The sequence below is a fragment of the Eurytemora carolleeae genome, unplaced genomic scaffold (assembly GCF_000591075.1).
Source record: "Eurytemora carolleeae unplaced genomic scaffold, Eaff_2.0 scaffold394, whole genome shotgun sequence".
NCBI lineage: Eukaryota > Metazoa > Arthropoda > Copepoda > Calanoida > Temoridae > Eurytemora > Eurytemora carolleeae.
In genome coordinates, this window is record NW_019396301.1 from 1 (window position 1) to 52,513 (window position 52,513).

Here is a 52,513-nt window from a genome sequence, read left to right on the forward strand (position 1 = left end):
AGCGATCAAAAGCGCTTTTTTATCGCATTAAGCCTATACCCCCTTTCATTTTTCGCGAACACTCCCTTTAACATCATTTTAAACGAAAGAATAACATTTGTATCCAGCCGTTATATACATTTATACTGTGTTTCAGATGGAAGACTACGTTAACAAAAAAATAGAATTTTTTGGGTCCATTCCTAAAAATCAAAAATGCTTAATTATCGGAGACTGGTAAGTTGACTTCATTTATATAAGTTACTTCAGCAAATTACCCGAAAATTTGCGATTTTTATGATAAAACAAAATTTTCGGTAGAAAACTACACCAACTCTACATATGTAAGATATTAAATTTGAAATATGAACATTTTCGTAGTTTTCCATAATTCAACAATTGAAATTTTTGGCAAAACAGTAAAACTGTTAATGAATTATGATTTAACATACATACAAACCAGCAAACCGATGCTGCAAAGAAATTTCTGCAACACAAAGTATTACATAATTATAACATAAGTTGGCTCTATATTTAAGCACTCATTTAAAGATTTTACTGGTTTAATAGTAATATTTAGAACACACAGTAACCAATTGTAGGATATTCAGAGCGTCCCATATCATATTTTATTATCTCCAATATTTTACACCAAAATACGCACATAATACTTAAAAAATCTAGCATTTTCTGCAATAAACAAATAAATTATCATTATTTAAATTTTAAAAATGATTTGTTATTCTAAAATTTTCAGATTTTTCCCCAAAATCTTCATTTGTACTCAATGACGCGTTCTAATTTGATGTGGGACACCCTGTAGTAATAAATAAATATTAAATGTTTAACATTAAGGACATTACAGAAATTCACAATAAATCATCATATGAAGTTCTTACTATTTAAATCACATGAAAGAGGTATTTTAATTGGAATTAATGTGCTAAAGGGAAGGCACCTTTAAACACTAGTCAAAAAATTCCCTTACACAAATAGTATTTTTGGAAGCAATGAAAAAATCTATTGAAAAGCATTTTAATCATTAAGGAGAACTGCCAAGAATTATCTGGAAAGAACTTTAGGTAAACTATTTCTTATTTGTTTTCATAAATATTTTATCAGTCTCGTTCAAATGATTATTTTATACAATATATAAATGCCATTACAGTACAGTAAATATTGTTACAATAAGTGCATTGAAACTGTAGATTTCTAGAAAGATGGTTTGTTACATTACAAAGCCAAATGTAATATCTATGCATGCAATGTCAATTGAAATGACTTTTTAAAAAAAAATGAAGAAATAGTTTCAAAACAATAACTTTAAAGAATTATTAGAACTTGATTTCACAATAATTGAATGGTTGAATGATAAAGGAATTGAGTCTTTGCCACAAGCTTAAATTTTCCCATTCATATATTTTTGCAACACCATGCTGTAAGTCTTAGAAATTTCAAACTAAGATTATTTAATCGAACAAAATAAATTGTTTTACATATGTAATGTCTTCGATATTTGGCTTCAATCCTGTAGGCATTAGAAAATTAGTGTTTGTGGCAAAGACTCAATTCGTTTATATAATTTTTCTAATTTAAGGAGGATTAGGAACGTGTAGGTCGTCAAGAAAGGCAAATACAGGTATACATTATAAAATGCGTAGTTATTTTTATCGGTTATTTAGAGCTTATAATTCAGAACGTAATTTAGAAAAAATTATTTTGTTCCGTTTTTTTAAGTTAGTTGAATATGTTATATTCTTAACCATAAACACTGGGGGCATTGGGGGGNAAGGGGGGGTGGCGCAAGTACGCTGACATTCTTTTTTTGACATTAGTAGTTGTGTTAAATTAAATGAGCGTAGTTTTTTTATAACAACATTTAGCCCATCAATGGTGAGAATTTAACAAATGAAAATAATTAAGTTCATTGGAAATAATATTGAAATACTTTAATCCTTTTGCCGTATTATATTTGTATTATGTAAAATATTGTTTAGGATCTTTTGTTGGATTTAGGCGCCATTTATATATTCAAGGCATTGATACCATGTAAATTAGTATAATAATTCTTTGATAATTAACAGAAATAATTTTGTTTAGATTGTTTCAATTTTAAAGGGTTTGTTCTCGAAAAATTTAACGAGGGATAAGCTTACGGCCATAAATAGTTTGTTTTCATCGCTATTAATCTTACTTCTGTCTGTTGCATATATAAGAAAAACATTGTTAAAAACGTTGCATACCTAACAAAGTAGGTTGCATAAAAATTGAGGAACTTTTGAAAAACAACTTTGATCGTAAATAAATAAATTAATTATTATAAAATAATTTTGATATAACATCCTATAGTAATACATTATTTTTCAACGTTTTTATTTGATAATATTTCTTATTTTGTGGTTTTTAGAATTACTATTTCGCTTACAAATTGTTTGCACGACTGGCCTAATACATGAAAATTCTGGAAACATGATTAAATTAGGTCAAAAGACGTAAAACATAGAATGAAATATCAATGTATATTATGTGTCGAAAAATTATCGATAATTATAGGTTGTAATATATGAATTTATTCTTAGGAATACATTTTTTGGTTACAGTCAGTCGTATGTTTTAAATTTCTCAATTATGAAGTAATGTACGTTCTTTGCTGTGATACGTTTTAAACTGTTTTGTGCTTTTAAAAAAGATTAAAAGGTGTTATTTATCGCCATAAGCGTATACCCCCTAACATTTTTCGAGAACACTCCTTTTAAAAAGAAGTTTGGGCATATAGATATGTCAATAAGACCCCAAAAATTTTGAAATCTAAGCCATTCATCAATATGCTCTAAAACACCCCCACCCCAAAAGAAACAAAAAAAAAACAAAAAAAAATAAATTAGTTGAAAATTTTCAATTTTATGGTAGTATAGAGGACGTGGGTCAGACTCTAATAGAAACGCATAAAGTACTTCCAGTATCTATATTTCTTATAACTTATTACTAGAGGGTTCAGAACATGAGTCAATATCGATATCACACGTGTAGATGTTTCATCAGTACTATGCCCCGTATCCGTTCTATCTCATTCTGTTGAATCTTGTGAACTTGTTTAACGCGGCCAGGCATCGTGTTCCACAGTAGTGATGATTGAGAACTATTATTTAAAATATTTATTAATGTAATAATTTATTGTTTTGAGTTTACATGCCTCTGATTAAGATCATAACGGAAACAAACTACATATAGTTCTGAGAAGCTCTGATGAAAACTCATATGTCGATTTATGTTGGTACAGGAACGGAGAGGTAAGTAAACATAAAAAAGATTATGTTTTAGTAATGTAAAATAATACAATCCTCCTTTGATTTCAGTTTAACTATAAGACATAAACAAAATAAATAATTGTTAAATAGGTTTGTAACAGTTATATAGAACTTTTTTCCAAAAAATAAAAAAATTCTGAAGAAGTTTAACTGAAGTACGAAATCTAAATACATTAGAGATTTTATGACTGAACTCAGAGGAATGAACAGAAAAAAATATTTTTTATCTAATTTTGAACTGTAATTCAGTATTTTTTCCAAAAATAGTTGTTTAATGTTTATGTTCAATTTTTTAAAATGTTAAATTTCCCTCTTTAAACAAGCCGGCCACACCTCCCCCTCCACCCGATTTACGCAAAGTTAGTTAAATAGATCGACCCCTACCACTACTCTATACACACGTCTAAAGAGTTTGTTTTTAATCTTTGTGACAGAACCAATCTCAAGGACTAATATTTGTCTTAAAATTTTTTTAAAAACTGAATATTTGCAAATTTTCTTTATTCCATATCATAATCTGAGATCGTTTCCCTGATGTCCATTTGACAGCCCAAATTATTATTTTGAATAATTTTTTTTGTTTGTTTATTACTTGTGATTGAAAAAAAAATCTTCTTCATTTTTTTTTCAATTTTGATTGTTATTATTTCGTTAGAAATGACGAGGGTCAACCCAGACCGAAATATATTTTCAATAAATGTGGAACTAACATATACTTTTTTTACTGTACAGAGGTTTGGTTCATCACCATCACCGAATTTAAAATGTTAGATAAAACATTGAATTTTTCGAATTTTGATGTCAAAACTTTATAGAAATAATAGAAATGAAGAAGATGACATTTAATCGGTATAAATTAAATAAATCTTGAATTCACTTGAAGCAGGGCATTTAAATATTTTTGGGTGGTTGAATGGGTGGGGGGGTGTTTGAAAGTAACAGTTTACTGAGATATTTAAGATGAGGTAGTGAAAGTATCAATTGTACTTAAGATATTAAAGAAAGGACAATAACTTAAGTAAACATAAATATATGAAATTATACGAAATATCAAATGAGTACCTATGAATGAACATCATTTGTCATACTTTTGTAAATTACTGCAGTTAAGTGAAAGCTTAGATTTAAAAACTATATAAAATAGGAAATGCAAATAAATATTTTTATAATAATATAGTTATTAAAGTTTGTTGTTGATAAAAAAAAATCCTAAAATTTATTTTTATTATTTTAGATAATTAGTCATGGTGAAGTTTCTGAATTTATAAGAAAAACTATTCCACGACCTCAGAGCACTTCAAAGGTATACTAACATTAAATATCCGTAACTCAGAGAAGTTCTCTATTGGAATATAAGAAACAACGTTTCTTAAGGGTCAAAGCAGAGAATATTGTGATGAATTATTATAAATTAATGTTTGAAGTAGGGTTTCCACCGGAATTCCGGGTTATGGTTTACTTACGGAAGTGATTCGGGAAATTTTTTCCATTTCCATTATGGAAAAGGTTCCGGAAAACCGGAATTCCGTTCTTCAAATTTTCAAACTTTGTAAATATGAATTTAATTAAAATAAGAAAAATTCTTTAAGTTCCGGTTTACGGAATGGAAATTTTCCAGTTTACGATACGTAAACCGTAAAAATTTCCGGTTTACTGAATGGAAACCGGAAATTTTTCCTGTTTACGAAATGGAAACTGGAATTTTACGGTTTCCATTCCGTAAAACGGAATTTTTTCCGGTTTACGTGACGTAAACCGGAAAATTTCCGGTTTCCATTTCTACCGTAATTATCCAGGAATTCCGGTTTACGCAACAAATTTCCGGATCATTCAATTTCACAAATGGAAATTTTCTTCGGGAAAAATGGAAACCCTAGTTTGAAGGCAAATAACCAAGTTCTATTTTTATAGAATGAAAATTTTATTTATAACTCTAATTTTTTTTTTCAAAATCAGCAAATTTCAAACAGAGTGGAAACTATAATTTAACTTTGTTTTAATTGTTGTATATTAAATAGAGGATTGTTAATTTATTTTATGTACCAAAGAATTCTGATTTTGTAGTTATAATAAAATTTATTTTAGAGTGTTGAGCTGGTGCAAGAAACGATAGGAATTTTAAGCAGTCCTAGAATAGCGTATGAGTAAGTTGTCATAATAAATTGTTGTTGCACATTTTGTTATCTGTGTAATACTACTGCAAAATAACCTTTAGTACTTGGTAAAATAAAATGGACATTATTGGAAGGTGTTTGTGACCTTGTTCCTCCTATAGTATTGATTTGTACACACAATATGATAAAAACAAACTTCTCTGCTTATATATTAGTAATTCAAAACATTTTCGATCTTCTCAATAGCTCTTCAATAAGAAAGTTATGAATGAAAACAGTTTAAATATAAGTTTCGTCGAATTATGTAAATTTTTTTTCAATGCATTTCAGATTAATATTAAGAAATGGTAGACAAATTCAATTGTGGTTCAAGCAAATATTGTTTTCTGTACAAACACACATTTAATAAGCATAAAATTAAAGTGTCAACAACGTTTAGTGGGAAAAGTTATTAAAGGTATCCCATTATAAAGTTGCAAACTTTGTTTGTGGATATTTGGTTTGATTGTTTTATAACGCAGATGATTAAAGACATTTTCTCTACAAAATGTTTTAATTGTGAATTTACAATTGAAACAAGGAAACCTGCAAATAATGATATTTAAGTAAGAATGGTTAAAAGAAATTGAGTCTTTGCCACAAACTATGATTTTCTAATCACTATATCTTTGGAACCAAATGTTGCAGACCTTAGATATTTCAAACTATGAATTCTGTTAAATCAAATAATCTAATTTAGAAATATCAAAGATTTACAACATCGCAAAGATATTGAGGTTTAAATATTTGATTTTGTTCCTAATAATCAATTGCTTTGTGCATGAATGAAAGCATTTAAAGAAATCAATTTTATTTCCCATATTTTATAATTTTATTCAGTAAAAATTTTATCTTAGACGTGTACAAATGTTGACCAAGAGTTCACCAAAGGATGGCACAACTGTAGACGTATGTAAACATATACTTTTGATTAACTAACGTTGGAAACCTTTAAATCATAAAATTATTATTAAAGATAAAATTACTTTCACGCAGCAAAATATTGTAAAGCCAAAAAATATGTAAATCGTCCAAATATTAGACCAAATATTGTCGGAATTTTATAAATTTGAGCCGTGTATTAAATGCCCCAAAACCCGGTCTGAATGGAGCGCCGGCTTAAAGGGAGTGTTAACGAAAAAATTTTACCTCTAGGGCTGGCGTCTCGTTTAAAGGAAGTGTTCGCCAAAAATTAATGGGGGTATAGGCTTTATGCGATAAACAAGCGCTTTTGATGGCTTCTAATCTTTCTTCTATCTGTTGCGTCTATAAGGAGAAAATTGTTAAAGACGTCTCATACTGAATAAATTAGCGCCCATAAAAATTGAGAAAATTGAAACTTACTTCTTAGACCTTAAAAAATGAATTTAATTTAAAATAAATCATTCAGATTTTACAACCTTTAGTCATTGATTATATTTCGCGACATTTGTATATAGTTTATATTTAATAATATTTTTTAATTAATTTGTTTTGAATTTAATTTTTTCTCTTGTCGCTTGCACAACTATCTAAGAATGACGTGCACCATTCACATATTTAGAAATCCGTTTAAACGTTTTAAAATAATTAAAATATAATAAATATAAAGTATATACAAATGTGGCGAAAGATAATCCATGACTAAAGGTTGTAATATCTGAATGATTTGTTTGATATTAAATAGATTTTTTACGGTCTAAGAAGTATGTTGCAGTTTTCTCAATTTTTATGGGCGCTAAGTTATTCGGTATGAGACGTATTTAACAATTTTCTCCTTATAGACGAAACAGATAGAAGTAAAATGAATATCAATGAAAGCGCGTTTTTTATCGCAATAAGCCTTCACCCCCTTCTATTTTTCGCGAACACTCCCTTTAGATCTTGAAACATTGAATACAATTTTAAGAGGAACGAACTATATTTCAGCGACGGTTTAAATTAAAGCCGTGACTGAGATTGACAAAATTAGTTGTATATCATGAGCATTTGATTAATTTTTAAAATGACTGATTAATTACAAATACAGTTTAAAACAATTTTTTGTTTTTTTTTCTCAAATACTAAAATTTATGACATGAATACAGTCTTATATATAATAATTTAATATATTCAAACTGTGACTTACTTAAAGCTTATTCAGGATAATTATTCCCAATATATTATTTCCCAATAAATATAAAGACTCAAATCATTTTTTTAATTCATAGACTTAAGTTGACTTTTTGGGAGCACAATAAAAAATGTTGTAAAAAATTTCATTATCATTAATTATCAGATGGTGAAGAGCGCTAAAAAAAGAAGGAAACTATTTGAAGAAGCTAAAGGTAAATAAAACTTATTTTAATTTGTTTGTCAAAAATGAATTCCCCCCACCCAACTGTAATATAAGAGAAATCTTAAAGTGTGTGTTAGCACAAAATGACATTAAAAGTATTTTAAAACAAATATGTGTTTTAAGAGAGTAATTAAAATACATTTTTTTCAGGAACAGTCTTCTTGCACATGATTAAACCCATAGTTACACTTTAAATAAAGATTATGTTTGATAAGTACATAAATGCCTTCTAGATATATATTAACATGAAATAACGCGTGTATAAAAGGAGAGGAAGTTTATTGGGTCTTTTCTTGTTTATAGATCAAACTTGACAGATTTGCGGTTTCATAATCCTCTTTCATACTCATAATTGTTTACAATATATACAGGAGAAGACGTGATGGAAGATTTGTCAAAGATCCCCACAATAGTGAATGATGGAAAGAGATGCAATGTCATAATTAGTGATAAATGCGTCATGTCTCTCATTATTGGTAAGAATAATTATCCATAGTACTGTAAAATTAATTTATCTTACAAGATAATATTCTGGAAATGACAGTTATAATAATTTTACCTTGTTAACAATAAATTTTATTTATTATGAAAAAAATTACATAATGCACTTGAACGTCTTTGATTTTCTGAAGATTGGTTAAAATAGTGCTGTAAGTATTTTACCTATTCAATAAATACAGGGTGTCCCAATAACCATCCGAAATTTAGTGTGGAGTTCAAGATCGTTTTTTCAAATAATTCTTTGATTTACTATAGGTATACCTACTGAGAAACCTGTAATGTGCGAGTTTCGTCTGCTATGTTCACATTTGTTTGTTTATGTTTTGACTGCATACTGTTGTACTTAATAAAACAAGAAAATTACAGTGTACAAACTTGTCCGTCTTCACTGTTCATCTTGCGGAGACATTATAGACACATCTTTAAATTATTTTATCCCTTTTCATAAAATAAACGCTAGCAGACATAATAATATTATGGCTTTTGATATTAGGCATTACAATGGTAATACATAACAAAGACAATATTGAATTCGTCACAGAATTCCCATTTATTTTGGTACATCCTGTATGTAAATAAAATAATTTAATGATACAATAGCTGAAAGGATGAGAAACGTTTTTATATACCTATATCGCATGTTAATATGTATTTCCCTTGAAACTTGATGAAGTCGTTAATTGTTTAAAAAATATTAATGGACATTAATTTGAAAAGAATTATCAAACCTAAGTAGCTGTAACCGTTTTTAAAATTGTTAGTCTTAAAATTGCAATTTATCTTTTTTTTACATTAAACTTTTGACTTAACAAACAGATCCTTAAAATTCTCGTCTGTGGTAGTGTAGCATACACTGGTACATTTCATTTCTTGACCAATGTTTTCATTGAAATCTAAAGTAATTATAACAAATATTCAATTCAATGATAATTAAATATATTTATATTAAATAATAATTAAATATATAATTTAAATTACCGATTTATAGGAGGCACGAGCAACGTACACGGATTAAACAGACCTCTGAATATTGACTACACAGAAATGAAGTCACCATCCATGAATATATTAGTTACATCTGTGCAGGTAAGGGAATACCAAATTTGGCTACATTGTATATGATAAATTATACTTTTTACAGAAATACTTCATACAACTGAACTTGCTAACAATACTTTAATTTGATGAATGCTGTAAAAATATGAATGAAAAGTCCTTAAATGTAATTTATTCCTCATAAAGTATCCTTAAACTGTATGATTAACAAGATTTGTTTTTTTAACATTTTTGTGTTTAATGGTGTAAATTTTTGTTTTATTGTATAATTATGACTTTGATTTGTTACAATGGCTGGAAATGTAGTGGTTTCCAACTCAAATATTGAGTATATAGCGAAAATCTTTGTTTAACATAGCAATTATGGGAATGTCCAACAAGAATGTATGGGTCTCGTGGTGTCGTGAATATTTGTGAATCCAATTAGAGCCTGGTGTTCTCCAACAAAACACCCATGTGGTCTCCATGTTCAAAGTAAATAATTATAGATTCCGTTCATAAGAAACAAGAGAGGGGAGATGATTCAAGTGTATGGTCCCATGATGGTTGGGACTCACCAAGGGAACCTAGATATAAGAGACATGGGTAAGGTGTTATGTATAATATTTTAAAATTATTATGTAGAAATTTATGTTTGAATTGATATTAAAACTTTACATTTTGCTTGTTTATTAGTTGAGAATAATAATTTATGTTGATAAATATTGTTAAGGTGTACACATGCAAAGTTATCCGGACCACATGCCAATAGCAGTTATGTCAGGTAAAATGCAAAATAATTCGGATTTTGATTTTGAAACTAAAGTACGGAGTAATACACAATTTGAAACATGAACATATAAAATTTTTAAACAGAGTGACCAGCTATGTAAGGTAGTTAAACTGAGAATGCAGTGTTGTGTGCAAATTCTTTAAGATTAATTTTAGACATATAAAACGTTTTAAAGATATATATATAGCTCCTTAGTTTTAGCGCAAAGACGACGTTTAAACTTTTTTGTGAATACGTTTTTGGAATTCTTTTTAAATTATTAAATATTAACGACTGAAATTATAGTTATAACTGTATACTTAAATAATTCAATGCTAAGGAACATATTTATCAAATAAAGAAATTGAGTCTTTGCCACAAACTCTGATTTCTAATCACTATAACTTTGGAACCAATTGTTGTAGACCTTAGATATTTCAAACTATGAATTCTGTTAGATCAAATAGTCTAAATTTGAAATATGAAAGGTTTACAACATAGGGCTCGAAAGATATTGAGGTTCAAATATTTGATTTGTTCCAAAGCCTCAATTCCTTTATGAATAAATGAATGTTAGAATAAATTATTTTGTTTTCATCATTATATGGAATTTATTATTTTCTATTTATTTGTTGACAAGGGAATTAAGTCTTTGCCACAAACTTAAATTATCAAATTTCTCTATCTAGTCTAATAATGCAAGCATTTAATATTTTAAACTTAGGTTATTTCATCTTACAGAAGGCATACTTAGAATTATCTAGGGTCTACGACATAAGGTTGCAAAGATATAGGTATCATAAATCAGAGTAAGTGGAAAAGACTCAATTCCTTTTTTAACAATTTTAAAATGTCATTTTTCAATATTCATTCAAGAAAATCTTCAGAAAAATTGATGGAAATCTTATGAATAATGAGAGATCGCGAAACTAATAATTAAATAACAATTTTTATTTTTGATGATAAAGAGTAAATTTTCTTTTCTTTTCTAACTCTGTTCTCAAACAATTAATCAATTAATTGTAGAATTTTTTAACATTTCTTCTTGTTACTTAATAATTAAAAAAAAAAACTCTAAACGTATAAACCATAAAGTCCTGAGTTCCAAAGTCGACTTTGCGCTGAAACTCAGGAGTTATATATCTTGAAAACGTTTAATAAGTCTCAAATGAATCCTAAAGAATTTGTCCACAACACTGCATACACTGTTCAACTACCTTACATAGGCGATCATTCTATTTAAGTTCATGAAATGTTTAGAATCTCTTACAATTATTCGTAAATATTTAACATCAATAAACTTTATGTTTGCGACATATTCCAATTTTGTATTAATTTCATGTGTTTTGTGTGAAAAATATGATCTTTGATATTACAAACTTTTATTTAATTCAACAAAATTAAAATATAAAAATTTTATTGAATTCAGAAACCAAAGGTATAGAGCCAACATGAGACTTCTGATGTTTTATCATTTTTTAAATATTGTAATAATGGTATGTTTATTTACATTTTTTAAAATTTTAGATGATACGAATCTCTACAGAGGCATAGGTAATTTTTGTTTAATATAAAATTTGTCTGTTGATTACTATTAATATTGTTGAACTTGTTGAAAATAAAAATAAGGAAAAGTTTTTAAATCTTTTATATTCAATCTATATATCAACTAATTTTTTTACTTATTAGTAATATAAATTATAAATGTCTATGAAATTAAGAAAAGGGCTGTGATCATGATAAGCTGATAATTAAAAATGAAATGGAAGATGAAAGTTTTTTAAGTTAGCAAAATATTTAAGGGAAGGCAAGAATAAATGTTCTTTCACAAATTGCGGGATGGGTACTAATAGTTGAAACCCAAAAAGATCTATATACTTTGCTTGTATTTTGAATAAAAATTAGAATTTCCAAAATATACGAAATTATCAAAGTAATATTAAAAATACGAAAATTGGTTTCATTGAATTTGTTTTATTGAATACAAAGAGGAACTCTTTACAACTTAAAAGAAATATCGACCTTTAAAGTTATTGAAAGAGTTATATATATAATTTTTTTCAATAATTGGGAAATTGAATATTTATGTCGTATTAATTTTATGAATAAAATGTAACAATACTTTCAACACAAAATGAACACTTTAAGAGAAAGTTTTTTGAAGTAATCAAAAATTGGTTCTTTGTCACTAGTAAAACAAGGAAATTGCACTATTGTTAATCCTTGATTACACAAGCCGCAACTAGGGACGTGTGTGTCGGGCGCAACCCCCCCCCCCCCCTTTAAAAAATAAAGAAAGAATGGCGAAAATCAGTATGACAGGAATGAGGACACGAATATTATCTCTCCTTTTTCAATGTAGATGATTAAAATTATATACATATTTGCATCTGTTTAAAACATACCAGCGACTATTTATGGGTTTAATTTTTTTTTTGTCATAAGATATAAATGATTATTATTTGTAATTAAATCTGTAATTCAAGTATGGGTACTTAACAATTTTTTTTTTCGCTTAACGCACACATTTTACTAAAAATTGACTCAATTTTACATCTGTTAGAAGTATAAATTTATAGTAAACAAAAGAAAAAATCGATTAGATTTAAACACAGCTAAATATGCATGCACGCAAGAAAATTTCCTTTTTTCGACTTCAAACTGTTAAAAACGCACTTTTATTATGATATTTCCGAAAAAAGGTGGGGGTTAGCCACCCCTTCACCCCCCCTAGACCATTACCAAAAATATTTTGCCCCCCCCCCCCCTTCATAGCATAAGTACTAGTTGCGCCTCTCTTGATTACAGACATGAAATAGAGGTTACTTTAAATAACGGTTTAAAGAATACTAATTGTTAATTATAATATTTAGTACGGCCAGAAGACAATACTATACATCTGAAGTGTTACGTGCACAAGGTAAGGGTATTAATATGTATTAAAAAACAACAAATAAGAATTGTAGATTATTAAATTTGAGCTTATACAAATATAATTTAACCAAACAAAATATTACATTTCTGATATATATGAATGAAAAATTTGTTTTCTAAGTAACAATAGGGTAAATTTGCCCTCTTGGTAGAAAGAAAGTGTGTAGGGTATATAAAATATTTGCAAGTCAACAATTTAACATTTGAGAAGATATGGTTTAATAAGGTCTTAGAATTTTATTTTTTTCATATGCAGATTTTTATATGAACATTTTCATTTAATGAGTATATGAGGAAACTTGACCAAATGTTAAAAACTAAACTTGGTACCGTATCATCTCTAATACAGAACACTATTTGGAAGTACAACTTTTGTTAGTTAACGGAAATAAATTTTGAATCTAGATGATTTATGGTGTTTACGTCATTTTAGTAAAAAACATTCCCCTTAGCCAGCGTGTCTTGAAACATTGCATTGAATAATCGAATCATTTAATATTTTTAATAATTTAATTTGCAGAGACGAAACATTGAGGACAAATGCAAGGCACTTAACATTGACCCTAAACATCAATGCGAGATTATTTTCGGGAACAGGTAAATTAACAAATAAAAGAAACACACTAAAGCCTCAACTAAAATTTAAAATTTCTACTAATAACAGTTAAAAGAACAATTTAGAAAACACGGCTATCAGGGCACTGATCGGGAATTTATTCTAAATATTTTATAGTTGCCCAATCTTTATACTTTTTATATTTATGAGAGTGAATTAAAATCTACGTATTTGAATTATTGATTCTTAACATTTTATTTAAATCAAACATATTTTGTAATAAAAATGACTTGGATTTCTTTTTAACCTTATCCCCGCTGGGGTACTTAAAAACCAGGATACGCTGGGGGGGGTCAATTTGACCCCCCCCTCTAAATCCCATGTTTTATGTCCAAATATGACAAATGATACATCATTAGAAAGCTCTTGTGCTCTACTTTTAGAATCTGCCAAAAAATTTGCAAATTTGCGAAAATTGAATTTTTTATCNATCTCTAGAAATTTACTTCTAAAATCAGGTTGACAAAAAAATGCAGCAAATTATATAAAAAATCAAGACGATATTCAAGTCGTCCTGCATACTGTCATGTTTCGTGGGACACCCTGTATGTTAAAGATATCTATTTTTTAAAACTATTTTTTGTTATACTCAGCATAAATAATCCATACAGGAAATCTGGTAAGGTCCCTCACCAAAGGAATTATTTTTTTTCCTCAAACTAAAATTTTATAATTTCTACTAGAAAATAAATGAAATATGATGAAAAACCTTAGATATTTTAAACAATTGGATGTAAAAGAATTTATAGTTAGAAATATGAAACTCGAGTTGCAAAGATATATCGTTTTAAGAATTACACTTAAAAAAAAAACATTTTGCTTAAACAAGATAAGTTTGCCTGCGTTAATATTATACAAAAAAACAGAAACCCAGAGAGAGTGCATACAAACTGCCGGACAAGGAAACAATATAAATATATGAAAATACGCAATAATTCTATCAATACGATCTATTATAAATACAAAATAAAAATAATATTATTACAAAATAAGGAAACCTTAGATTTTCATGGTCCTCTCATATATATATTGGTATTCAGATTGGTTATGTATTTGTTGAATATGAACTGATTAATAATTCAATTTTTAAACAAAATTAGACATATATACACTTTGTTATAATTTTGACACAGTTTTATATCAATTTATCAAGATTGGAGCATCAGATAAATGTCTAATATAAATCGTTTAGTACCTCAAATTTTCAGGTTTAACCATAAACCCGCTTTAATTTTTCCTTCACAATAACATAATGTAATAAATTATAAAAATGAATATTACAGGCATTGGAGAGGCGTGGGAGAGAACATGCTTGTACAGGGTATAGTAGGTGATATGTTTGCTTATTTAAAAAGATTTAATTTAAATTAACTTAATGATAAAAACTGAAAAACCTATGGATCACATTGTCGACACTCATCAAGATATTGTATGATACTTAATAAAATAAATGAGATATTTGTTTGTAAAATTTATTGAACAAATAAGAAATTTCTTAATAGAATCATTATTTTAACTGAGCTCAAAAATCTGAAATAGTAAATATAAAGAGTTTTACTTTATCCTCCATTTTTTCTTATTGGAAGACTAATTTAGTCTTCAGAATAATTTCTTCCGAGTAGAGATGCGGTCTTGAACTTTTAGGAAACATCTTTATTCAATTTCATTAATAACTTAATGATAGATTGAACTAAATTAAGTTTTTGATTCATGTTTATTAAGATGAACTTTCATACTGACTATAGTCCTCAATAGTTATACAAAAAAGTTTTGATAAACATGATTTAATTTATATTTCATATTCCAATTATAAAGTTACAAATGTAAAAGTTGTGATATATACTTATTAAAACATGAAATAATATGACTTTTATTTATTATTAATTTAGGAACGGATAATGTCCAGGAGTTCAAACAATTGGTAGGGGATTCACCTCTCCATGAAGAAATTAAATTATACCTTCTTGCTCAAGCAGAGAGTTTTTGCACTTCTTACAGTAAGATATGCATATATATATAACTAACCAAAAACTTAGTAAATTAAAGGGAGTGTTCGCGAAAAATGAAAGGGGGTATAGGCTTAATGCGATAAAAAAGAGCTTTTGATCATTACTAATCTAACTTCTATCTGTTGTGTCTATTATGAGAAAATTGTCAAAGATGTCTCATACTAAATAACTTAGAAATTGATGAAATTGCAACATACGACTTTGACCGTAAAAAAATGAGTTTAATTACAAGTTAATCGTTCAGATATTACAACCTATAGTCATGAATTATCTTTCCTCACATTTCTATATAGTTAATGAAAAGAAGTAAATCAAAATATTATGTATGAAAGATAGGAATGCATTTTTTTATTTAACCAGTATAATGTACAGGTAATGAAGCTAAACGAAAAGGTGGATTTAATGAATACGAGAGGGCCACAACAAATTGTTTAGGTAAATGAGAAAATCATGAAATTTTAATTTTAATATTTCTTGTCAAAAGGAAATGATTAAACAAATATTATTTACCCTTTCAAAACCAAATTTAAATGAAATTTCAACCATATAATGTAAATTTTTAAAACCAAACAGAAATTGATTTTTTGATACAAACTTTGCCTTTATAATCTTAATATATTTGTAACACAATGCCGTACACACTATTTCAAACTATTAATACTTTTACATAAAATAAGCAGTTTGAAATTTCAAAGCTTTGCAGCATTATCCTACAAAGATATTGTGATTAGAATATTTAGTTTGTGGTATAAACTAAATTACTTTATGGCAGGGGTGTATATAATTCCATTTCCCCCCCCCCCCCCCGGGGGGGGGGGGGGAATCAAAGGTCACAAAAGAGTGGAAGGGGATGGGAAAGGAAAGAGAAAGGAGAAGGGAAAGGGGAAGGAAAGGTGAAGGAAAGTGGAAGGAAAGGTGAAGGGAAGGAAAGGGGAAGGGAAGAAGATGGAAGGAAAGGGAAGGAGAAGGGAAGGAGAAGGTAAGGAGAAGGTAAGGAGAAGGGAAGTAGAAGGGAAGGAGAAGGGAAGGAGAAGGGAAAAAGAAGGGGAGGAAAAGGGAAGGCGAAGGGTAGGGGAATGGGAGGGGAAGGGATGTTGAGGGAAATGTGATGGGAAGGGAAGGAGAAGGGAATGGAATGGGAAGTTAAAGTGGAGAGGATGGGAGAGTAAGGGGAATTGGAAAAGAAGGTAATGTATTATCACAATTGTTGTAAAGAGAATACAGTGTGTAATTATCTTATTTAAATCAACACAAGCTACAATTTTTTCTCTAGGAACCATATTTTTGTATGTTGAAAAACTTAAGGAACAGTTGAGCCAAGCCAACTGAAAGAAAAATTCTCGTGATCTGATCAAGAAATGATGTATGGAATTGGGATACCATCAGAACATGTCAACAATCTTAAAAATGGAATTTACAGAACTTATTTCAAACTTAAAAAGACAGTAAAAAGATCTGCAGCTGTGCGCCTGAACCTGGAAATGATGTCTGTCTTTCCTGACATCCACAAACATTCAGGATTAGGAAGATGATGATAATGAAAAGGATGATAAAGTCAAAAACAACCATCTAACATCTCAGGATATTTCTGAGCAAGAGGTTTCAGTTATGTCTTTGACTGACAATTCTATTGAGAAAGTTGAAAAGCAACTTACAGAGGTATGTGAGGACATCTTTTCATCCTTGGAAAAACGATTTAAACCTACTTCACTTGTAAAGGCTTCTGTAGAGGCTTTTCATAGAACAGAGTGGGCTGAGAACATCAGTAAAGACAAGCTAGAAACAATTGCCAGAGTACATCCTAGAGGAGCTGGTTGAAAAACTTATAGAAGACAAACTTCAGGAGAAGTTTGAAGTTCAGAATACCTTTCTGCAGACATATATTCAATTCCTGACATTTAATCAAAATTTTTATCAGCAGTCCTTGGAAGTGCTATATCAACTGTTCCAAAAGAATTTTATGCAGAGTTCGTATGCAGAGTCTAGATTCTTTGACTTGTTTGTACATGTTGATATCAAATCATATACTGAAGCCTACTGTGAAGTTTGGGATCCATCATGAATATACTAGTTAATAAAGAAAGAAACATCACATCAAGCTTTTTCTCAGAGAGGTTATCATAGATATTAATGATCCTCCTCTTCATATCTTAAAGAAAAAAATCATCCCAGCAATCAGGGATGAGTTTATGAAGGAGATGACCTTTTTAAAAAAGTTGTACAATGCCAGACGTTTCAGACAGTACTCCAAACTGAAGTTTGGAGATCTGTATGCAACTCTTGCACAGGTACGGAAAAACCAAGAGAATCATTCTCATGTCCCTGTAGACTGTTACTGTTTATTTAAGTACGAAAAAGTATTTTTTTTTAGATGATACTATAATAAATCTAAGAAATGTTTAATCTATGTCTTTTGAGTTGTAGAGTTTGTGGAAGGAGTTTAACAAAAAAAAATTTAGAGGGGGGAGAAATAATCAAAATTATGTAATTAAATACAGCCCTGCTTTATGGTTAATTGGAAAATGATAAATAAGAAGCTTTGTATAGACATGCCAAAAGAAACACAGAATTTTTGAACATTAAATTTTGTATAACATAATGATATTTGTCATGACCACGGCATGGTTATTCACAAATATGATGCATTTTACGCATCAGAAATGATGACAATTTTATCGTTAAATAAAATCATTCAAGTGAATGTAAACGAAAAATGAAAGGGGGTAAACGCTGAAAGCTAATTAGTTTAGCTCTTCATCACGACCCATGAAACTTATATCTGTTGTTCCTGTCTAGAGAAATTGATATGAAACTGTGTCAAATTCATATAAATACAAATTGTTATAGAAATAGTATTTACCAATAATTTAGAATAATATTTAGCAAATAAGCAACGAATATAAAAAGTAATATATTCCAGAGAAACCTAATTGTAACCAATTATAATTTAATAATTATTTTTTTTAAATTTTAAAACATAAAAATTGATATTTTTATTTATAAATTGTTATGACGTAATCAGAACTTGCAACAATGGTAGTGAAGTATAATGGTCACGTGATACAGACAAAGACACGTGTTCAGTATGGGTGGGACTTGTGCTGTATATAATCTTTGTATAAAGGAATTGAGTCTTTGCCACAAACTCTGAATTTATAATCCGAATATCTTTGGAACCCAATTTCGTACATATTAGATATTTCAAACTTATATAATTTGATCTAACAGAATTCATAGTTAGAAATATCTAAGGTCTACGACATTATAATCTAAATATATACGGATTTTAAATTCAAATTTTGTTGCAAAGACTCAATACCTTTAACACTGTTTTATATTAATTTTTGGAGACAGGAACAGGATTGTTCGGACTTAAGAGCTAAAGCAATTATCTTTCAATCTATAACCCCTTTCATTTTTCGTTTACAGATTCTTTAATGAATGATTTTAAAATTAACATTTTACAAATATTTATATATTCATCTTGTGTAAATAATGTCAAGGTACGAACAAATTGAATTTTCACTGAATGAATTCCTTACAATAAATGATTATTGATAAACTTTCATTTTGTTTTCGAAAACATTTGATATGTGTTCCAAATAATTAAAATACCATCGCATATAAATAAAAAAGCTTTAAACGCAGATATAATCATGTTATTATGTTCAGAAGCCGCGAATTCTAGTATTAAGAAAAGGTTTGCGGAGCAAATGAAGAAGTAAGTAAATTTTTATAAACTAATTCTATTTTAATATATATTTTGGAAATATGTTATTTAATCAAGGGTACACTTTATTTAAAAGCAAAAAAGTACATGGATACCAACAAGAAATGAACTTTAAGGACGCAATTGAAACTGTTAGAATAAAAACTACATGTTGCCTTGTCCTACCCAAAACTGTTCGATTTCTTTATCAATACATGCATTGCGTATGAATATGTTCTAATAAATCTCTCGAATCGTTAATGTTCAATTTGCTCTGATTTTTTTATCTATACATGTTGTGAAAAGATCAAAAAATATAAGAATTATAATTATATATGTATAACATTTAAATATAGTCCATTAAAATGATTTATTTCAGTAAGCCGAACACATGGGAGTCTGGAATATCTGTACTAAGTTGGATGCAGGTGATGTAATTTCATTTAAAGAAATGTTTGATTTACAAGAAAGCATAATTATTTCTGGTTTTACGTCATTTATTTAAAATTAGTTGTTAGTTGACTAGAAAAAGTTAGTATTTAGATGATACCTTTGAATTTGTTAAAAGATATGCATTCTATATATATAATTATTGATTGATTTACTCGTGTTAATGCCAAAGAAGTCTAACATATATATGTAAATTATTCAAATTCGTGGTAATATTCAAATATTAAACAAGGATTAATACAAAAGTTGATATCTGATGAATACTAAGATAAATAAAGAATCGATACAAATGTTAATATAAAAAGAATAATGATTGGAATGTATAGCTTTGCTATTTCTTATTCCTATATTTTTGGAAGGCAATGTCGCAAATCTTTTATATTTTAAACCTACATTAGTTCAGCCAACAGAATTCCTAGTTTGAAATATCTAAGGTCTACGACGTACTAAAGATAAAAGGTTTAGAAACCCAGAGTTGGTGGCAAAGACTCAATTCCTTTCTTGTAGGAAAGAATTCAGACAATCATATCCCCGTGGAGATTTCTTCTTTCTGACTACAAAAGATCAGGTAACATGTCATGAAAAAAGAATACAATTTTAATTTTCATAGAAAATGTAAAGGGAAACATTATATATAATTGTTTTTGTGAATCATTATAGATAGAATTAATACAATAGTTAAAGTAACATCAAGTACATGATATGATATGTAAATTTTGATCCTTTTATCTTTTACTGTTATAATTAAGGATGACATGTCTGAAGAAGAACTCAATTACCACGGAATGTGCGTCTTGAAATATATAAGTAAAAAAAGTTTATTTATTTAATGATTTATAATAACTTTTAACAATCTCTTTAAAACATTGCTACCTTATTCTAAGGAATACGATAATTCAAATGAGAAGATCGAAGTATTAAGAGAAAATATTTGCATGCCGAAAAAAATACTTTTTAATGACAAATGTTGAAAAAAATATGATTTTTACAAACATAATTTTTAAATATTTAACAAAAGTTGCAAAAAAAAATTAAACAAAGTTAAAGTATAGTTTGATTAGATTTATGTATATTTTCATCGAATAATCCGTAATATAAAGATGAACGATATTTTTTCTCCTTAAAGGTTATGATTTAAAAACATGATCTAAAGACATTCATTTAATGAAATGATAAATGTTAAGACAGTAATTACGAATAATTTCGCGGCATTTTTTTTTTGTGAAATAAATGAGTGTAATGTTTTCCCTATGTCGCATGAATAAGTGATTGAAGGGCATGTAATTGTAATATGATCGCAGAACTTCTAATTACGTTGTACATTTATATTAATCAACATCTTAAAATTTAAGAGTACACTTTTTAATAAAAACGGCACTAATAGAAATGTTGAAAATATTCATGTAAATTTTTGGCTTCTTTGTAACTGAAACTCGCACAAATGTAACGTTTTAAGTATTGAATCAATTATTAAACTATTAGTAACACTTTTCTAATGATAAATGTTCCACATTTTGTAAGATTAAGGTATCAAGGAACTTTTGTATTTTACACATAGAAATTTTTGCAATGATGGTCACTGTAAATCTTGCTGACAAATAAATATGACAATGTATAGATCATCTGCATTTAATTCGTTGTTTAAAATATACATCAAGATTTATATCAATTGTAATAATATATTAAAATTAGGAACAAAAAAGTATTTTCCATAATTACTTGTAACCTGCCAAATATTCATAATTCATAATAGAGAAAAATATGTATCTGTACCCTTTGCAATGAACTCAACTAAAAAATAATAAAAAATTGCAAACTAATATTGTTCTAATATGTTGTTAATTTGACACGTTGTAGGAACTGGTGAAGTAAATAACTGGAGAGGATTAACTATTGGAAACGAAGAAATAAGGTAGATAGTAATATTAACTCTGGGAGAACCATTCATTTTTAATATTATTTGTTTTATTTAAATTTTTTAGTTGATTTAAAAGTTAGTTTACTATTTCTTTTTAAAATTCAAAGTGAGAACATAGAAATATGAATTTAGAAAGATATGATTGAATACCGCGTAAATTATCAATATTTGGCAATGGGTGGGGGTTGGGGGGTTGGGAAATATGTTGTACATTGCTTAATGTAGCCAAAAGACAGTTTACTCACTAAAATTTATTGTTAAAAACCGTTTTTGGTAGTGATTTTGTCAGTTATCAACACTTTTGATTAAATTCTAATATTTTCAACACCATTGCTTTGAAATAAATTACCCAGAAACTTAAATTGAAACAAAATTGCACTTTGCCTACCGAATTAGTATTTAAAAATATGACATGCTAAGAATGCTTAACATATAAAAGTGAAAATAACCAAATAAAAAGCCTTATTTACTTTAAAAACTTTAAAGAAAAGTGTATTTCAGAAGCAAACAAATGATAAAAAACATTCCACGTCATTCTAAGATTTTTTTAGAAAAGAGAATGGAACTTAAACAGTGTAATAATTAATATATAATAGACGCTGGCGAACAGAGGAAGGAAAAAGAGAACCTCTTCCTGGGAAATCCAAACTCTATCGGAAACAGAGAATAAGGTTTCCTGCTAAGAGCCGGAGGTATGAACGTTTATAAAGACGTTAACCCTATGAACATTGGGGGGGGGGGGGCTGTCCCCCTTGAGTTGTTTGTTAAAAACGGCGTGCACATTTAATTTTTTTACTTTTTAAAAATCCTTCCTTACACTGTAACCATTAAACTTTGATTTTTTTGGTGATCATGCCTTGAAAAGTCTGACTAGGGACATGTATCACACTCCCGTATCTAAATTGTTAATACCAAATTCATAGAAACCATTTTAGACAAATAAAGCAAAAACTGGATAGAATTAAGATAATTTATTTAAAAAAAGAATATGAAGTTGCGTATTTTTCGTCACTTAATTAATTTTATTAAAAATCTTACAATAATCATGATTCACAAAACTGGAACAAATGTCCAAAACTGTGAAAACATTAAAAACATTCAAAGAAATTAGTAATAAAGTTTTTTAAATTTTAATATGTTGGCAAAGAAACTTTGCAACTTAAAAGGAGTGACTGGCTATGAATGGTAGATAAAATGAATTTGCAGTATTGTGGGCAAATTCTTTATGATTAATTTGATTAATTGCAAAACTCGTAGGTTTGGGTGTATACGTTTTCAGATATTTTATTTTTGAAATTATTAATTAACAATAAAAAAATGCCATAAAATACTAGAATAAACAAAATATTTGATGAAAACAGGTTGAGAAAATAAAAAATTGACTGTTATCATTAAAAAAATAAATAATTTCATTAAAGTTTTAATTTCGTCATCTCTCAATATTCACACTGATTTGCTGTAAATTTGCTGGCAATTTTCTGAAATTTTTGTAAAAAACGACATTTGAGGAGTTAAAAAAAAATATGCGAACCAAATGATAGAAATTAATAAATTCATAATAATGATGAAAACGAAATAAATTAATTCTTACATTCATTTATTGATATTTTTTTCTAATTCAAATATGTTCCCAAACATCCAATTAGTACATTCTAAAATATTACTATATTATTTACCGTCGTTGTTTAATAATTTAAAAAAAGTAAGCTAAAAACATATCCACCGTCGATGACGATTTTGAACTAAGATTTTATGCTCAAACTCATTTTCATTAATTACAGATATTTAAAACGTTTTAAAAGTTAAATGATTCCTAAAACATTAGTCCACAATACTACATACTGAATTCAACTACCTTACATAGCCGACCACTCCCTTTAATGAGAAAAACGAGAAGCAAAAATTATTAAATTTATACATAGTAATTTATAATTAAGTGATATTTTACACAAAACCACAACCCAATAATTGGCACTCCAATACTACTAAAATTGATAAATGGGAATTGTAAAGGGAGGAAGAAATATCCTTTTTTAAAAAAAAATAGTCTAAGCATATGTATTAAATATTTCCAAATTTTTATTAGGGAAATGTATGCTAAACCTTTATCTAAGAAAGAGAGGGAAATTAGGGATCAAAGATTCCAAGAGCAAGGATATCAGAAGGTATATCTATTGATAAGAACTGAGTGAATATTGAAGTATAAAGATGTATATGCTTAACTATAATAAAGGTATAGGACAAAAGACTTTGAGTGACTGACTTAAATGCATAGAATATGACGTTGGTAATAAGATAAGATCATATTAAAAATAATAGTGTAACAAAAGCATAAAAATGCAATGAACAATATAATATTTAGTTTATTATATTTTTTATTATAATTAAGGAACAGTCTTATTTTAGAGGAAGCCAAAGATTACCTCAATATTTAAAATTTTTTAATTAATCATATTGCACGAACATAGATTTTCAATTTTACCATATTTTTGTTTTATTTAAATATTATTAAAAACATGTCTCAATGCATACATCAACAAAACAAATTAGGAAGAAATAATTTATGATATTTAAACCAAAATATACGAAGAAGAGGCATATCAAAAATTCATACTTAAAAATTGTTTAAATTTACGGGATTACAAAAACTTTGAGGATCAACATTTAGAAATAAAAAATAAATTTACAGTTGGTGTAAGTAATGAGAGGCTGCCCCGCAAAAATAAGCTCAATACTTCAAGCATCTCTAATTAAATTTCAAACCACACATTTTTATCAACTTTTTTATTTCAGCTTTTATGGCTTAACCTACGATAAAATCAATACATATATATTTTCATATTACACTCCGCAATAGTTTAGAAATCCTTTAAATCCACAAATTTAAAGTTAATTATTGTATTAACTTGTAACCATCAAATTAAATCATATAAATGAAAATAAATGGAATTCGTCCTGTAATAAACAACATTTGAGCCACCAAACACTTCCCTGTGTAAATTGAAATAAATTAATTCTTACACTAAAAGATAAAAGTAAATTAAACTTAATAATACTAAAGTACAGGTCATTATTTCACTCTCATGTAATTATCTTATAGAAATGTTAAATAATAAATACTAGAAATTCACTGCGCTTCGCACCCATCTTCTATTTAAATTGTGAACATGTTCTTTTTGTTTACATTTGAAAACAAAGAAGAAATTAATTTTAAGGATTTTTCAAAATAAAAATCGCTGATTCTTAAGAATTAAAATTTTTTTTTTACAAAATTAAAAACACAGTTTTTAAAATTTTTATCTTTCATTCCCTGTGGTCACGTTATGTCCCACACATAATTTGGGCACAATCGGTTCAACCATTTTTACAAGCCTAATTTATATATACATTCCCACTTTTAGAAAAGTTTTTCTATATATGTAATTATATATATATATTTCATTTTTTAACTTTACATTTAATTAAAAAATAATTAAACAAAACATAATGTTTCACGTTGATCATGTCGATCCTCAGTTGCCCTTCTGATTGTATTCTTATCATTACAGGTACTCCACCCAGCTCTGATGATAGGACAAGAAATTGAACCTGCAGTTTCTCCAGTAAAGGAAATGGCAAAATCTTCGAATCCAATGGAGAGAAAAGTGTGGGGAGACCCCACAACCTTTAATTGGTCTATAAAACTGTAAATGCAAGAATCTCCCGAACGTGAATCCTTGAACCTTGATTAAGTTTTCTAGATCGAGATTTATCCCGGAGAAATCTAATAAAGAATCCGTCCGACCAAATACGATATTAGTTCTGTAATTGGCCCATTTCACACAGATACCTAGGAGATAGCTGTTAAATCAACTTTAAAATGAACACGTGTAAATTTCCAAAGAAATTTTAATTTTGTAATTAAAAAATAGTCAAATATATATGTTAACATGATATTGTTTTTAACGCTCTGAGAATATAAAATACATAAATTTATAGTTTTGAATGAATGAGATCCATCTTTAACATTTGTTTCCTGATGAGATGAACAATCAAACCCAACCTATATCAAATTCATAACATTCGTATCAATCCCTAACATTTGTATCCTGATGAGATAAACAATCAAACCCAACCTATATCAAATTCATAACATTCGTATCCATCTTTAACATTTGTATCCTGATGAGATAAACAATCAAACCCAACCTATATCAAATTCATAACATTCGTATCCATCTTTAACATTTGTATCCAGATGAGATAAACAATCAAACCCAACCTATATCAAATTCATAACATTCGTATCCATCTTTAACATTTGTATCCAGATGAGATAAGCATTAACATTAACATTCGTATCAAAAATCCAATCATTAACTTTCATTTACAGATAGGATAACATTAACATTCGTATCAAAAATGCAACCTGTATCACAGTCATAATATCAATCATTAACATAACATTAACATTCGTATCAAAAATGCAACCTGTATCACAGTCATAATATCAACCATTAACACTATATCCAAATAAATATCAATCATTAACATTCGTATTAAATTAAAATCAAATATTAACATTCGTATCAAATATCCAACCTTTTTTGTATCAGATTCATAACCCGTACTATCAATCTTCAATTATATAGAAGCAAGCTGTCAGGGCAAGCTGTCATAGAGAGAGAGAATTAAAGAAATATTATCTGGTATTCGCGCATTCTTAGGATTTTTTTCTATCCCCCCCTCCTGCAACCTTCACCCCACGCCTAATTTCTACTCTGAATTTTTGCGGATTTTTTGTTATGTCTCATTCAATTTTTTTATGAATCTCTTATAAAATTTTGAAAAACAATATAACAAGCATTTTCCCAATAGTTTTTCAAACATTTAATTTTTTTTTATTTGGTTCCACGTTTTTTTAATGTTTCAAAAATATGTTTGATTTTTGATCACATTTTATTTTATTTATGCCTAACAAATCAAAAATGTTGTAAATAAATTTCAAAACATGGATAATCCCATTTTTTACTCACCATGTATGTTTGCACCCATGGATGACGTAAAGACTTCATGTTTCGTCTCTAACTTTTTGATCTAGCAGAATCCATAGTTTGGAATATCAAAATTCTAAGGTTTACTGCAATATCAGATTACAATGATATATGGATTCCAAAATTTAAGTTTAATTCTAGATTTCAGTTCCTTTGGTATATTAAAAAATTGACCGAAAAAATAGCATGTTGTCCAGTTTTTTGGCTATCGCATTTTCGTCATGCGTTTTAATGAAATCAACCGGGCAGAGGCTTTCAAAGGGATAGTAATAATTACGCTCTATCTAAAAGAATGCCCTGAATGATTATGAGAATAAAATAAATGTTTTTCTTCATTTATGTAGAATCTAGATTGTAGACCTAGCTGCATGAAAAGTTAGTTGATATTTTGTTTATTTATCTTTTCATATTCTGAACAATCGTCATAATTCACACTGATCAAAAGCTCTCAGGCAAAATTTAACTTTTCTTAAAACGCATGCTAAAAACAAGTGCTTTAGAAATGGACGTGTTTGCAGGACAAAAAATAGTATAATGTGAGTTTGTGATGAAAATCAAAACACAAGGCGTTACGATGTTTCAAAGTCGAATTCGATCCGGTCTTAAAAATTGGTGCAACTTTTTATACAGTTAAACCCTAAATAAACCATTTATTGAAAGAATTCATAAAGTATCGTATTCTTCACTTTCTGTTAATTTAATGTTGCAGATATTTAGTTTTTAATAAAATGATTATATGAAGCTTTTTAAAACTGTTCACGCATATACATGACTATTTATTTATTTTCGCTATTTTTCTATATATGTAAATATATATATATATATTTCATTTTTTAACTTTACATTTAATTAAAAAATAATTATACAAAACATAATGTTTCACGTTGATCATGTCGATCCTCAATTGTCATTCTGATTGTATTCTTAACATTTCAGGTACTCCACCCATCTCTGAGGAAAGGAGAAGAAATTCAACCTCCAGTTTCTCCAGTAAAGGAGGTGGAGAAGTGTTTTTTAATTCAAATGGAGAGAAAGGTGTGGGGAGACCCCACAACCTTTAATTGGTCAATAAAACTGTAATTGTCCATTTGGTGCAGTCCAGGGAAGGTTTATGGATGAACTAGTTCTCCTGTATCTAATGGATATATTACTAGTCCTCCTATATCTACAGGATATGTTACTGGTTCTTCTGTATCTATAGGATATTTTACTGGTTCTCCTATATCTACAGGATATGTTAATACTTCTCCAGTATCTACAGGATATCTTACTGGTTCTCCTATATCTACAGAATATGTAACTGGTTCTCCTGTATCTACAGGATATGTTAACCAGTTCTCCTAGTTCGACAGGATATGTTACTAATTCTTTAATGCAAAAACATCCGAATTGGCCCCTATGGGTACAAAATTATTTGAGAAACCAAAAGAAAACAGTATTTAATTTTGTGAACTTGTACAATTAAAGTACGATATATTTAAACAGCTTAATAAAGAAAACTATGTGCAATTAATGTGTGCCGTGTTGTGTATCTGAAATATGTCAATAATACAAATGAAAATCGCTATGTATATATATTCATTTTGTTCGCTACAGCAGTTCATTTCATAAATAATATAACAACATTTTTGAACAGCTTAGAATGTTTTACATTCTGAAGTGTCGGTTATCATTTTAACTGTATTGTAAAAGTAGTATAATTATTACCACAGAACCTTTGCTCCGCCACAGACCAATTAAAAATGTGTATCAGATTCTTACATTACTGAACAAATATATAATGGAATTGATTTTGTTTCATTAAGCGGTCACCAAAAACTTAATTAGCAATCTCTTTCTAAAGGAAAACTTTATATTCAGTAATAATTATAAATAATTTAAATCAAAATTATGCATCAATCATTTCTTTATTCATTCAAAACTATAAATTTATGTATTCTGTATTCTAGGAGCGTTAAAAAAAATATAATGTTAACATATATATTTGACTATTTTATAATTACAAAATTAAAATTTCTTTGAAAAATTGCACGTGTTCAGTTTAAAGTTGATTTAACAACTATCCCGTGAAGTTATCTGTGTAAACTGGGCCAATTACAGAACTAATATCGTATTTGGTCGGACGGATTCTTTTTAGATTTCTCCGGGATAAACCTATTTTAGAAAACTTAATCAAGGTTAAAAGCTTCACGTTGATTATAAATTAAATGAAAATATTGACGAATTTACATTTAATGCCACAATAATGACAGTTTATGCATAATTTATACAAATTTGTGCTTCTGAATCATAATGGTTACATAGTGCAAAGGATGACATCAGAATAACTCTTAATTCTCTAAGATTCAATAGTGTAAACCCCAGATAGGTGCAGTAGAATAAGACAAAAATAAGAATGCTAATTACTTTAAGCAAATAAGATTGGAGCTAAAATCAAAGTTTGTCTATAATCGGGTTTGTATTTTCATTTGTTAATGATGATTTCAACCTCAAATGTGTTTTTAAAACTAATTTGATTTTAAAACCCCTAAATGTTTAAGCAAATTAAAAAATAAAAACGTTACAAGTGATGAAGAGAAACATTTATAATATTTATCTAGTTTAAAACTGATGAGAGATCTAAAATATAACTAGCAGAATAAATGCGATAAAAAAATAAATGCAGAACTAAACTACAGTAAATACTTAATACAACATAGAGCTAAGAATAATAATATTTTTCTGTCAGATAAAGGAAGAAAAATTACAGGCTTCAACAAATGGTANGTTTAAAACTGATGAGAGATCTAAAATATAACTAGCAGAATAAATGCGGTAAAAATAAATGCAGAACTAAACTACAGTAAATACTTAATACAACATAGAGCTAAGAATAATAATATTTTTCTGTCAGATAAAGGAAGAAAAATTACAGGCTTCAACAAATGGTAAATGCGAGAAAGAAGAACTCTAAAAACTAACAAAATATTATCTTAATCGCTGGGACTCTGTTTGATTGTCGAATGCAAATAGTAATTATAAAATTGTATACAACCTTTGATATTCAAATTCATATAAATATATTGATTTATAATCACGGGATTAAAAAAATGAAATGTAAAATAAAAGCGTAAGACGGATTCCAATACTTTTAGTTAGGGATGATTGTTCCTAAATATTTCTCACTAAAACGTGTGGAACATCTAGTAGTACATCCCAGCCCCATAGGGAGATGTATTATTTTAATATTTACAAAATTTATTAATTTACGAGTTTAAGAATCTTGAAAGAAATTGTTCCATTATATATATTTGGAATTTTCACGTAAAATGCGAGAAACGACACAGCGACTTGATAAGCCCCCATTTTTTGTAAATCAAATTTAACCGAAAATATATTTTCACATCCCTCGAAGTGGCAAATGTATGTTTTCTTGGTAGGTAGCTCCGCTGCTATGCGATCCTTGAAGTGAAAACGGGCAAGATGGTCCTAAATTTTAATTTAAATAAGTTAAAATTTTTGTAATATTGGATTGTTAGTTAGACACAAATTTTGAAACAATGATCGAAATTATTATTATTTCTCACAATAAGATTCGTCGTCCAACAATCCTGAATATAGTAAGAAAAACATTCGTCTATAAATAAACAATTGTTCTTTGCAGGTCCTCTGTTAGTCAGTACTCATTATTCAGAGTAGTGTAAACATGGAGAGGGGCAAGGTTATAATGCAAGGAAAGTTAATTGCAGTAGCGTATACTCTGCATAAATATTGAAACAAGTTCTCACTTGGAGAATTTGTAAACAAGAAAAGATGCATAAGTGTTCGTTTAGTATCCGAGAAGGATAAAAGCATTAAATTTTGATAATTTGGTAATTAACATAAAAGTTTCTTATGACCCACCCTCCACTAAGCATTCGGTCTGCCTCGTACTGTACACAACTTCTGAGATTTATTCTGTACCGTCATGACAATTGAAACAAAAACTTTGTACCGGCACGACTTTCATTACTAAACTTAGGTACAGGTGACAACAACGTCGTTCTCAGCATACAATTAGTCTAGATTTGATTTGAAAATAAGTAGATTTTGTATCATTGATAAACTCTAGTCATGTTAAATAATGAAAACCATTAGTAGTTTCATGCACAACGCGTCTATTAATTTCTTTAGTAAATATTTTTTCGTTCAACATGTCCGGCCGTTTTACAACATTAATAAAGCTGGAATGAACATTTTACTGATGGGGTAAACTAAATAATAATAGAAAATATATGACATACGCTCCGTTCACTCTCTCATTAGGAATCTTAGCGTACTCTCTAATAAAGCATATATTTATCATAAAATATTACTAATACAATAGAAACATCAGTAGAGTTAAAATCATNATATATCCGACCCAACCCTGATCCATCCTTCATCAACTTGATATATCCGACCCAACCCTGATCCATCCTTCATCATTTTGATATATCTGACCCAACCCTGATCCATCCTTCATCAACTTGATATATCCGACCCAACCATGATCCATGAATTTAAAACTTGATTTTTTGTTTCTTAAAGGGAGTGTTCGCGAAAAATGAAAGGGGGTATAGGGTTAATGCGATAAAAAAGCGCTTTTGATTGATACTAATCTTACTTCTATCTACAAGGAGAAAATTGATAAAAACGACTAATACCGAAGAACGTAGTGTCCATACAAATTCAGAAAGATGCAACATTCAACTGGGATCGTTAACAAATCAATTTAATTCCAAACAAATCATTCAGATATTACAAACAATAGTCATCGATTATTTTTCGACGCATTCGAAATAGTTGATATTTCATAATATTTTGTATTTTTCATGATCTGAGAGTTACTTTTGAAAACATTTATTCCTGTTTCGAGGATTTTTAATAATGAAGACGACATTTTCATTTTTTCCAGTAATGTTCGAAAATCCAGCGCTAGCGACATATTAGTTTAAAAAACAAAATCAAAAATATAATGAAATATGAACTATAATATACGAATGCGTCGAAAATTAATCGATGACTACTGTTTGTAATATCTGATGGATTTGTTTGGAATTAAATTGATTTGTTTACGATCCGAGTTGAATGTTGCATCTTTCCGAATTTGTATGGACACTATGTTATTCGGTGTGAGTCGTTAAAACAATTATCTCCTTATAGACGCAACAGATGGAAGTTATAAGATTAGTAGCGACCAAAAGCGCTTTTTTATCGCATTAAGCCTATACCCCCTTTCAGTTTTCGCGAAAACTCCCTTAAATATGGTTTATACGTGCGGGAAACGACCGTTTTGGAGGAGCGGGGGGGGGGGATGAACAATTAAAAATATATTGCAAGATTCCTCAACCGGCAAAATAATCACATATATGCATTTCAAGGTTTCCCTGACAAGGAATATTAATTGTTAATTATTCACAGAGAACAGCTGAAAACTGTTATAAGCCATGGCAGTGATGAGTTTTCTTGCTCCGTACTCTTTACTATGCTAACCGTATTTAACCCTAAAAAGGCTGGGGGGCTATGAGGGCTTACCCCAACTCCCCTGGGTCAGAGATATCTTTTTTACAGGTTTTTTTTAGGCACCAACAGTTGCTGTGCCCACACCCCCTTAAAATACAAATTTTTAAAGCCCCCCCCCCATAATTCCTGAATGTACGCCCATCCAAGGGAGGGGATGGTAATATCCAGGAAGGGGATCGTTATATACAATGAAAGGATGGTATATCAATGTTTATGCGTTACCTTAAAATAGTGGCCCTATATGGCACACACTTCCACATTGCCAATACCTCATCTCCCACTTGAAACTCCTCCTGAATACATTTTCGTTTACTATTAGAATGTTGTACATATTAATTCAAATGATAAAATGATAATAAAAGTTATTCAAGGAATTTACCCAGCTTAAATGCCAGTTCAATTGAATGTCAACTATTTATAATAAAAAATGAAATATATAAACACACAAATATAAAGGCGGTCGGTCCTAGTGAACGATTTTGTGGTAATTTCCTAGAGAACGATTTTAAATTTTATTGGGCTGTTGTTACTGAAAAAAACATCAAATTGTGTGTATAGAAAGGGACCGTCCCTTTGCGCTCAAATTCTGAACGAAAAATCGGCTTTTTCTCCGGCCACAGATGTCTTTAAAAAGTAAGACTATTACCGATGAATAGCTGATAGGCTGTTTAGTTTACCCTGAAATTACCCAAATAAGTGAACGGTCCCTTTAAAGCGTGATGTTTATTAACTATTTGTTCTTGAAATTTTCATCAATCATTTCTTTACAAACATAATGGGGATAGTGAGAGCCAGCACTGTGGAATGAATCTCGTAATTTATCCTTATTTTCCTTCAGAAATGTCGCTTTTAATTCTGTAGATATTATTTGTTTCAACAGATATAATTTGTAAATGTTCATAGAGAAGGAACCAAATTTATTGAACCTAAACTGCCTACTGCCGCCTCGCTGGTTCAAATTTGAATCACCAATTCAAATATTTCCTTAATCTTTGACTTTGAACCGACAGTTTGTAGTTAAGCGACGCAGCTCAAATTCATTCAGGGCACATTTTCAGTAACAATTCAATTACAAATTACAATCCTTTTGACATTTCATAATAAAGGCAAAAAACTGTTTTCTTCTTCACACTTCGGTTTGTATCCAAACATATAGGGTAAGTATTGCTATGGATGTTATGCCCGACTTCTCTCATATCTTTTAAAAACCTCGCCTGATTATACTTTTCCAGGTCGGGTAAGGTTAGGATAGATAGATAGTCATGCGAGGTTTTTAAGAAATTTAAGGGGGGGGGTACGAATCACTTCGCTTAGATTTTACCAAATTTGATGGTCTTGAAAGTCTCTGGGTTTTTTTTAACAAAGTAGAGCTTAAAAATGGCCTTGATTTGTCCAATTCCTGTTCACACCAACATCATTTTGTTCAGTTAATGGTTTAAAATTAATCAATGATTTCAATCTTCATTTCATGAACCAATAAAAATACCGTTAACAATCCCTTTAGTTTAGATAAACTTGGCATTTGTTTAAAATGTTGAAAGATGAAAATATTTTCTTTGCTGAGAGATATTTAAACAAACAGCGTTATCATCTTAAAAGAGGAAAAAGTCATGTGACACTGTTCGACACAAAACTTGAGACTTCAATCAACTTTTAGAAAATTGGAAATTACAGAAATATATTATATTATTTAAAGGGATTGTAAGCGTAAATTTAAGTAAACCTCCAATCTCTATTCAAAGATGACAACGTACAATGCAAAACGCGGTATTCTAACAAGGGTTTTAAGGATTATTTTCAATTAAAGGGATTGTAAGCGTAAATTTAAGTAACCCTCCGATCTCTATTCAAAGATGACAATGTACAATTTACAACGGTACCCTCATCAGGTTTTTAAGGATTATTTTCATTTGTGGTTTCTCCACAAAAGTAACATGCGCACTTCTACTGTAGGAAAACGTATAGGAATTATCAAAATTAAACACTTTTAATTCTACAAAAATGACAATATCATTCGCATTATTGATCAGATAAAAGTTTCTATGGTATCATTGTAAATCGAGTGTTGCCATCTTTTGCACGGAGGGTCACCTGAAATTACGCGTATAGTCCCTTTAAGTATAGTGGATTGGAAGCTAAGAGGTTCTGCTTAATCTCTTATCTTACCAGCAGTCGGTAGAAAAAAACTGGCAGATTATATGGGATCCTGTTTTTGAAACTATAGAACTTTAAACAAAACTATAAAAAATTGTGATTTTTTAGTATCCTGTGACTGAATTTAAAAAAAATAAAGAGAACCGCCTTTGAATCGGTGATTCAGGATTTGAACAGGGGGTCGGTTATTTAGCAACCTAGCTCAAATTCATTAAGTTTAGTCCCTGGCATCGTTTGTTTAGATAAATGCTTGGTGAACTTAAAAAGAGGGAAGCTAGATAATCCCTCGGATTTGTTCAATTACAATATTACCTTAAACGGGGAGTTATTTTCTTGTGAATCATTGATGTCTATGAGGATAATCAAAGAACATTTAAATAATTTTATATGGCCCTCCATTTACAAAGCTACATGTCAGATTCACAACGACAACGTTTAAACTTTAATCTGAGTAAGAATGAGAAAGATATCATCGTCTGGAAAAAACGTGCTAAATTTCTTACTGAATCTCATGCATAAGTACAACATTCAATTAAAAACCAATGAATTAGCAGATCAAATAGAATAAAAGAATATCGCGACATTTTTGACTAGACAAAAAGGTTAAAACGTTATCGTTGTCAAAAGGGCAAAACTTTTAAATAAAAGCTAAAATAAAATTGAGTTATTATTACCTTAAAAGCTAGGATACTTTTAGAACGGAATAAAAACTACCTTTTCTGCAGCATCAGTAGCTAAAGCATCTTCGGCAGCTGCAGCATCTTCAGTAATTGCAGTAGCATCCTTTACATCTTCCAATGCTTCTGTGTCAGCTTTAATCTCACTTGCCACAAGATTATGGATTTCTTCCACAACATCATTCTCCAGGACAGGTTGAATAATCTCTTCAGCTATCACCTCTCCAGCATCAACGGTGAGAACAAGAGCATCTGTCACATCAGCAGCAAGCTCCTTTACAAAGAGCTAGGCATCGTTTCGTCAACAAATACAAATTTTGTAAACAAATGAAGAAAATCTAGAAATTAACGAATCATTAAAAATTTTAAAATCGTTAGTTGATGAGCGATTTCACTTTGGACTAACGTGAATTCAAATTAACTATGACACATTATATAAACGAAAATCAAAAAGAACGAACAAAAAATTAACGAACGAAATGAACCGTCAGCGAACCATGAATAAACAAATTGTAAAAATGTCGAGAACGTTCTCATCTCTACCTCTACACCAGCAGCCTCAGCTTCATCCTCAAGAACTTCTCCAGCTTTAACAGTATAGCAGACAGAGTCAGGCACAGGTTCCTAATTAAAGGGACTGTAAGCGTAATTTTAAGTGAGCTTTCATGCAAAGATGGCAGTGCCCGATTCACAACGATACCCTTAAGAACTTTGTCTGATTATGTTTGAATTAGATAGCATTGATTATAATTTTAAAAACTGATTATGTTTGAATTAGATAGCATTGATTATAATTTTAAAAACTGATTATATTTGAATTAGATAGCATTGATTATAATTTTAAAAACTGATTATGTTTGAATTAGATAGCATTGATTATAATTTTAAAAACTGATTATATTCAATCAATTGTGATTTCTCTACTAAAAAAGAAAACTGCAGGAAAATATATAATAATTACTAGAAATAAATACATTTAAACCTAAAAAAGCGAGAATATATTCCACATTATTGATTTGATAAAGGTATCAAGGGTACCGTTGTGAATCGGGCATTGCCATCTTTGCATGGAGGAAAACTTGAAGCTAAGCTTACAGTGAACAGGCGGTTTAAGTTAATTCCTTAATGAATGTTTTTTATACTGAACTCACGAATATCTTGTTAGTGATATAAAATTTGTGAGATATCACCAACAGTCTGCTCATAATTTCGAACAAAATGTTCACCATTTCGAAATGCTTTCAGTAGTTTTGTATTATACGAACAAATTGATTGTTCTTTTTTGAGTTTAATGTTAAAAATATATTTACCTCGTATTGATCAACTACAATATTGACCTCAGATTGTACATCAAGGGTAGTAGAACCTCCACTCTCCTTCCTGAGGTTAGAATTAATAAATAACAAGAAGTAGTTGAACTAGGTATGATTAGTAAATCTACAGATAGGGTTGGGAGTTACCTTTTAAACCGACAAAAACTATCGTTTTTAGTTCGGGTTTGGATTTTTCAAAACAATTTGTTTAAAACGATCGTTTCATTTCTGGCCTTTCCTCGTCGTTTATAAAACGATCAGTTCGTGTTTCAGAAAAGTGAAAATGGCCCCATCCCTATTTTTACTTTATACAATTTTAGCTATCCGTACACATTTTACTTTTCATTAATCTCTAATCAAAGTTGAGTAACTTTTAATTAAAGTTTCAATCAATCATTAATGAATTAATTTTCAAGTTCTTATCTCATTAATGATTTTTATCCATAGGTATAAGTATGACGTAACTAAAACTTATTAAAAAGCGAGCTAATTTCGTAATTGGTTATCTTCTGCAAATAACTAAAGTCGTTTTCAATGGCGACCAAAATTATGGAATTTCTGATTCAATTCATAAATAAATAAAGTAGATGATAAAAGCAGAAATTTTAAAATTGAAGTTTGAAGAAAAAGCCAAATCTTATCTTGCATTTACAAATTTTCTTTTAAATATTCGCCATGGCTTTTGCACTTGTTTTTTATAATTGGAAATGTTTATGACCCAAATTTAGAAATAAATCAGTCAAAAGGAATTGAGTCTCTGTCACAAATTCCTGCATCTCTGCAATAAAATGTAGTAGGCGTTAGATATTTCAAACTATGAATTCTGTTAGAGCAAATCTAAGCTTAAAATATCAAAGATTTACACCATCAAAAATATACAAAAATATTGGGATTGGAAAATCAGAGTTTGTGGCAAAAACTCAGTTCCTTTTCACTCACTCTAGGAAATACATCAAAGTCAACAAAATTTAAAGAATGATGCTACTAAGTTAAATTTGGATCCGGTGCTATAAAAAATTTTATTAGATGAAAATTTGAATTGTAAAGGAGAACCCAACCTGTCCTGTTCAACAGCTTCCATCTTCTCAATATAACTCTGTGTTTCCTCCAGGATTTTATGCTCGGCCATTTTTTCTAATAAGCATTTCAAAAACATTTAAAGGGACAGACTGGCCATTTAAGGTAGTTGAACTGAGTATGCAGTATTGTGGAAAGCTTCTTTAGGATTCATTTGAACTTTTTAAAGATCTGTAAATCCTGAGTTTGAGCGCAAATTCTACGTTCAAAACTCCTGGTTTGGGGGTGGATACGTTTTCAGAAGCTTTCCACTACACTGCATACTCAGTTCAACTACCTTACATTAAATGTAAAAATATTGTCTATAAATTGATACAAAATGAGACCATCTATACATATACATATACATGGCTTTGGAACTAACAAAGGATGAGACTGAAAAGACGACTTGAAAGTTTTTAAATTTGACAATTCCGTGGTTAAATTAAATCTTCTGTCTTGAATATAATCTTTTTACGGGTAATGATTTAGCAAAGAAAAAAAACAAGTTTTTAGTTGCAGGGAATAATATATATAAGTGAACAGTGTCCGAATTTAATGAATGTAAGCCGCCTCTCAAATCTCCCAAAAACCTGTTTCAAGTGAGCGCCGGCTTAAATCCTGAAAAATTTTATACAATTTTAAGCGGAACCAACCACATTTGAGCCATGGCTTAAATTTAAGCAGCGGCTCAAATTCTTTAAATTCGGCCTTAAATAACGTACTTTGGTTTCTCTGAAATTCTTAATTCTCATCCTTTTGTGGGAAACTCTGTATAAAAGTCAACACACTCAACTGAAAATTGTTACACCAAACAAAGAACATTCCCGTGGTTTTACCAAGTTCCCAAATAAAAATTTAAGGCAAATCGTAAAAGCTATGATCATGAGCTATGATCGGACAAACAAATAAACAAATAGGCATAGAGAATTATTCGTTATATATCTAGAAGCAGTAACCTTTGTTTGTCTGTCTGATAAAATCTGATAAAATACATCAAAAACGCGCTTTTGCATTTGCTGATAAAAATACATTAAAAACGCTCTTCTATACTTGCTGATAAAATATATAAAATTCTCTTTTACACTTACTGATAAAATACATCAAAAACGCGCTTTTGCATTTGCTGATAAAAATACATTAAAAACGCTCGTTGCTGATAAAATACATTATGTGCACTTGATGATAAAAATTCATTAAAAACGCTTTTCTGTACTTGCTGATAAAAAAAATAAACTAAAAACCGCTCTTCTGCACTTACGGATGTGTTATTGCTTGAGAATTGATTACTAATAGTTCAATTAAACATCTTCCAGGCGCATTATCTCTAAATTATTTACAGGGATTCATAATTACCTATGTATTTATTCCAAAAAATATTTTAATTCTTCAATCTGAAAAGTTTCAAATTTTTATGAACATTTTTTTTTTGTGTGAAAGTAATCCACCCCGAAGCTTAAAAAAAATCTTATAAGATAAGAAAATAGTGATTAAGGTTTCAAAAAAAGAAAAGATCAAACGTAAAAATTGTGGAAATAATGATTCCACATTATATAGGAGGGGATAATTTTAACTTTGATCACATTGACCTTCAAGGGAGTACGCCGTGCAGTGAGACCATTAAAACTGGTGAATAGAAAGACGACATTAAAGCATCAAGTATTTGATGTTGCTTTAAAGCAAATAGTTTTACCGGCACTATTTCCGCAAAGTAATTTTGCGTCGATTTTTGCACAGACGCCATCAAAGGGAATTTGCACAATTTTAGTTTTTCTTGAAGTAATTTTGGTTTTGAAAATTTTGCAAATAGTTTTGCATATTTGTATTCGCTGGGCCAAAGGCTTTCAAAAAAAGTATAATTTCAAATAGTTCGCATACTTTTTGCACTAAATATCTAAAATTTTACTAATTTGCTATTTTTTTTACAGATTATTAATGTGAAGCCCAAGGCTTTCCAAACATGTATCACATGTTATATATTTGTATCACAGTAAGGAAATAGAGAGGGGGGTCACTGTGACTGCCTGTGATCCCCCCCCCCCCACAGTCTATTTTGGGTAAACTAGACGTCACTTGGAATATGGTTATTGGTTAATCAGTCAAAATTGTGTATTTCTTTATGAAAATACAGAGGGAGGGGGGGGGGCGGGTAAAATTGTTTAGAGGTGCGCTTTTTCTTTAGAATAGATATATATGAAACTAAGAAAAATCAAAAATATTTTCTTTTTTTGCCCTGTGTTTCGCCTGCCACCTGAAAAACGTGATTTTTTGCCCATTATTGGCCTTTTTTATTTGAGTGCTAACACTTTTGCTGAATCCTTTGTCGATTTTTCGCTACGCACTTACACCTCAAGACCATCACCTGGCAACATAAAATATTGTTATTTTCACTTTTTCAGGTTTCTGTATGGTATAATGTTTCCTGGTTTCTGTATAGTATAATGATTTCTGGTTTCTGTATGGTATAATGTTTTCTGGTTTCTGTATGGTATAATGTTTTCTGGTTTCTGTATGGAATAATGTTTTCTGGTTTTCTGTATGGAATAATGTTTTCTGGTTTCTGTATGGTATAATGTTTTCTGGCTTCTGTATGGTATAATGTTTTCTGGTTTCTGTATGTTATAATGTTTTCTGGTTTCTGTATGGAATAAAGTTTTTTGGTTTTTGTATGGTATAATATTTTCTGATTTCTGTATGGTATAATGTTTTCTGGTTTCTGTATGGTATAATGTTTTCTGGTTTCTGTATTGTATAATGTTTTCTGGTTTTTGTATGGTATAATGTTTTCTGGTTTCTGTATGGAATAATGTTTTCTGGTTTCTGTATGTTATAATGTTTTCTGGTTTCTGTATGGTATAATGTTTTCTGGTTTCTGTATGGAATAATTTTTTCTGGTTTCTGTATGGTATAATGTTTTCTGATTCTGCAGCTAGGACAGGCTAGGGGGCCGAGCGCTGCGGCTAGGACAGGTTAGGGGGCCATATAGCATTTATTAAACCATGTGCTAGTAGGTCGGATCAAGGGCGTTCGAGGGAGGGCTGAGACACGGCCCCCCCCCTAGGCGTGCGGTGGGCACCAATGGGGGGGGGGGCTCTTTAAATATTACGTCTTTTACATTTCTCTACCTCAGGCAATCTACATTATACATTGCATTGCATTGTACTCACCCAAACTAAAATAAAGAGATTTTTTGTCCCCAGGACATGATCGGGTTGTTACGATCAAATCTTGGAATTTTTCTATTGCGTAAGTTTGGTGTTGTTTGGGTTTTTATATTGATCTACCAGGGGTTGTAATCTGGCAGCACATTCATCCATCCACGCTTCATTCATTCTGAGAAGAGGGTCAAGATTTAAGACTTAAAAGAATAATGACTGGTGNTACCACAAATTCTACACTTCTATTCAGATGTTTTTGAAACCACAGGTTTGTGTGGAGTACGGGAATCGAACCCGTGAACACCAGTCTGGACACCAATCCAGTTACTGGCTGTGGATAAGTGTTATTAACTTCAGTGATCTAATGAGAACTGGTGTCACACACATTCCACCCCACCCAAACTAAAAGATTAAGAAAAGATCAAAATATATTCTGATTCACAACAATACCCTTCAAAGCTTTGATCAAGTATTGCATTAAATATCCATGTTTCCCATTTCTAAAACTGATTATTTCTATTTGTGGTTTCTCTACAAAAATGACTCGCTCATTTCTTGCTTCAGAAACGATGGAGAATTGAAGGTTTCAAAGTTCTATCGGACATGTCACTCTATAAATGGAGGGTCACTTGAAATTGCGCATGTATTCCATTTAAGTATAATTACATCGTATAAAAAATACCTTAAAATCTCACTTTTTCCCTTAACTAAAAAAGTTTCATTAAAAAAGCTGTAATCAATAATACCTTCAGTGTAAATATATATTTGATTTCATAATTTATAAATAATATGTATCTATCCTATGAAAATATAGATATATTCTTAGAAACGTTTCCATCTCTATTTTTCATCCCTTGAAGCTTACACCACAGTATTAAGAGGGATTGTTTGGGGGGGAGGGGGGCGCTTGGCGCCCCCCCCCCTCCTGTAGTTTGTTTGTCCTAGCAATCTCATTTTTGACACTATCACCGTGAAATTTTGTGACTTTTAATGAATAGTAATTGGTAATGGTAATAGGGTTGGGTACAGCGCGGAAAAAAGTCCGTTTTTTTTGGAAAAAAAATCTAAAATTGTGACTAAAGCTACATATCAAAAACTATATTTCTGAAAAGCCCTTGAAAAATGGATATAGCACCCAAACTATTAAAGTTATCGGTCTAATTTTTTTCAATGAGCTGGCCTTGGCAAATTGGGCTATGCACATGCATTTCAACCCTATACCTATTCTTTAAGGGCAAGGCCTTTTCTAGGGGGGGGGGATGCCAAACGCCCCCCTAGGCTATACATAGATTCAGACCCCCTAGCCTTTACAGGGTTAAGAAAATTACATAAATAATTTATTAACACGTTTGCAATATGGAAGTGTGTATATGGTCTTATAGTTAAAAAAGGTATCAATATTTTTTTTAAATGCGTTTTTAAGGGGGGCACAATGGTGCCAATGGGGGGGGGGCACAACATTTTTTTTCCGCGCTGACGCGCAAAATGTCCCCCCCCCTCCAGAAATGCTCTCGTACGCCCCTGGGTCGGATGTGCAGTATAGCGGATTTGTCGTATTTCAGAAGTAGAGTAAAGCGGATTTTCGTAGGTCGAAAGATACACCATCACCCTGACTGTGTTCCATTTAAACGTATATGTAGTATACGCGCTACGCATAATAATTATTTACATATTTCTTGTTCTACAAGTCAGAGAGCGGAAAATTCTGATTAAATATTTTATGAATGGAATTTGTATCCAGTGAAACTTGAGATACAGGAAACCTTTACGCTTCATTTGTCTCAATTTGAGAATCAATCAATCAATGCACGAAAAGATCAAAGACGATCTGAGAAATTTAAATTTCCCGCGTTTATTATTTGGCTCTAAACTTAGCGTGACGTCAGGCTTGCGCATGTTTAATGTAGAAATTTAGCTTTTTATTTTGTTATGGTATCTACATACATCTTAATTTCAATGGGCAAGCTGATATAATTATGTGCATAAAAAGCTCCATGAAGCTTCGTGAATTGGTGATTATAAAACTATGGTGAAACCTAAACGCCGAAAGATGAAATGAAGGAAGAAAGTGGACAAAAAATTCCTTTAAAAACTATTTTGAAAAATTTTCTAAATCATGTTGAAAATATTGAAGCGAAGAGGATTGAGGGGGAAGATCTGTATGAACGGGAATTCCAGGCAAGTTAGAAATATCTTAAATCATCAAAAGTGAATTAAGTCTAAAGTTTCGCCGCCTCGGTCCAGGTCTTAACTTGTTAATATTTTGATAATATATCGGTTGGACTAATTGCCGAATGATCTAACCTTTAATTGCTAGGTAATTTCCTAGAGAGCGATTTTTTAGATCCCCCCCTCCCTCCTATCAAATTTGTACATGGATCTTAACTGTAAGAGGATCTTAACTGTAAGAGGATCTTAAATGTAAGACATGTGGCCGCAGCGCTCGGCCCCCTAGCCTGTCCTAGCCGCAGCGCTCGGCCCAGAAAGTGTTTAACCTAACTTAACCCTAAATGAAAAAAATAAATAATAATAAATCTGCTGATAAATAAGTGGTCATGTACAAAATTGAGAGGAGGGGGGCCCCGGGGTAGGGGCATGGGGGGATTCTAAAATCGTTCTCTGGGACAGACCCAATTGCTATAGTTCAGCTGTATAGAAACCGGTTTTTATTCCATGAGAACATTAGTTCATATGATCAAAATTAAATATCATTATGTTCAAATGAAAGTAGTATAAAGATATACTAGAGTATCATTTATATCAAGATCTCTGGCCACAGATTCTACCCCTAGCCGCAGGGGTCGGCCCTAAATTTAATTTAGTTTTGCAGAAATGTGGTCAAATCACAAGGTTCAGGGTCTTGATTCGCAAGAGTTTGGCTTCCTGGGCCGAGCGCTGCGGCCACATGTCTTACATTTAAGATCCATGTAGAAAATTGATAGGAGGAGGGGTTGGGGGTGTTCAAAAATCATTCTCTAGGCTAGTATTCCAAAAAATTGCTCAAAAAATTTACTCCCAAACCTCAAATCTGAACTATTGAACAGAGATTGTAAAAATTTCCTGATCTCTGAAGTGTTCATAAGTTTTAGCGTAAAGATAGGCGAATAAATCTCTACATAACATACAAATTTTCTGTTTTGTTTAAAAAATTCAGTAAATTTTATGTAAATAACCTGGATCCGGATCCATATTTTTCCAGTCCAGGATCCGGATCCGCATCAAAATTAAATGGAACCTAAGCGCTGGTTCAAAATACTGAAATTTTGATAATTTCTGAGTTCTTTGATCAATGAGAATCTGCTTATCTTCCAACTTTCATCCCTTAAACTTTTTTTACCCATTTTCTTTTGCAAACATATCCTGTAATGATTTTTTTTCCTTTTGCAGAGATTAAAAGGGTTCAGCGACGAACTAAAAACTAAAGAGGAGTTCTCGTGTTCCGAGGGAGACAAGGATGTTAATAAGAAGAAAAATAGATATAAGGGACTTAATATCATCCATATATTCATTCTTTTACTTATTCATTCATTCATTCGATGCATTTAAATATTTGTTGTATGTTTGAAAAAAAAGTATCTCGAAGGTTTTTTTCTTTTTTTTTGGGGGGGGGGGATTTAAAATGTAACTTTTTATTTATAAAACCCTTAATCAAAGAAATTTTCTTGATAATGTGAAGGCACTCAGCGCACACATTTTAACCTGGAGGGGGGGATAATTGAAGGCACTCAGCGCACAATTTTAACCTGGAGGGGGGGGGGGGGATATTTACTTTTTTGTCCATGGATGACATTAACCTAACAGGATATTCTTCCGTTTGACGGAAGCCGAGTTATTCTCTCCGATTATCCCGGAGTACCGGGCAGTGATTATATCAATGCAAACTTTATTAAAGGTAAATACTAGTACATGTTTTTTTCATTTCAATTTTTGAAGTTTAAGTCCAACACATTTAAATTCTTGTAGAAGTGATTTTGTCTTTAGTTGACAAACAGGAAACTGAAAATTATTGAGATTTTTTTCAAACTTTTTAGAGCATTGAAATAATGTTGACATTCCTTCTATAAACTATTCGAATTTGAAAATGTTCCGAATTTGTTTAAAAATCAAATGTTTCGCCTTATATTAAAACTGACATTTATCCAATATTTGCCAATAGTCAATTAAAAACTAGAATGCTGGAGGCTTTAGGATCACACAGTTTTGTTTGGTTGATTAATTGATTGATCGATCGATTTATTGATTGACTTTTTATTGCCTAATTGATGGATTGTAATGTAACAACTGGAATAACGAGAAGCATCGATGCAAAATACATTTTTGAATTGATGTGACGCTGAGACAAACTTACGCATATTGAAATAATGTAATATGAAACTGACGCATATTGAAATAATGTAAGATGAAACTGACGCATATTGAAATGATGTAAGATGAAAAAGACGCATATTGAAATGATGTAAGATGAAACTGACGCATATTGAAATGATGTAAGATGAAACTGTCGCATATTGAAATGATGTAAGATGAAACCGACGCATATTTGAAAATATGTAAGATGAAACTGACGCATATTGAAATGATGTAAGATGAAACTGACGCATATTGAAATGATGTAAGATGAAACTGACGCATATTGTAAATCAGGTGCCAGTGGCAGTAATGCTTATATTGCCTGCCAGGGTCCCCTCCCCCACACCGTCAACGACTTCTGGCGGATGGTGGTGGAGTGCGAGGTTCAGGTCATTGTCATGGCCTGCAACGAACAGGTCAGTTTTCTTATCATTTTTTTCTTTTGTTAAAAGGAAAGTTTTTAACTCTTTAAGGAAATTAAATGAACTTTTATAGATAGAAATGTTTTGCAAAACTGTGAAGGATCATTTAAAAGAAATTCTGCAGTAGAAATACTACAGTAGAAATCCTGTAGTAGAAATCCTGCAATAGAAATTCCACACTAGAAATTCTGCAGTTAAAAATCCCACAGTAGAAATTCTGCAGTAGAAATCCTGCACTAGAAATTACGCAGTAGAAATTCTGCAGTAGAAATTCTAAGAGAAATGTTGTGTATCGGGCTTTGCCATGTCTTGGTATAAAGGGTCATTTGAAACACTCCCGTCAAGTAAAAATTTGAATTTAAACCGAAAACAAGGAATAATCAGGTACTGCAGGGATAATAATGTTTTCTGAAAATATGATTAATAACAAATATATATATTAATGGATTTAAATAGTAGGAGGCAAGAAAACGAGCAATAATCAGGTACTCCAGGGATAATAATGTTTTCTGAAAATATGATTAATAACAAATTTATATTAATGGATTTAAATGGTAATGATAATGTTCTATGGTAGGAAGCAGGAAAGCATAAATGTGAATGCTACTGCAGGGATAATAATGTTCTATGGTAGGAGGCAGGAAAGCATAAATGTGAATGCTACTGGTCGGATTCTACTGGTGATGAAAAGAAACAGTTTGGAAAGTTCTTTATTTCCCTGCTCAAATCAAGGTATATAATAAAATGTTATTTCCCTTCTGAAATCAAGGTATATAATAAAATTTTATTTCCCTTCTCAAATCAAGGTATATAATAAAAATTTATTTACCTTCTTAAATCAAGGTATATAATAAAATTTTATTTCCCTGCTCAAATCAAGGTATATAATAAAATTTTATTTCCCTTCTCAAATCAAGGTATAAAATTATACTTTATTTCCCTTCTTAAATCAAGGTTTATAATAAAATGAAAGAAAATTCGAGTGTTTAAGTAAGATGACTAACGAAAGCGGTTGGGATTTTCCTTGATTACAAGAAGAAGAGTATCAAAGTATTCGATGATTGGCTACAACAAATACAACAAGTCGAGAACAAAAGGCTTATCTTTAGCAAAAATTTATCAAATTGATGTTTGACATTAAAAAAAACGGAGTTTAAATAAACTTCAATTTTTTCAGATTTTTCCAATTTTTGTGGGATTTCCAAAAAAAAAATTTCGCAATTTAAAAAATAGGTTCTTAAAATTCTTAATTTTGGAAAATGTTCTCAATTTTTGGCAAATTTTTTAGAAAAATCTTTAAATAAGAACAGCGTTCTTTATTTTTTTTGGAGGGCAGGGGGACAATTCTTATTTTTTTTATTTCAGGAATATTTGCCCCGATTTTCTAGTTCGAACCATCAAACTGGAGTGGACCAATGACCAGGGAAAAGAGGTAAAAGGGGTTAAAATCAATTTAGCAATAAAGAAACAAAATATCAAAATTAATTTAGTATCTATTTTTTACCATAATGATGCATATTCCGCACTTTAATTTTATCCTGTAGAAATACCTGAAATGATATGATTGAGTATTTATCAGTAAATCTAAAGTGCCTACAGTGTATATCGGGATCAAGCGATCGGAAGTTCGCAACTCTGAATGAATTGTGAATCTTTATTTTATGTTAAACTAGGAGGTTAGAACAGTTTGCCAGTTTCACTATTCAGCCTGGCCAGATCATGGAATACCAACTCAGGTCATTTTTAACATATTTTTTTATCACATGTTTTTTCCCGAAAATGGGCGAACTAATGGTGATTTTCTTAATACATTCCCGCCAGGGCAGGGGAAAAAACTGTTATCACTTAACAGAGGAAATAATTAAATTAAAGGGAATACACATGAGCGTATTAAAATGAAGATGTCCACCTCATTTATTTTTTTATTCTCCCCTCGAAGATGGAAAAATATTACTCCCCCTCTGATTCAGCAAATTGTTTTTCTCTAACTTTAATTTTTAATTATGTTTTGATGTTCGTTCAACCATTACTTAATAATTTCAACCTCAGTAGTTTCTCTTCAAGATTTAACGGTCTGATAAATATAATTAATGTCGAGATAAATCTGAAAACAAAATCTTTTCTAAATTTATGAAAGAAGCTTTCGTTGTAATTTCCAGAGACCCTCCGATTCAATCGGTATCCACTAAACCTTAATCTGAAAATGTGACAGATGTCGTCGTTTTTAGAGCTTAGCTAGCGTTTAGTTCTCAAATTTTAAATTGTATTCATTGTTTCTATATCTAGAAACCCGCATGACACTGTTACAGATTACCCACAATTAAAAATAACCATTTTTAAAAAAGAGAATCAATGAATATCTCGTAGATTCTTTATCAGACAAAGCTTTTAAGGGCGCAACTGTGAATCAGACATGCCAATGTATATATGTAGGGTCACTTGAAATTACTTCTACAAATCCTTTATTGTATAATGTATATGATTTATTGTTTCGAAAAGAGCCTCAAATTGAAAGAAAAGCAGTTAATCATGTTAGTAATGAGTGTCTAGGTTTGATTCAAAAATAATTCCATGTGTAGGTTAAGCCCTTACTAGAGATGGTTCGACTTATCCGGGACTGCCAGGCGTCTGAGACTCTACCTCTTCTTATCCACTGCTCAGCAGGATGTGGCAGGTAGGGGTCACAATGTACATTGTACATCCGCATTGTACACCGTACAGTGTACTGTATTTGGTGCATTTTTGGGTCAGCAAAATTTTTTTTTTAAATGATACTATCTTTCGTAATCTAATGGTACCTCCTTATTTTCTCTAAACTGAACAGTCACTTTCATTTTTGTTTCAGAACCGGAACCATCTGCGCCATCGACTATGTGTTTGGATTGCTTAGAAGTGGAAAAATAACTTCAGACTTTTCCCTTTATAACCTAGGTAAATAAAGTTATAGGAAGTTTTCCCTTTATAACCTAGGTAAAAAAAGTTATAGGAAGTTTTCCCTTTATAACCTAGGTAAATAAAGTTATAGGAAGTTTTCCTTTATAACCTAGGTAAATAAAGTTATAGGAAGTTTTCCCTTTATAACCTAGGTAAATAAAGTTGTAGGAAGTGTTAGCGAAAAATCAATTGATTAATGCAATATTAAAGGATTTTCTTGTTTATTATTAAGTTTATTTGTTCATTTTCAAATTAATTTTATTTATATATTTTTCATAAATTTTTTTCTTCATTTATATCTATTCTATTTTTAGTGCGAGAAATGCGACGACAAAGAATAGCTATGGTTCAGACTGTTGACCAGTACATGCTTTGTCACAGGTGCGTTGTAAGGGGTAAAATAGTGTATTCCCCTTTGTCCCTTTTCCCATAATATTGTTGTATTCACCGCAAAGGAGTATCAATTTTTTTTAATAAATTGTAATAAATAGGTAACAAGCTTACAATTTTCCCTTAAGTTTCTTTATTATTCTTTAAAATATTTTATTGGAATAATTTGGTTGGTTTCTTGGTTGATCGATTGATCAATTGATCTATTGGCTGATTGTCAGTTAGATTCAATGTTTGATTCCCAATTGATTGACTGATTGATAGATTTCCTGATTGACTGGTCAGTGGATTGATAGGAAAATTGATTGATTCACTGGTTGATCATATTAATAGATTGATTGACTTATTGATTAACTAATGTACTGATGAATTGTCTTATTGACCGATGAATGGATTAATAGGAAAAGGATTCTCTGATAGATTTGATTTATTGATTGACCAATGAACCGATAGGTTAATTGATTGATTGATTGACAAGTGAATCGATAGGAAAATTGAAAATTGGTTGAATAATTGATTGAATAATCAATTGGTTGATTGATTGATTGATTGGCTGATTTACTTATTGATTGAGTGATCGATCGATAACAATTTATTGACTGATTAATGTAATGATAGGATGATGATGATGATGATTGATTGATTGATTGATTGATTGATTGATTAGGGCTGTACGTGAACTGTTCCTTGAGCAACTGCGAGTGATTGACTCCCATCCTTACGAGAATATCGGCGACGATGGACAGCCTCTGATTGACCAGGGGGGGGATACCGTTATACCTGATTATGAAACAATATTTGTTAAAGGTTGGTCCTAAGTTCATTTTAAAAGTTCCTACCCCCTAAATTTTGTTAGTAAGAATATTAGTAGTTTCTATAGTTGACACAAAAGTGTTGATTATGAAATCATATTAAATATATTTTTTTAAGGCGGGGATTGGGGGCATCTTAAAAAATCTGAATCTGGGATTTAATTTAAACAAATGATAATTCTGGGGTTTTCTTTTAAGTTATGATATAGAATCTGCAAATAATTTAATTTGCATAAAGATTTTATTCAAATGTGACATTTGTAACTTTAGGTGATGTTGATATTGACAAAATTCTGACTCAACGGCAGAGTGTTCCAAGAACTGTTATGGGAACTGCTATGCTTACTCGGGATCGATCACCGCCTACGGTTGCCGGTGATGTAGACGGTTCCAATTCAGGGTCAGACGAACCTGTTTTACCGGCCACCCTGGACGATTTCTCCGCCCCACCCGGTTCTCCTCATATCCATGAACCGCCTAAACCGCCGGTTAATCCGAAAGAAACGGCTCCGCAGCGGTTTAAAAAAGGAAATCTCCGCCTAATGCAGACAGATGACGGCGGGTGGAAGTTGGAAGAGCTGGAAGAGAAAAGACGTAGTCTGGAGGCGAATAGTCAGAAAAATACAAGTTATGAGACGGAAGATCGGCGGACAAGTCCTGGACAAAAACCGCCCGCGGCGGATAAACGGCGGAAGAAAGGTTCTAAATCAACCGAGGAGAATGGACACAAGGATTCACAGTTGCTCAGAAGGTATCAAATCACTCTCAAAATTGAAAAAAAAATTTATCCGACAGTAAAAAGGCTTTTCCCATTCACCCTTGATTATGATCAAACAAAGATTGTTAATCGGACATACTACTCAGTAAATAGAGTCCCTTGAAATAACAATTGCAGCCCATTTAAACAAGTAAATCAGAATTTTATCTTCTCTTTAATTATGACGAAATGACACTCCCAATGGAAAAAAGATGTTTTCCGACAGAATAAAAAGTCCTTGATCAAATAAACCTTGTAAATCGGACAATTACTTTCAACTTTCTCATTAAACGAAAACTCTTTCTTTAAACATATTTCCTGTGTCAGGCCCTCGATGAAAAAGATCAAGGCATTCTTTGACAAGTCCAGACCTGAGTGTAAGGAGGAGGGTGGGAGGGAGGAGGAGAGAGAGGAGGGGAAGGAGGAGAAGGAGAACATGAGAGCTGATCACGAGAACCATGATATTCATATATCCAGCGCTATGGCAAAACTGCCCAAGATGGAAAACGGGCAGGTCAACCTTGACGATCTTCCTCAGACGGGATCTAAGGTAGATTAATTGGTTGGTTGGTTGGTTGGTTGGTTGGTTGGTTGGTTGGTTGGTTGGTTGGTTGGTTGGTTGGTTGGTTGGTTGGTTGGTTGGTTGGTTGGTTGAAAGGTTGAAAGGTTGATTGATAGATTGATTGATTGATTGAGTTATGCATCGATCGTTACATTAATTCATTCATCCTTGATGGGATGTTTCATTGAACGAATGATTCTTTGATAAACTGATCCATTGAATCATTGTTGGATAAATTGATAGATTGGGCAATGAACTTTATTTATTTATTTATAAATTGATTGGTTGATTGATTAATTGATGGGTATTGAATAAAATTATTGGATTTTAATGATTGATAAATTGTTTTATTGATTCAATGAATTATCAATTAATGTATTGATTTACTAAGTTATTTATCAAAGGATTATTTCAACAATTGTTTAATCGATCGATTCACAGATGGATAATCAATGAAATAATTTACTAATTAATTAATCACTTGATTGATTAAATGCATCTTTGTTTTTAGATTGTTCAATTCTTTGTTTAACTTTCTTTGAATTTTTGTTTGATTGTTCTCAGTTTTGAGGCTTCAGAAATATTCTATTAAAGTTTACTACTTTCAGAAAAGAAAAAAATGTATTATTTTTTTTCAGAGTGTTCCGAATTCGCTTGACCGTAAGAGCTCCGGTCTGCAAAAATATTGGCCTCTGCAGAACAAACAAAATCAGCCTAAAACAGAGGTATAGTAGGAGAAGGAGAGGTATAGTAGGAGAAGGAGAGGTAAAGTAGGAGAAGGAGAGGTATAGTAAGAGAAGGAGAGGTATAGTAGGAGAAGTAGAGGTAAAGTAGGAGAAGGAGAAGGAGAGGAAAAGTAGGAGAAGGAGAGGTAAAGTAGAAGAAGGAGAGGTATAGTGGGAAAAGAAGAGGTATAGTGGGAGAAGGAGAGGTATAGAAGGAAATATTGGCAGTTTAAGGGGACTATTAATTGTAAATTTGGGGGGGGGGAGGTGTTAGGAATAAAAATACAGAAATTTTAAAATATTATATTCAGTTTGAGAAACCTGAACTCCCGTTAAAGCGAAGTAAAAGCATGAAGACGACAATAAAACCCGTCTCAGTTATACCAATCATACGGTCAGACGAAACCAGTTTCTCGGAATACAGGTTTGTGCAGAGTCTCTTTATAAGGGGTGAGAATAAGAGTTAAAATAAAACAACTCGGACATGCAGCGCCACAATACGTACAAGCGGCGAATATGGGAACTAACAATTTGGCCGTTGGATGAAACCAAATTGGATTAATGTTTTCAGTTTTCTTGTCGGAATATCTGTGTCCATATACTTGGTTTTTTTTTTTCATCTAATTGTCCGATTTAACTTGTAAAAGAAAAAGGCCAATTGTATTAATTTTAAGAATCTTATTAAAGTCCAATAATATTAGAATAAAACTGAATTCTTTGAAGTCAGAGCAAAAGTAAAGAAACGAGACCTCTTTTCATTCTTGATTTAGTAAAATAGTCGTCTCAGATTTTGTCGTGTGGGTGTAGGACAGTCTTATTTGATATAATATGATTTGTCTACATTTTCTGTTGTTCGCTTATTCGTTAGTACGGATTTGACGGTGGTCTGGGGATTCCTTTTTTATTTTATCTTAAACATTTGGGGGAGTTTGTTTATAAAAGGGGG

General features: G+C 30.6%; 4 protein-coding genes across 5 annotated transcripts in view; 3 read left to right on the plus strand and 1 right to left on the minus strand.

The window, feature by feature from the left end:
* The first annotated feature begins 89 nt into the window (after positions 1-89).
* Positions 90-20,101, plus strand: LOC111700498 (uncharacterized). 2 transcript variants are annotated; one of them, XM_023471429.1, is made up of 21 exons: positions 94-216; positions 1,027-1,061; positions 1,577-1,618; positions 1,977-2,015; positions 3,184-3,269; positions 4,522-4,590; positions 5,373-5,431; positions 6,298-6,349; positions 7,698-7,746; positions 8,129-8,233; positions 9,247-9,344; positions 9,803-9,899; positions 10,027-10,077; positions 11,593-11,619; positions 12,939-12,985; positions 13,520-13,596; positions 14,899-14,945; positions 15,505-15,612; positions 15,997-16,059; positions 19,297-19,345; positions 19,713-20,101. In XM_023471429.1, exons 1-21 carry the CDS (start codon positions 137-139, stop codon positions 19,768-19,770), a joined length of 1,338 nt encoding a protein of 445 aa, XP_023327197.1. In that variant the 5' UTR covers positions 94-136; the 3' UTR covers positions 19,771-20,101. The 2 variants fall into 2 exon arrangements, with proteins under 2 accessions (XP_023327198.1, XP_023327197.1); XM_023471430.1 differs by lacking the exon at positions 1,977-2,015 and having other exon boundaries at positions 90-216.
* Positions 20,102-20,240: 139 nt separating this feature from the next.
* Positions 20,241-28,297, plus strand: LOC111700499 (uncharacterized). The gene is made up of 6 exons (XM_023471431.1): positions 20,241-20,351; positions 20,533-20,590; positions 21,641-21,695; positions 22,298-22,393; positions 23,788-23,866; positions 27,671-28,297. Exons 2-6 carry the CDS (start codon positions 20,539-20,541, stop codon positions 27,812-27,814), a joined length of 426 nt encoding a protein of 141 aa, XP_023327199.1. The 5' UTR covers positions 20,241-20,351; positions 20,533-20,538; the 3' UTR covers positions 27,815-28,297.
* Positions 28,298-29,895: 1,598 nt separating this feature from the next.
* On the minus strand, positions 29,896-38,740 carry LOC111700500 (uncharacterized). Its single transcript, XM_023471432.1, has 6 exons — positions 38,719-38,740; positions 37,460-37,535; positions 36,399-36,468; positions 35,632-35,712; positions 35,126-35,362; positions 29,896-30,202 (listed from the first exon to the last, which is right to left on the minus strand). Exons 2-6 carry the CDS (start codon positions 37,528-37,530, stop codon positions 29,975-29,977), a joined length of 687 nt encoding a protein of 228 aa, XP_023327200.1. The 5' UTR covers positions 37,531-37,535; positions 38,719-38,740; the 3' UTR covers positions 29,896-29,974.
* A 3,750-nt stretch (positions 38,741-42,490) lies between these two features.
* The window catches only part of LOC111700506 (tyrosine-protein phosphatase non-receptor type 12), a 10,206-nt gene continuing 183 nt past the window's right edge, over positions 42,491-52,513 (plus strand). The window contains exons 1-15 of the mRNA XM_023471436.1: positions 42,491-42,793; positions 44,003-44,098; positions 44,417-44,507; positions 45,260-45,381; positions 46,022-46,119; positions 46,753-46,819; positions 47,061-47,123; positions 47,967-48,061; positions 48,233-48,318; positions 48,636-48,702; positions 49,379-49,518; positions 49,794-50,274; positions 50,608-50,830; positions 51,481-51,567; positions 51,879-51,991. Of these exons, the coding sequence (XP_023327204.1) occupies positions 42,671-42,793; positions 44,003-44,098; positions 44,417-44,507; positions 45,260-45,381; positions 46,022-46,119; positions 46,753-46,819; positions 47,061-47,123; positions 47,967-48,061; positions 48,233-48,318; positions 48,636-48,702; positions 49,379-49,518; positions 49,794-50,274; positions 50,608-50,830; positions 51,481-51,567; positions 51,879-51,991 (1,952 nt within the window). The 5' untranslated portion in view covers positions 42,491-42,670. The remainder of the gene's footprint in view (positions 42,794-44,002; positions 44,099-44,416; positions 44,508-45,259; positions 45,382-46,021; positions 46,120-46,752; positions 46,820-47,060; positions 47,124-47,966; positions 48,062-48,232; positions 48,319-48,635; positions 48,703-49,378; positions 49,519-49,793; positions 50,275-50,607; positions 50,831-51,480; positions 51,568-51,878; positions 51,992-52,513) is intronic.

What these genes read in the sequence shown, in the direction of transcription:
- LOC111700498 (XM_023471429.1), top strand. Translation starts at nt 137, where the DNA reads ATGGAAGACTACGTTAACAAAAAAATAGAATTTTTTGGGTCCATTCCT. An exon ending in GTCAAGAAAGGCAAATACAG is followed by an intron (nt 1,619 to 1,976) that starts GTATACATTATA and finishes AATATTGTTTAG; the next exon opens with GATCTTTTGTTGGATTTAGG. An exon ending in TTTGCGGAGCAAATGAAGAA is followed by an intron (nt 19,346 to 19,712) that starts GTAAGTAAATTT and finishes GATTTATTTCAG; the next exon opens with TAAGCCGAACACATGGGAGT.
- LOC111700499 (XM_023471431.1), top strand. Translation starts at nt 20,539, where the DNA reads ATGTCTGAAGAAGAACTCAATTACCACGGAATGTGCGTCTTGAAATAT. An exon ending in GTGCGTCTTGAAATATATAA is followed by an intron (nt 20,591 to 21,640) that starts GTAAAAAAAGTT and finishes GACACGTTGTAG; the next exon opens with GAACTGGTGAAGTAAATAAC. An exon ending in TTTCCTGCTAAGAGCCGGAG is followed by an intron (nt 22,394 to 23,787) that starts GTATGAACGTTT and finishes AATTTTTATTAG; the next exon opens with GGAAATGTATGCTAAACCTT.
- LOC111700500 (XM_023471432.1), bottom strand. Translation starts at nt 37,530, where the DNA reads ATGGCCGAGCATAAAATCCTGGAGGAAACACAGAGTTATATTGAGAAG. An exon ending in CTGAGGCTGCTGGTGTAGAG is followed by an intron (nt 35,363 to 35,631) that starts GTAGAGATGAGA and finishes CTCTTTGTAAAG; the next exon opens with GAGCTTGCTGCTGATGTGAC. An exon ending in CTACTGATGCTGCAGAAAAG is followed by an intron (nt 30,203 to 35,125) that starts GTAGTTTTTATT and finishes ATTAAAATTTAG; the next exon opens with GACCATCTTGCCCGTTTTCA.